Here is a 72,089-nt window from a genome sequence, read left to right on the forward strand (position 1 = left end):
TTGTTTATTTCTTTTTGTTCCTATGGACTCCTCTGTGTGAGTATTAATAAATTAGTCTTTGCCTAAGCACTCCAGGTAGGGGCCTATTCTCCCCACGGCTGGGAACAACGCTCCCACTACCACAAGATGAAACAGGCACGCAAGATTGAGACGTGCTGCGGTGAAGCAACATTCGGCTTTATTTTCTTTGCTCTTCAGATAATAACGACTCTGGGGAAGGAAGGGAAAACTCCAGAACTACTTTGTTCTCTTCAAAGCCCGAGCCTCAGGAGAAAAAGAAGACGGGACACCTCACAGGCCAGGGGGGCCACAGCACAAGCCGGCCCTGTGCTTTTATTTTATTATATGGATAATAGGAAATTCAAAAAGTACTCACTTAAAAAAAAAAAAGGGTAGTGGATGGGTAGAGCCTTCATGGTGGCATTTAAATCAAAAACTTAGTTTGCTCATCTACATTTTCAATTACGTTTCCTGTTGAAGAATGTGGAATTTTAATGTTCAAGGGGAGGGGGGAAGTGAAGGAAAAGTCTTTGTTCTCATCAGGCAATCAAGAAATAAAATGAGGGTGTCTTTGTAATTGCTGGATGTACACAGATGAGTGAAGAATTGCTGGGATTTGCTCGTAGCTGATGAGCTGGTTGCCAGTAAAAGGCGAACATGAACCCTTGGGCGATCCCTAAGAGCACCTCAGGGTGATGACGGGCAGGGTGATGGGCACCTGGGCCACAGGGGGAGGAGGAAAGGGAGAGGGAGGGGAGGACTGTCTCCAGGAGTTCAGTCTTCCCAAGTCAGTTTCCTCCCCAAGCTCACCCACGGCCAGCTCTTGTCCTAACCACGGGCTCTTCAGCTTTGGGCTTGCCCATCTCTCACCAACTCTGCACACTCCATGACCTTGAACAAGCAACTTGGCCTCTCCTGTCCTTGGTTACACACCTGTGGTTATGAACTGAATGTTTGTGTCCCCCAGATTCTCTATGGTGAAGCCCTTCCCATGCCCCACCCCCCCATGGCTGTGTTTGGAGGAAGGGCCTGAGAGGAGGCTAAACGAGGTTATAGGAGCAGGGGCCCTACTCTTAGAGCACTAGTGACCTTAGAAGAGGAAGAACCTGAGAGCCCCCTCTCTCTCTCCGCCACATGAGGACACGGAAGTCTACAAACCACTGATGATAGCATCCCAAAATGACCAAGATGACTGTAAAATATGAGAAAAATGCGGTAATCTTCCCTGCTGTTTTCAACACTAACATTTTATCATTGACATTGACGTTTTGAAGTAAATAATTGGATATCATGTTTACATCTCTTCTTAGCTGGATAATATGTGTGTGTGTGTCTCTAGATCATTCTAGATCCTGTTGTGATTCCTCATGATTTCTCTAAATGTCCATATTCTCCTACATATCCCTCCATGTCTAAGTAGAATGTATTGGCCCTCAAACTGATTTATTGTTCAATTATGTCTTTCCCATATTCAAACCACATTAGTCCACTTTAATTTCAGCTGGACTAGTCAACCCTATGAGAGTTGCCATGAAGATGTTCAAGAAAAGGATCTAGTGATCAGGGTATGACAGCAGGAAAGCTTTGGAAGCATGGATGATCTTAGGACGATTAATGAATATAATTGACGTGGCTTAGGTAGCTAGAACTCAAATATTGCTCATGCCACTATATTTTCCTTATCATTTTTGGATGCTTGTTAAACATGAATGTTGCCAGAATTCCCTCAGCGTCCATGAAATACATCTCCTTTTGCTGATGAGGTAGTTTTTTGGTTTTGTTTTTGTTTTTGTTTTTTTTCCAAATTACTCCTGGCAAGATTTGGAGCTATGATTACTTTTCTTTGAATCTTGAATGGACTTAAGAAATCCAATTTAAGGTGTTTTTCTTTTAAATGAAATTTATACCATGAGAAATGCTAGTTGTGATATTAAAACCTTAATATGTGACAGTAAAACCTATAGGTTTTGTTAGGTATCATTAAGTTTTATATATTAAGTATAGGTTTTAAAAAAAAAGTATAGGTTTTATTAAGTATAGGCTTATAAGCCCTGTAATAACAGAATTCTTTTCTTATAAGCAATATTTTTAAAAGCAGCCCCAAACCCTTTTTTGAAAATAGGCAAGAATATATGCTTTTGTGCGTTTATTTATACAAACACATATTATCATTATTTCTGTATTTATTCTTGTGTCCTTTTTTTTCTTAACTTTTGGGAAGAAAAAGTGAGCCCTGAGACCGGGGAAATTCGGGTTGGGTCAGGAGGCCGAGCTGCTCCTTGCACGTATGCAGAGTTGCATCTCTGACTCTTTCTGCACTCCGGTGTAGCCTATTTAGAGAATAAACCTTTGTGCTGGGAATTTCAATATAGACTGGTTTCACATAGAGTCCATGAATTGGTTTCTGAAAGAAGAGGGCTCTATGTCACTTCATAAAGTTTTATAGGAAAGTACTTAATCCTTGCATGGAAAACTCATGGCTGCTTATTTTATGAGACTGGAAAAGGTCAAGTCTTCTGAACACCAAGGAAGAGGTCTTTCAAATGGCTAGGTGGCTCCAAAGGAGGAGAGGCGCGAAGAGACTCCATACTGAGTGTGGAACCCTATGCAGGGTTGGATCCCAGGACCCTGAGATCATGACCTGACCCGAATCAAATGGGTTGCTTGATCGACTGGGCCACCCAAGCACCCCAAAATACTGATATTTCTTAAGTGAACCAGTTAATGAGTTAACACAATTGTTTGTTTTACCACCTTTGGAGAAAAAAAGGAACAATTATCAATCAATCATTCTCACTTAATTACAATATATGATAGGTGAGTTTGGGCTAAACTCTGAGAAGATCATGACCAGGTCTGCTTTTGAATGAAGTGATGAATAAATTTATAAACCTCTTAGGGCTTCCTATTCCCTCTAATGATCCTGAAAAATTTTTTCCTACCCCTCCTCTGAAACCCTACCAAGAGTTTTTATTTATTTATTTTTACCTAATATTTACCAGTTTGACCAGAGGGAACAGGGACATTCCTTCTCATCAATCCATCTGATCCTGTTTGAAATAATACCTTTGTTTGTATTGTAAGGTACAGATCGTAAGGGACATTCACATACTTCTCATAAAATCCTCACCGCCACCTCCTACAGTAGCTTATAGGGTCAAGTTATGCCTTCTCTTAACACCTGCCTTTCCTTTGCAGGATTTAGTAATGGCTTATGTAATATCTATCCGTGTGCCTTGCACAGTGCTTGGCACACAGTTACTGGCCAATCAGTCCTTGTCAAATAGATGAATTGATGAATGAATATAAGTTTCTGTCCTAATTTTAGAGTTGAGAATTGAGACTCAGGACATCTGAATGACTTGCCTAAATTTAAAGAGTTAAAAATAGGCTGAGCCAGGGCTTTAGCTCTTCTGGACTTGGAGCCCTTCCTTTCCATCCCACAGCTGCTAGGCTGGAGACAAAGTACTAAGAAAAATTTTGAGTACAAACAGAGTCGATGGAAGCCAAATAGGAAGTATGATGGTGTACTCATTCCCTTGGGTTGAGGTAATAAAGTGCCACAAACTAGGCTTAAAAAAACAGATTTTTTTTTCTCCCAGAGTTCTGGAGGCTATTAAGTCAAAAATCATGGTGTTTGCAGGGTTGATTCTTTCCTGGAGGCTCAGGGGAGAACCTGTCCTATGGGCTTCTCCTTGCTCATGGTGGTGACTGGCAATCCCTGGCATTCTTTCCTTTGTAGCTGTGTCCCTCCCATCTCTACCTCTGTCTTCACTTGGCTTTCTGCTTTTTGTATCCATATATCTCCTTTGTTCATCTTATCAGGACACCAGTGATTTCATTTAGAGTTCACCCTAATCTAGTATGGCCTCGTCTTAATTTACATCTTAATTACATCTACGAAGACCCTACTTCCAAATGAGGGCACACGCACAGCTTTTATTGTTAGGACATCCACGTATCTTTTAGGGGGACCTAATTCAACCCACACAGATTTTTTTTTTTAAAAGAGACTCATATATAAATAATTTAAGTATGGCTGATTTATTTCCACTGGTTAACACTTGCCATAGTACTAAGGTTATAGCTTTGTTAAATCATTTGCTACAGCATTTCCTCAAGTGTGTTTTTTGAACATTAGTCTGAAGGATTTTAAGAGATACTGGCTAGGGAGAAAAAAAGGGTTTAATTATTAGTTTTAAGAAACAGTGGGTCAGAGAAAGTTAGTAGCCTTCTAGTTACAAGGCTCCTTGGAGTCTTTAACGTGCCAGAGTGCATTTGGAGGTAGATTAAGTTTCCTGAGCTTCTAAGACAGCAAATCATTTTCTAACTTGAGTGTTATTCTAAGGCACATTCTTTATGAAACCCTGACATCCCAGATAACATTACGCTGTAACTCTCCCTTTACAAATTTGTCTCGTTAGGTTGTAAGCTCCTGATCGGCAGAAACCGTATTTCACTAATTCTTGGATCCCCAGAACTTGCTTACTACCTGGCAGCTCTGGGACCACGTGGTTGTACAGGATACAAGGAAATGACACTCCCTGGGCTAGTGTGGTGCAGTGGCCCTGGCCCCACACACCCCGCAGGGTGTTTGATCAATTAGGATCTCTTTCGGCCCCATGTCATAAAGCCTAGACTCTCCCTTGAACACAGAGAGTTTCTTTTTCTCACATAATAAGAAATCTGGGAGGAGGAGGCATAGTTGCTCAAAAGGAATCATGAAGGCCACAGATTATCTTGTTTCTTTCTCCACTTTCTGCAATTAGGAGGTTTTCATCTCAATGTTGCACAATGGTTGCTGCACCACCAGCCACCATGTCTGGACTGCAGGCAGGAAGGGAAAGTTCGTTTGCTCTTTCTTTTCTTTCTTCTTTCGTGGTTTCGTAGGGTGCGGGGGGGGAGGAGGGGAGGGGCGTGAGGGGAGGGAGTGGGGGGCGGGGAGGGGGGGGGGAAGGGCAGGTGACGGATGGCAGGGATCGGGCATTGACTGGCAGGCCTGTAGTTCCGTCTTGCGTGGAACGGACCGTTTTCTTTCTTTTCTTTTCTTTTCTTTTCTTTTCTTTTCTTTTCTTTTCAATTTTTCTTTTTAAAATAATCTCTGCACCCAATATGGGGCTTGAAACCACAACCAGGAGATCAAGAGTCATATATGCTCCACTGACTGAACCAACCAGGGCCCCTCCCTCCCTTCTTCCCTTCCTCTCACCCTTCCTTCTCTCCTTCCTTTCTTCTTCCCTCTTCCTTCCCTCCCTCCCTCCCTCCCTCCCTTCTTTCCTTCCTTCCTTCCTTCCCTTTCTCCCTCCTTTTCTTTTTCTTTCTTTCTTCTTTCTTTCTTTCTTTCTTTCTTTCTTTCTTTCTTTCTTTCTTTCTTTCTTTCTTTCTTTTCTTTCCAGCACTCGGGAAAACAATGGCTTTCCTAGAAGCCATACCAAGAATTACAGCCTATATATTCTATTGTCTAGCACCAGGTCACATGGTCTCCCCCCAAATGCAAGAGGGTCTAAGAAGGTATGTACCTTTAGGCTCATTGTCAAGCCAAAAACAAATGAACAAACCAAAAAAATGGAATCTTATTGATAAAAAAGAACGAAAGTCTTTTGAGTAGCAGGGTCTTGAATCATGTGCAATATATGTTTGTCACTATTGTCATTGTTAACTGTATTGGGCTTGTGGCTGGCTACGGCTGGACTATGGTTTTTATTAAGGAAAGGAAGTTTTTTTGTTTGTTTGTTTGTTTGTTTTAGTTAAATATTGCCAGATTTAAGATTCTATGAAGAAGACATTTGTTTCAGTAATCACTTAGGCTGTTAGGTTACATAACCTATTAGTAATAAACTGTCTTGATGAGAGAGAAGAATGTGCTGGAGAGTGTCCCAGGAGCTCTGGACCCAGAATAGTAGGCTGATTGAGTGATTATGCAATATTTTGATAAACTCACAATACAACTGAACAAGGAATTAAATATGTGACTTTAAAATATTCCATTGATTCCCTGCTTTGGGAATCAGCATTAACTTGCTGCATCTTATTGACTTGGCATCATAAACAGAGCATTTTCCTGGGAACTTTGATGCCATAATGATTCAGTTTCTAACATCTGTAGAATTCTTCAGAAAGCCAGAAAAACAACTAGCAAGACTTGAGCCATGCTGCTATGATGATTTGCTTTACAAAGTCGGTGCCCTTTCCCTCTTAGATACAGCCACGCTCGATGAAAATCATGCGATGCTGGCAAAGTAACGGGGCAGCAACCAATATTTAAATCATGGAGGAAAAATTCCAAAGTGTGTCTGCATAATTGAAAGCAGGAACTCAAAAATAGAAACTGCTTTCTGCTGTGACCCCACTGTGTAGCTGTCAGAGATTTTTCCATTGATTTGGGGGAGCATAGGAGACGCAAGTTAAAAATAGGCAACTGTAGCAGCATTGCTGTGACTTTTTTGGTCACATTTAATTACTTAGAAGTTTGAAAACCTTACGACTTTGCTATAGCTGCTTTATTTGTCTTTCATTATATTTTTAAGCTTCCTATTCATATTTAGGAGGTGGATTTCTGAGATACAGAACTAGCTGCCCTTCAGGGTTTTTTTTTTTTTTCTTCTTTTAAATCTTAGTATCAAGGCAAGTAATTGAGGGATGGCTCATGATTGAAGATGATGCTATGGCACCTCTGACTTCTCAGACATGAATCAAGTGGGGCCGACCTCATTCCCTCTCAGATGTCAGCTCATGAAACCTTATTTTAGGGAGAGAATGAAGAAGCTTTTACCTCTGTCACATCTCCCAAAGATTATGAGATGGAAAAGAATATAAGACCTCCAGAAAACTCATTCAGCAGGATCCGGATGCTGGGTGAAACCTCAGCCCCTAACTATGGTCATTCTCAGGAATTCCCTGATAGACACAAGGGTACATCTTCACTGCTTTTTACTTCTTCAGGTTCTCAATAAAGCCCTGTGTATTGTGCAGGCGACGTGCTCAGACTTTAGGCTCCTAAGGGATTTCCCAAGGCCCTTTCTCTGCTTACTCCTGCCTGCGGGCCTTTGCACAGGCTGTTCTTTTTGCCTAGAACACTCTTCTCTCTCCTATTTCCTCTTGTCCTATATCCCTTTCCTCTTTTCTTTTCAGGCCGAAAACTTAGCTTATTTCAGCATCAGCACCGTCTTAGCCATCACAAAAATAAACTCTACTTAGGCCACCAGAAGTCTCTCCAGCGAGGCTAAGGGCTCAGCCAACAAGTGGCGAACATCAGAGGGGTGCACGGTGGGCGGGCACTGCCCAGGCCATGAGTTAGGAAGCCGCAGGGCTGGTGGTGGTGGCAGGTGCGGGCTCGGGCCTCACTTCTGGGCAGGCAAGAGGTCATCAGTGGCCTGGCCCTGCTCCAGCCGCTGCTCCATCTCGATGAGCAGCTTCACACCGTCCACCACCATCTGTACCAGCTCCACCCCCGAGAAGCCAGGTGCTGTGCATTGGAGACATCAAGGATGATACCCGCAGCAGCTGTGTCCACACCACCTGGGCCTCAGGTCTCATTTTACATTTCATTTGTGAGCTGGTGAGTTTTTCCCAGTGATGAGCTCCCTAATACCCTTCTTCTTTGTACTTACCCTATTTATCATTACTCCCTTTGAATTATTTGGCTACTACCTGAATTTCTTCCTTGGTTGCAACTTAATGGGGGCAGACCTGGGAAATGCAGGGGGGCTGTAGAGAGCCATGGAGTATCATGCTTCCATTTCTACTTTAACCCTGAGAATGCAATATTGTAATAACCTCTGTGCATGATGCTTGTTTACTGTCAGGGTCTTTGTGTTCTAGCCCCGAGTACTTACTCTTGTATTCAAATCCTTCCAGGAGTGACTATTCCCATACCTCAGGAACTGACAACCTAGTTATCTACTCATGAAATATGGTTAATTTTTCAAGCCAGCATATGCCAAATACTGAACAAATCAATAAAGGTGATAAGCTGGTGGTACCCATTATTGTGGCCTCTCGTCATGTGTTGCTCTTGAGCATTAGAAGTGTGGCTAATATGAACTGGGATATGTTGGGCCTATAAAATACACAGTGGATTTCAAAGGCTTAGAATGAAAACAAAAGGAATATAGAAACATCTCATTAATCATTTTAATATTTCATGTTTAAGTGGTATTTTGGATACATTGGATAAAATAAAATCTAAAATTCATTTCAGCTATTTCTTTTTACTTTTATAATATGGCTACTACATTTTTTTTCTTTTTTAGGTAGGCTCCAGCATAGAGCCCAGTGTGGGGCTTGAACTCATGACTCTGAGATCAAGACCTGAGCTGAAGTCAAGACTTGGGCACTCAACGGACTGAGCCACCCAGGCTACCCTGGCTACTACAATTTTTAAATTAGATACATGGTTTATATTTGTGACACACATCCTATTTCTATTTGAAGCAGTTATATATTTCAAAGAAAGTTTCTTTATGGGTAATATTCAGGTAATTTTCATGGGCACTGAAGTGAAAAAAAAAAAAGTGTGCTCAATGAAGAGAGTTAGGGAGGACATTCCCAGGCTGTGTTAACTAAAATCAAAACTAGAGATGTTTGAGCCAACATAGGGGACGTCGCATTGCCTACACATCCAGGAGTGAGGGCTCATGGCTACTAGAAGTAGTAGTGTGTAAAGTTTGTGAGTAGACAGGACAAAGTCAAGAGTAGATAGGAGAGAAAGAATATGACAGTACAGTGGCTAGATTGTTGCTCCAGGATAAAGAAGAATGTTTATCTTGTGTGGCTAAATTTAGCAGTCAAAGCCAAAAACTTGAGGAGAGGTGGTTGGAGAGTTGAAAGAACAGGAATGGCAAAAAGTATCAGTTCTAGGGAAATTTAATTGCAAGGGCAAGTGCTGTAAGGACCACAGCACGCCAGAGTGAATCAGCTGGGATGGGTCAGATAAAGTGGTTCAGGACTAAGTGTCTTGTAGGTTCACTGTTATTGAATATTAGCTATGTGGTATGGAGCAGACCTCAAAAAGCTCAAAGGTTGGGGATCCCTGGATGGCTCAGCGGTTTGGCGCCTGCCTTTGGCCCAGGGCATGATCCTGGAGTCCCGGGATCAAGTCCCGTGTCGGGCACCCAGTGTGGAGCCTGCTTTTCCCTCCTCCTGTGTCTCTGCGTCTCTCTCTCTCTCTCTATCATAAATAGATAAATAAATCTTTTTAAAAAAAAGGCTCAAAGGTTACATGGAAGATGAAACCACTGGGATGTGCATGGCCTTCGATGCCAGATTAAATGCTTTGGATGTAGAGTGAGGGAATTTGAAGGGTTTGAGTAAGAGAATATCAAGCGATTGAAAGTATTGTACACAAAGGTGCACCTGGAGGTAATGTGAATGGGTCTATTAACCAAGGGTGGGGGTAAAAAGTGGAAGACAACAATTTCAGAGTTTCATATAATATTCAAAGTATTAAATGGGCTGGGAGAAAAGTATTAGACAACTGGGCTGGGAGAAAAAAGAGGACAATGAGATAAAGATAACTTATGGAGAAGGTCTATAAAGGTTAGGTTTGAAATATGTTTTGGAAATGTAGATAAAGAATCAAAGAGGGGTGCCTGGGTGGCTCAGTTGGTTAAGCATCCGACTCTTGATTTTGGCTCAGGTCATGGCTTCAAGGTCATGGAATTGAATCCCATGTTAGGCTCCGCACAGAGCATGGGTCCTGCTTAAGATTCCCTCTCTCTTCCTCTGCCCCTCCCCTGCAATGGCTCTTGCAGTCTCTCTCAAAATAAAAAATAATAAAAATAAAAACATAAATTAATTAATAAAAAAAGAATAAAAGAAGACTCCAAGGTTTTGAACCTGATTTATTGGAAGGACAAAAGAAGCAAGGAAGTTAGGAGACCTTTTATAAGGGAGAAAAAAAAATCACTTTAAACAAGTTGGATTTGAGGTACTTGCAGGACATTCAGACGGAGGCTATCCATGGGCAGTTGGAAGTATAAGCTGGGATGAAGGTCAACAAAAGGGCAGGAAGGGGAAATTTGAACAACATCTATAGGGAAAAATATAGTAAACATGCATGAATCCTAATGAAAGAAAGTTTGAGTAGCAGATGGCCTAAGTGAAAAGCTATAAACATGGAAGCAGAGAGGGAGAGAAGTCAAGAAAAGAGTCAAAAAAGATGGCCCAGACAAGACAGTGTACAGAGAGCAGGGAGTGGAGATGGTCAGCTTTGAGGGCCGGCCGCCCCTGAGTGGACTGTAAGGTATGGCCATCCCCAAGAGAGCTCCAATTTAACAGAGTAGAGAGGGCCGGTAACTGGGTGGCAAATTTGATGATAGCCTGCAAACATCTCTAATTTCTTTGGGAAGTTATTATATCATCCACGAATTTATCTAATTCCTTCATTAACCAATTCATCTCTTCTCACAAAGATACAAGGGAACCTCTGTCTATTCATAACTTGAAAATAGACCATCTTTGTAGGTCATTCCAAGGCAAAGTGCATGAAAGGAAGTGATTTGGACGGCAAAATGAGATCAGGATTGGGAGTCCAGAAACTAGGTTCCAGTCTCAGATCTTGGATTCATAAGTTCTGTGAAACTGAGCAAGCTGCTTCATTTCTCCGGGCCTAAATCTCCTCATCTATAACCAGGTAGGCTTAGACGACATGCTCAATTAGGTGCTTTCTAAATTTGTCTTTAATTTGTTTCTTCAGGGTACTGTTTCTGGTTATAAAATTTTAAAGGCATACATTTTTTTTAGCGTAAGAATTTTAAAACTGGGCATGTTCCTCAATATTATCACACCTTCTCCTATAAACCACCACCTACCTATTCGTGTTACACCCCTTACCCATGGTCTCCAAATGAGAGGGAAAAGCAACCTGCTTTAGTAGTCATTTGGTGCCTAAAAGGGATGACACGTTAGAATAGAGATGGTAAAAGTCTATAAATATAAATTTAAGTGCTACAGAGTTTGTAAAGCATGTCATAATGACATTCTGCATATTGGTTGAAATTATGCCTCCGAATATCAAAGTTATACACACAGAGTAAAAACTAGAGACTGAAATATTATAACAAGATATGGAAGAGATAAGACATGATATTATAAGGATGCTTGCTATTTTTAGGACTTGCTTGGGGCATAGTCATGTCTCTCAATAATAGATAAAAGTTTGTAAAATATTATTAGCTTCTGAATTTCATACTATGTGAATGAATTAGCTATGCAAAAATAAAGTGAAGAGCAAAAAAGAAAGAAAAATGGTAACATTTGTATGTTTTAACTTTTGATTAACCAATACATCTCTTCAGGTGGATTATACACACATTATTATATTCTTCAAGGATTTTTTGAGGTTATAAACGTATTTTAACAAAGGTATATTTTGAAGGTGGGCTTTGGGAAACCCAGGTAGAAATACGTAGCTTATATGACAAAAGGGATAATTGATCAATAACTAGTACACAAATAAATTATGAAGACTTGCTAAAAGCACAGTTACAGAACTTCTTCCCAGATCCAGTTTCATGAAGTCCTTCCATGATTCTTTTTTTTTTAAGATTTTATTTACTTATTTATTCATGAGAGACACAGAGAGAGAGAGAGGCAGAGACACAGGCAGGGGGAGAAGCAGGCTCCATGCAGGGAGCCCGATGCAGGACTCGATCCCGGGTCTCCAGGATCACGCCCTGGGCTGAAGGCAGACGCTAAAACGCTGAGCCACCCAGGCGTCCCTCCTTCCATGATTCTGTGGCAATTCTGATTTTTGTCATCATTGTTCTATACTAAAAAAGCTGTGTTTTTTGTGTTTTGTTTTGCTTTCTAATAATCTCTATGCCCAATGTGGGGCTGGAACTCAGAACCCTGAGATCAAGAGTCACATGCAATACTGACTGAGCCAGCCAGGTGCCCCAAAAGCTGTGGGGGTTTTGTGAGTTTTTCCCCTTGATCCATTTTGATCCATTCTGTCCTTATTATTCTTCACCCTCCAGTCAGTTTTCCATCTGATTATTTTTTTAGTATTAAGGAATTTAACATTTTAGAAATTTCTCTATGACAGAAATGTTAAGAATATGTCTGTTTTTATAATGAACGTGATGAATGCACATGTTCTAGTCAATATTTCTGTTTTAAAGCCTGGTGGATTTTTTTTTTTTTTTCTGGTGGATGTTTAATGCACCTGATGAATGCTACTGATTGCATTAATGTGCTCCACTTAAAACATAACTGCACTTTCTAGTCAGTATAGCTATATTAGTTCCCAAATAAATCCTCCAAACCCCCAAATGAGAAAGTTGAGCTTTCTTTTGTGATACTGCAGAAACACATTTCTCTCAAGACTCATGATGACTTCAAACAGTTTTAAGTTTGTTTTTTGTTTCCAGCTTATATAGAACAGTTGGACGATTCTTTACCAATTTTATGTTGAATGGGAAGTTTCCTCTACTTAGATTGAGAATCCATGTATGAGAAAATATTAAATTCTCAGATTTGCTTTTGTATACTTGAGACACTGCTCTTGTTTGGCTCTTCATGTCACGTGGGATTTCAGTGAGGCAATGTTTGTCGTGGCAGATTTGGCCACTTTTGTAATGACCGTATGCAGGCGACAAAAAAAATCCTACGCAATTGCATTTTAATTAGCTGTAGAGTGTGGAGGTTCACAACCATTAAAATAGTTATTTCTCAATAATATACTTTAATAAAAACACACAGTGGACATATCTTTCAAAACATTATGGGTTACAGTGAAATACGGTTTATTGGTCACTCTATTAACTTTGCATTTCTCTTAATAATGACGCTTGTGTTTTGGAAGTAACAAGTTAAATTGTGTTAATTGGTGTTTATTTTGGTGACCTTGAAAATGCATAAAATTTTAGAATACTGGGGCTCCCGGATGGCTGTCAGTTAAGCGTCTGCCCTCAGCTTGGGTCATGATCTCAGGGTCCTGGATAGAGCTCTGGGTCAGGATCCCCGCTTAGCAGAAAATCTGCTTCTCCCTCACTCTCTGTTCCTCCCCTCTGCTCCTGCTTTCTCTCTCTCTCTCTTAGAGAAATAAATAAAAAATCTTTTTTAAAAAGTTTTAAAATATCTTCTGATCACCAAAGAAAGATTAAATCATATTTTCTAAGTCACCTCAGTGTTCAGAAAATTCTAATTCTTCAGAAGTATTTAATTCATATACAGTATAGACAATAATCTGTTTATCAAAAATACCTTATTCTTAGGCCATGTTAAAAAAAATACCTTGGAATTCGCAGTCATTTTCCATTTTAAGTACTTCTTCACAGCATTTTGTAAATTCCTAACATACTAATTAACGAATAGGACTATGTTTTTTCCTTTTATTCTATTCATATATTCTGTGAAAAGCATACAGTTAAAATAAAAAGGTTTCAATAGTTTTCTGTTTAGGAAAACCCCAAGTGATGAAACACTATTGAGTGACTTGGTTCTCTTAAGAGTATCATTATCAGTGATTTTCTTTCTTCTAACACAGGGACTTCTAACTGAATAAGAAATAATTGGACTTTTCCAAGTGTGAAAACTAGATTTTCTGAAAATTTTAACTAGGGGTAAAGTTCTTTTTCTTTCTTGTAGCCAAACCAAGAGGAACGTGTTAGGTTCAACATTAAAAGTAGGAAATGTAATCAGTGAATTACATAAGTCGGGATATGCAAAGGGTCTCATGGCCTAAAGAGACAGAGATTAAACCCACAGTCCAGGGGTTCTGCTCAGACTATTCTGTTCTGCTCAGACATGAGTAAGTAAATAGATCCAACTTTAGATTCACTAAACTCTGAGTGTTACATCAACCGTCTTTCAAGGCCCTGGATTCATCTTTCCCACTGGGTAAACCTCCTTCACCTAACAGGAGCTCAGTGGCCCGATGGGATTTACACTCATGAGAGCAGTGTTGGCAACTCCAGCAACCTCTGTTCTAGTACAGGACGAAGCCAGGGGCGGAATTCAAGCTATTGGTTGAGTTTTCACCTTGACTTGCTCTGCAGGGCAGACATTCTTCTCCAAACATGCCTTAAAACAAAAGAAGGGACGTTGCACACCTGGCTGGCATCAAGCCTACAAGGCTGGCAGGTAAGGAGGTCGACTACCTTGGTCACGTCCCAGGACTTACCCTCTCCATAAAACTAAGAGGGGGAATGTGTCTTTGGCACAATTTCAGCTGTTTTATATGTTCATTCCTGCTTCGCTTTGCCCTGGCTTGTTAGTTATTATGTGACCTTAAGCTTGATTTTAACTTGAGAAAGCTCAGATCTGGAGGCTCTTTCGAAGTCTGTTTCAGGAGACGGGACTAACTAGTAACAGAATGTACACTGACAGGAGATTCGGATCCCAGCTCTGCCAAATCAGAGTCTGACAAGGACGACCCTCCTCTCAGCTTCCTCAACTGTAAAGTGAGCTTCACCATGCCTTCCGCAGAGAGTGTTACGGGACGTTTACAACTTGAATATATTTGAAGCCATTGGCACATAGTAAGGACTCAATAATGATTGTTTTTGAACCTCTTTTTTTTTCCTTATCCCCCTTTCCCTTTCTTTTTATAAATATTTATTTGTTTAGGTAATTCTCTACACCCATCACGGGGCTCGAACTCACGACCCTGAGATCAAGAGTTGCACGCTCTACAGACTGATGCAGCCAGGCGCCCCTCTCCTTCTCCTATTTAAGGTAACACAAGGCTCCTAATAATGTCAGATTTTCTGTTTGCCTGTTTGTTTGTTTTTGTTGTTTTCTTCTACTCTCTGATGCTTCTCTTCCTTCTTCTTTGGAACTGAGCCCTATGCTTGCTCTGAGAGTGTTTCAGGTTGGGGCGATTCCTTCTTGCATTCTGACGACTTCCCAAAACTTTGACACTCCTCTTTGAAAACCCAATTGTCTTGCTGAAGAACTGCTATCTTAGTGTCAGGAAATAAGCTTTGAACCTTATTATTCAAAGAATAGTGTGATTTTGTGCTGAGAGTTAAGCTGTACCGAGTGTCCATTTGTATCTTCTGGCCAGAAGTGGGTTTTAATCCTTGCAAGTCACTTTTTCTGACTCGGTAACATTCTGTATTTTCAATGTTGCAATGGGGGCAGTGACGAAAAAGCAGAGAATGATGGGACTGAAGAGTGGCAAGCTGAATTTTTTTCTCTCTTCTGATCTTTTCTTTGCCTATGGATCTAGTATTTGTTTTTCAGTCAAAGGAAGAAAAAATATCTTCTCTTCACTGTTTTCAAGATTAAAAAAAAAAGAAAAATCAGTGCTCTTGACAAATAGAACTGATCCCTTCTGAAACTAATTAACTGAAAAGAAGTATATATATATATGTGTGTGTGTATATATATATATATATATATATATATATATAGTGTTAATATGTATTGGCTTATTACATGTGAGGCACCATTGTAAGGATTGCACATGAATTAACTCATTAATTTCACCAAAAAACTCTATTGTTATCCCTCTGCTACTGATGAAGAAGTTGAGACACAAATATGTTAGGATGACTCATGGTCTTAATGGAAGTGTCAGGGCCAGGATCTGACCCAGGCAGTCTGGTGCTAAGGATTACCTTCTCTGCCTTATAATGTATGATGGGAACTCAGGGAAGGCTAGGATCTGCCTCCATCCCCTAAAATTATGCTACCCAAAGTGTCATCGCTGACCAGATACAACAACTTGAGAGCTTAGTCAAAGTACAGAACCTCAGGCCTCACCACAGACCTGTCCAATTATAATTTGCATTTTAACAAGATGCTAGGCAGATAGAGTACATATGAAAGTTTGGGAAATGCAAAGGAGTCCAAGCCTAATGCATTATTTCTGGAATCATATGTATATATTTTATGTGATATAAAGAGAAAAAAAATCACTGAGTTTCAGATCTCAAAGGGATTAAGATTTAGAGACAACACAGTTCAATCTTTTTTTTTTTTTTTTTTTTGCTTTTTGGATTTTATTTATTTATTTGACAGAAAGAGAACACAAGCAGAGGAAGCAGCAGAGGGAAAAGGAGAAGGAGAAGCAGACTCTCCACTGAGTAGGGAGACTGAGTTGGGGGGCTCCCTCCCAGGACCCTGAGATCATGACCTGAACCGAAGGCAGACACTTAACCGACTGAGCCATCCAGGTGCCCTGATTTTTTACTTTAATAAATGTTGAGAATGAGCTACATAGAGATCCCTGGGTGAATCAGCGGTTTGGCGCCTGCCTTTGGCCCAGGGCGCGATCCTGGAGTCCCGGGATCGAGTCCCACGTCGGGCTCCCAGCGTAGAACCTGCTTTTCCCTCCTCCTGTGTCTCTGCCTCTCCCTCTCTCTATGTCTATCATAAATAAATAAATCAATAAATCTTTAAAAAAAAAAGAAAATAAGCTACATAGTGGTTAAATATGTATTTAAGAATAAATAAGTATTTACTGGGTTCTTAAGAATTCAATAAACTTTTATTGAGGGTCTGTTACCTTCCAGACAATATGCCAAGTGGGACCAGGATATGAAACCATATGAGTCATGCCCTTGGGGATCCCAGTGAAGGAGACAGGTAAGTGCATAGAGTTAACAGGTGCCGTGATGACACCATATCTACATATCAGCACACGGGAAGAAAGAGATTGGAGTGGGGATCAGGAAAGACATCATTACAAGCATGATATTGGAGCTGTGTCTTGAAAGACCAGTAAGTCCTGACCAAAGGTACTGGAATTTGAGCCTTTTCATTTGCAGTTGGGCCAATGAATGTCATCAGTCAGGGCAACAGGCTATTCAGAGAAAGGAGGTATTTAGAGGAGTGGATCTCAACGTTGGCTTCACGTAGAATCACCTGGAGCACTTTGAGACTACCTATCCTTGGGTCCACTTCCAGGGTTACTGATGTAGTGCACCTGGCACCTGGGCACTAGTATTATTATTTTGTTGTTGTTGCTGTTGTTGCTGTTAAATTCTGCAGGTGACCCTAGTGTCCACTTAACACCAGTCTAGCTCTCATGTGCCTACCTGGTTTCCCTCTTGTCTGTATCTTCTGACTGTTACTTCTGGTTCCTGACGTAGCTTTCTGCTCCAGACTTGAGAGCCACTCTTTGCATTAATCTTAACCTTGTTATCTGTTAGAACCTGAACTTAAATCTGATGATAAATGTCATATTCTTGTAACCTCCGTGAGCATGGAGGGCTCTTCGTGCAAATCCCTCCATGCCGGGGCCAGAGCCAGCCCACAGTCAGGGAAGTTAGCTACATAGCAGCCTGAGAGAGGGGCCTCCTGGCGTCTAATAGTCTGCAGCCCTACTCACGGTATTTGAGGTCATAATTAATTTTCTGTAGCCCTACCCATGGTATTTGAGGTCACAATTTTCTCCCCAAAATAAATAAAACATCAAAAGATTTTCCTTTGCAGTTTTGATGAGCATGATTTCCAAATGGATTCAGGGAGGAGGGAATGAAAAATCGATGTCGATGACACAGAGGTCAGAAACATTTGGCTGGAGGCGCTAGTAACCAAGTGCAAAAGAAGGTTTCCCAAAGCATGGCTTATGGGCTACTCACATAAGTACCTGAGGAAGCTAAATGCAATTCAGTTTCCAGCTCCTTCTCTAATTTTACTAAGAATTTGAGAACAGACTCCAGAAGGTGAGTGTTCAGCATCTACCAGCTGTAATTCTGATGGACATCAGATGGGAGGGTGACAGAACCAGTACGCTATTTTATCTGAAATCGTTTTATTCATCTGACAAGTTTATGTTTTTCATTATTCTTTGCGAATTCTCCTTTTAATTATATCCCCAAGAAAACATGTCATAAGCAGTCAGTGGAACACTATAAATAGCCATAAAACAAGGAGTACATTTCAAATATTTGAACAGGAAAATATGCTGCTCATTTTTATGTTGGACATTTTAAAAATGCGTGGTTTAGCAAGGCCTTTGAAGAGTTAAGGAAAATTTATCTTTCTAATGTCTGGAGCGTGTGCTTGACAGTGTGGTTTCATCTCAAAGCAGCAATTTTGTTGACCAAGAGCACCCAACAGAATTGGCAACGAGAAGAGCGTGGCGCAGTACCCGGGAAGCGTTAAATGCTAGAAAGCTCCGTAGGTGATGCTGACAGATGATACTGGTAAGAAGCTCTGCTTTAAATGGCTGGATCTGTAGAGCCCGTAAAAGAAGTCCTACCCTGTAAGCTTGTTAGGTTTTGGGGAAGCTAAGTGAAATTAGACCACCTGGTTGGAGTTAGGGAAGAAAGATCTCCTACTACCATTACCATTCCTCTTATCTAGTTTTTCCCTTTCTCTCATTGATCTTTTCACCACCAAACTGTTCCTTCCTGCTGCCTGAATTTGGACTCTAGAATATCTACTCTGGATTTTTGCCAAAACATCCCAACTGTTCTCCTGGTCTTTATTCTCTCTATCTGCTGCCCATGTCCCCTTCCCTAAAACCAGATCTGTTTCACTATTGAGCTTAACCCTTTCAATGAATGGTTTCTTTTTTTTTTTTTTAAGATTTTATTTATTCATGAGACACACACACACACAGAGGCAGAGACACAGCCAGAGAAGCAGGCTCCATGCAGGGAGCCCTGTGTGGGACTTGATCCCGGGACTCCAGGATCACACCCTGGGCATGAAGGCAGGCGCTAAACCACCGGACCACCCAGGGATCCCCAATGAATGCTTTCGAGTTGCCTGTACAGAGTCAAGTCCAAAATCGTGTCCATCCAGGGAAGATACCCTGGCTCCTGCCGACCCTTCCTCTCCTGACTCCAGTCACTGGCTCTCTTACATGCATCCGGAAGCCTCCTTCCACTACACCAGTACACGCAGCCATTCATGACATTTCATCGCTCTATTTCTGCCTCATTGACTAGAGATAGGCAATGCAGCAAATCAAATCCCTCAAAAGTATGCATTTCTGGCCAAGGCTTTAAAGGTTAAAAATGTAATATTTTTCCTCTTAACATCAGTTCATGAGCTCCCAAATTATATGACTGCTATTGGAAGAGAGAGTACACTTTATCTTGATTCCAAGGCTTTTCACCTTGGATTTGTGAATTTGTCCTGGGTCGTCCCTCTGATCTTTGTATGAGCTGCAAATGTGGCTAAAAACAGTGTTTTTAGCAGTGGGGGGACTTTTCTTAGCTACCTTAGCACAAATACCCTCCCCCATGACCAGCCTCACCCCATGGGGACATTATCTGAGATATCCTAGGTCTCACATATTTGCTGGGAGAGAGGGATAGCACTTAAGACAAAGGGAAAGGGTTAGAGCACGGTGTCAGCATAGATTAGAAAACAGGAAGAAAGGGATTTAATGTTATTTAATCTTGGGACATTTATTACTCCAGGCTCCTTATTTTATCTAAGTCGAGAGTCTAGGATACTTAGAATATTCAATTAAAGGACAGGGAACTTTAATATTCTCTCTTCTGTTTTCTTAAGATATACCTAGGATTAAACATTAATGAGACACAAAGTTAATAATTCTGTTCAATTCCTAACATTTCTCCTTTTCTTCAAAAAATCCTCAGCTGTCTGCAGATGCTTAGATGCTTGCTTTCCAACAAGATTCTTTGATGCTTTAGGACAAATATTCTATTTCTCAAACAAAAATTCTTTTATTAGTTTTTTTTTTTAATTAAAAAATTATGTGGTAAGTTTTGGGTGCCGCATGTTTTTGTAAGACAGACAGAGACAGGCCAAGAGCAGAATGTGGTTTGAAACAGTATAAAATAGTGCAATTAAAGACAGCCCTTCCCTCCTTCCTTCCTTCCTTCCTGCCTTTCTTCCTTCCTTTCCTCTGCTCCCACTGTCGTTCTCCCTCCCCTCTTCCTTTCCTTTCTTTCTTTCTTTTTTTATTCTCTCTCAGTTTCTTTTTCTTTTTTCTTTCTTTCTCTTGCACCATTTCCTTTTATTTTCTCTCATTTCTATCCCCCTTTGTTTGGTTTTGGCTTCCATGGCATTTATGAAACATTGCAATAGGCCAGGCACCATGCTAAACATTCGAGATAAAAATATGAACAAATATTCCTCCACTGCCTTCAGGGACCACACAATGAACAATGATGTTTGGAATTAAACTGATGGTTTTTAAGGGAAGGAAGGCTTTGTTCTCTGCTTTTTCTTGATATATATATATATTCTTTCCTGCTGCAGAATATTCTCATGGGACTGAGGCTATAACTCCTGTAGTTATAGCCTGAGGACTGAGTTGGAGGGTACTGGTAAAGAGCCTAGAAAGCAAAGCAGGAGCAGATAATAATGGCCTTATAGTTCATGGTAAGGAATTTGGCATTTGTCTTGAAGTCTGTGAGAAGGCACTACTGAAGAATCTTAAGCAAGGAGATGAGATTATCATATCACTAGAAAAAACAGTTATCTGGAAATAGGAGAATAGACAGGCAGTAGGAAGGGAGTGGGACACTAGACTGAGGTGAAGGAGACCCTTTGGGGGGGGTGTTGCCACCACCCAGACAATAATAAAAACCTGAACTAGATCAGTAGACACTGGGCCTTTAGAGAAGGCATAGGGTTTTAACCCATAGAAGAAATGGGGGTCAGTAAGGGAAAGGGAGAAGTTCAGATGCCCTCAGGTATGTGAACATAGTAGCATTAACTGAGATAAAGATCACAGGGGAAGAAGGCCTAGAGTTGGGGTGGGTGAGTGTTATTTGGAGTTCAATTTTTATCATGTTGGGGTTGAAGTCTCTTACTGGATATCCAATGTTTATTTGGGGTAGGGGGCTGGGTTAGGACCTGAGAAGAGAGATGGGCACTAAAGGTATGGCTTTGGAAGTTGGCAATCTGTAGGGGCTAATTGAGATCATGGAGGGGGGTTGAATCACTCAAAAGTGGGACAAAGATAGAAGAGGAAAGGGAAAAGACCAGAGTCTTGGGGAACACTAATACTTGAGGAAATAAGAGATGACGACTAGGGACACTGAGACTAAATGGCCTGGGGGCAGAAAGAGTGACTAAACCCAGTGATTTCATGGGAAGTAAGGAAGAAAACGTTCAAGAGACGACCAATAAAACCCAGCAACAGATATTGTAGAGAATTCAAGTAAGAAAGGGCTTGGAGAATGTTAATTGAATTTGCAATAATGTGGTCATTGGGGAACCTCAGTGATGGAGATTCCCATGGAACAGGGCAGGGGGTGGAATGTGAAATTGGCTGAGGAGAGAAGAGGTGAGGGCATTGGGAAGCTGATGAGGGCCACACCGTGGCAACATTGGCAAAACCAACTGACAGTAGAGCAGCTGTGAATTGGGGGCCTGCTGGGATGAGTGTGGCCCTTCTGGGGAGGCCCAGGAGCTGGAATGAAAGAGGACAAGGTTCTGTCCATGCTGAGCCCCCCTGGAACAGACAGAAAGGGCTGGCCAATCTTGGCCAGCTGAAAGCCCACCCCGTGCTGCAGTCCGAGAGCACTTAGGCTGGAAGACCCTATATTCTTGTCTTTTGTAATCCCACTCCAATACTGTAGAAGGATGAGGAGAAGATGGAAAATATGCGGTTGGCTTCTATCTCTGTTCACTTTACTATACTCCTCACATCAAACACTTAAAAAATAAAAAAAAAAGATTGCTGTTGCATAGCCAATTCTACTTTTAATACTCAAAGGAAAAAGAGAGATATGAGCTTATTTATGGAGGAGGATTTACATTAGATTCTACTCCAGGGCACATTTTTATTAGTTTATGCCACTGGGTCAAGAAATTTAAAAACAAAATCTTGTTCTATTATTTCTTAGGGGCATTGGCAAGATTCGAGTATGCATATATGCACAAAGAGAAAAATCCCTCCCTATCCCCCAAGAGGATGAAGGTTCTGGAGAGAAATGGGCTCTGAACAGGTAGGAGGTGTCGGGCACAGAACAGTGGTGAAGATAGGGAGAGATGCCTCCTGAGGAGTTGGAAGAGCAGGGAGGAGAGGCTCAGATGTGCTTGGCCAGGAATTTGACTTCTTATTCATTAGCTCCTAGTTTTCCAGGTGGAAGAGATTCACCTTGGGCCTAAGTTGTGTTTGCGGCTAGGGGCGAGGCATGCCTAGGCATGATGCAGAAATAGGGAAATAGACCCTATGGCATGATCAGTTATATAAGCCAGTTTCTGGGAAAGCTCTATCATTTGGTGAAATGATGAAGAAGGTTTTGGTTGCCCAAGGTGAGTGTGGGATCAGTGGCAATGAAGGTGGGATGGTAAAAAAGAGAAGATACATTAACGTCCAGCCTCTCTGAAGGGATTCCACCAGCGAAAGCTGAAGGATTGGTTTTTCTTGAGATAGGGAGGCACTAGCTGGCACCAGGTAACAGTTTGGTTGGAACACAGCTGTGCCTGTAACCCAGAGGACCCTGGCACTTTGGTTGTTTATTCTGCAATGACAGAGGTATTGGAACCAAAGGGATTCATGAAAAACATGGAGGTCCTCCAAGGATGCCCAGTTGGAGATGCTTGTTGGCTTCCACAGGTCTCAATATCTCTCAGTTTGGGATGGAAACCCCATGGGGATGTCCAGAAAATTAGGTAGCTGGGTTCCTGAGAGAGATGAAGACAAGGGCTCTATGTTAATTCAGATTATATTTTCATGAAGAAAGAGGTTAGGTCCACAGAGAGAAGGGAGGTGTGGGTCTCGAGAAAAGGAGGGAAAGGTAATGAGCAAGAGGACAGAGCCCTGTCTTGGGATAATGAAAGGCTGTTGAATAGTATGGAGGGGTCTAGCTGGAGGTAACGGTGGTGACTTTGTAGTGCTATCATTTATTTTCTTTAGTGTTTATTTAGTAGCTTGAGTATGAAAATGTGAAATAGCAGCCAGCCAGCTAGCTTCATCCATGGTGGAAATAGTTTCTAAAAGAAAGTAGAGGGACAGGCTCACAATAAGATTCCAAAAGATTCTCAGAAAGAGATGGTGGGGGAGGTCGTCTAGAATTTCCATGGGCTAAACAGGAGAACACAGGTGGTTATAAAAGTAGAAAAATCCTGTTTTGTAAAAGGTTATTATGGCTGGTGTGGCCTGAGGGAGATCTTTGTTACACTTCTAGTAAGGCAGCCTACAATAGCATTAGCATTTTTGGCAACCACATCACACCGTTGGCTTGTATTGAGTTTACAGTCAACCAAAATCCCTAAATCTTTCACACGTGCGGCTCTTAAGCCATGTTTCCGCCATCTTGCACTTGTGAAAGTAATGACTGTTTTGGGCCTAAATGTAGGGCTTTACATTTATTGGCATTAAATTTCATCTTGTTACCTGTAGGTCCTTATGCCAGCTTTCATAGAATATTTGACATATTCCTTCAGGTTTTCATACGTTTTCCCCCATCACTTCCGGTAAAACAGAACCCGGAAGAACTTAGGCACATTGGAAAGTGACGGATTTGCCCTGCTATCCTGTTTCTCAGCCCACACCTTCATTTTGTCTGAAAGCGACTTTGTCATGGTGCTTCCGAACACCTCGATTTGCCAAACTGCACTGGTTAGAATGTTTTTGCACGCAAGGGTGGAACCCTAAATCAACCTGGAATAAACAATAAGGACCTTTATTAGCGCACAGAGGTAGGGAGGGCCCCGGGCACGTACCACCAGGCCTGCAACTCTGTTCTGCTGTTTGTAGTTTGTTCTAGCTTCTCCCGTGTGTTGTCCTCGGGCCAGCTTCCCTTGCGGTTGTATGATGGCTGCCAACAGCAGTGGGGGGACAACATGCTGCCTTGTTTGTGCCCAGAGGAGGGTGAGAAGGGAAGAAAGTGTGAATAGAAGAGTATTTTTCCAGTTGGACAACCTCCTAGATCACCTCTGAAGTGACCAATAATCCCGAGTTGCTTGGGAGTGAGGAGTGTCCTGGGATGTGGGCTTGCAGCACCAAAACCAAGGAAATCTGGAGCAAACATGGAAGTGAGTCACCCGGGATCCCTGGGTGGCGCAGCGGTTTGGTGTCTGCCTTTGGCCCAGAGCGCGATCCTGGAGACCCGGGATCGAATCCCACGTCGGGCTCCCTGCATGGAGCCTGCTTCTCCCTCTGCCTATGTCTCTGCCTCTCTCTCTCTCTGTGTGACTATCATGAATAAATAAATAAAATCTTAAAAAAAAAAAAAAAAAAGGAAGTGAGTCACCCTAGCACTTATGCCTAGACCAGGAACCATTACCAGGATAAAACCAGATTCTGATTGGCTTAAACTGAGGGTCCCAGCAAGGGGTGGTGTTCTCGTGATTGGTTTCGAGACACGTTTCTGAAGTGTAGTTCTCGCCTACCTTTGTCAGTTCCTCTGGGAGAAGATTCCCGGGCACCTGGACTTACTGACTCAGAATCTCTAAGCACCGAAATAAGAAATTAGTTTTTTTAAGTTTGATTTATTTAAGCGATGTCTGCACCCAACATGGGGCTTGAACTCATGACCCTGAGATCAACAGTCGCATGCTCCTCCAACTGAGCCAGCCAGGCGCCCCAAGAAACGAATTTTTATCAAGCATGCAGATAATCCTATAAACCAGTCCTTGGAGAAACACTAGTTTCGTCTAGTTTAGACAGTACACACCCCTAAAGTTGGCTTCAACATCCAAAGTGGCATGGCTGCTGTGCCATGGGGCAGGGTTGGGGAGGATGGGGGTGAGTCACTCTACTTCCCTAGATTTAGGTTCAAGGAATCCTGCCTCCCAGAACAGAAGGAAGCTGGTTGGGAATTGCTTATTTCTAGAGAAACCATGCTGCTTCCTGGCAATGCCCAAGGGTATTAGTGAGATCCCCTCACTAAATGTTCACAAGCCAGGCTTAAAAGTCACTCTTGCCTTTTTTCTAGAATCAGGGTCAAGCTCTCAAGTGGTTAGCTTAACAGAAGCCATGACCTTCTTCTTAAAAAAATTGTTTTGGGTGTCAGAATAGTATTTCCTTCTATCCGGGTTCTTGGAGAAGCAGCATAGGTCTGAGTGAAGAGATTCAGTTCTGGGAGGCAAACTAAACAAAGAATTGAGCCCTTAATTTGCATGTATTGATCTTGCATGTATTTCTTAACTTCCTGAAATGTATCAGCTGCCAAACAGAGTAATTACAGAACCTGTGACTGTTGGACTGTTGAATTCGATGAGATAAAGCTTCTGAAGGTTTCGCAAAGTGCTTGTCTCATTAAGCAGTCAGTAAATTTTGATCATTAATATCCTGCCTTCTTCATTTATTCCCTGTTCAAGGTATTCAGAGCCCTGAGTAGGGCCAGGCACCGTGCTCGTCACTAAACACAAAAATAAGGAGCTGTTAGGGGAACTCATAGTGTTGGCATGAGAGGACAATGGCACTCGGATTGGTTTATATACAAGGTACCAACACAGGACAGAGAAAAGAATGGTCAACTGGGAGGATGATCTGGGTCTCGGAGAATGATAAGGAGTTTTCTAGATGAAGGAGGGAGGAGATAAAGGACATTGTGGAGAGGGGATGTAGCCTGAGCACTAATTAAAGCGTGGGGCATGGAGGAAGGGGGCCCCTTGGTGGACGTCAGTAGTTTAGAAGATTGGAATGCAGGGTTCAGGTCAGGAGGAGGGGTGGATGATGTTACAGGAGGTGAGGGCTGACTCCGGAAGGAGGAGTTTGGACTTCTAGGAGTTGGTTGCACCATCACACCTGTGTTGGCACCAGTCTGGAGGCCGTGGGTGAGGAGTGGAGGGTGGTGAGGCAGGGAAGCGCATTTAGAGCTTGCAGCATTACTCAGAGTAGAAGAGACCAGGGCTTAAACCAAGATGAGGATATTAAGACTCGAGTGGAAAGGATGGGAGTGGGAACTGCAGAGTAGATCCCCGTGCCAGGGCCAGGTGACCGATTAGGTAGGAGGCAGGGAGAAGGCACATTGGCGATGAATTCCCATGTCCCTGTCTTGAGTGGGTGGCGGTGTCGTTGTCCACCAAGGACAAGGGGGCAGTGGTGGTAGTGGCAGGGTCCAGCGCTGGGCTTGGGGAATTTTAGTTCCCCGGGAGGTGGAGGTGGGCAGTAGGTTGTCTGTAGCTGGTGAGTAAGAGCTATTCTAGAAGGATGACTGGCAGTCACCCAGGAACAGCCTGCAGGTACTGGAATCTGGGGTGATTGATCTGCCTGGGATGATGCCTAGAAAGAGCCCAGGAGCCCCAGGAACGGTGACAGTCCACGAGGTTCACGGACAACCATTTAGTGTCTCCCAAGTAGAGGCCAGGAAAGTAAACCTGTGCAGGCTCTCGTCCTCCCACTCTCCTCTTCCCAGGATCCTTCTCCTCATCTTCAAGTCCCTGAGATCCGTCTTTGTTTTATTTCTCAGAGAGGGATATTTTTCAATGTTCGAAAAATTTAAGTCATTTTTTTTTTTTTTGAGAAGCTTTGTTTCCCAAGGAAGGTTTTCTAAGCTGCTCTAGCATCTCTCGTAGCCGTTTTCTGATGTTTTTGTCCGGAATGCCAACAGTTTTAAACAGAAAGCTTTAAAATACGTATTTAAGTCAAAATAGAATGTTACTTCTCACGAAGTAATGGGGGCGGAGAGCACAAAACTGAGATGGGCCCGAGAGACGTATGCAGAAGGGAGGACAATGCCCTAAAGTCTGTGTCCGAAGAACATGTTCCAGAAAGTGCCATGGACCTGTCCTCAGCAGCTGCTCTGGTGCTTAGGTGAGCTGCAACTAGATAGTTCTTTTTTCTTTTTTCTTTTTTCTTTTTTTTTTTTTTTTCCCTCCCTCTGCAGTTGCAGAAGCAAGCTGGGAAAGATTGGAGGGGAAAGCCCAGCAGTTTTGCATGAGAAGAGCAAGTTTAAGTCTCTAGTGAAATAGTCGGAAACATCTCTGCCAACTGTGAACAAGGAAGCACGGATCACAGGGGAGAAAAATCCGGGAGCAACCCGGGAAGTGAAGAATTCCAGATGCTGGACGCCACCTGGTGGGGACCTGGAGGTTTTTGGAAAAAAAAACAAAAAAAACAAAATAAATGCCTGGATTTCAGAACTGGGGGATGGCTTAAAATCATTATTATGCCTTTTATTCATTCTCACAATAAACACCCATCGAGGACTTGCTGTGCACTGAGAACGTTAGGAAGCTCTAAGTTATAGGAATTATTTGTAGTTGAGTCTACACAGCTAATAACCAAGAATTCTAAGCTTGCTTTCCTGTGACATGATTAATGTCTAGATTAAGCCTCCATTCTGGGGACGCCTGGGGGGCTCAGTGGTTGAGCATCTGCCTGGGGCTCAGGTGGTGATCCCCGGGTCCTGGGATCGAGTCCCCCGTGGGCTCCCTGGGTGGAGCCTGCTTCTCCGCCTCTCTCTGTGTGTCTCTCAGGAGTAAATAAATAAAATCTTTAAAAACCCCACAAACCCTCCACTTTGTTCGGTGATGAAGAGTCATCTCAGCCCCTTGAGCGCCCCTACACTCGTGCCTGGTTAGGCCTGAAGGCTGGGCGTTAGCTGGTGACAGGTGTCCCGGCAGGGCTCTGTGCTGACCTGCCCTGGTTTCTGTCTGCCCTTTGGCCTCGGCCCACAGGTCATCGCTGAATCTGCTCTTGTTCCCCTCTCAGGGTTTCTCCACGTCTGCCTCTGTCTCAGCCAGTCCATTGCCTTCCCAGACCTTCTGCTGCTTCTAGAAGCCTCTCGACTGCGCTGTGCGATTAGGCACATGGAACCTTCGCTTCCGTGCCGGCGTCTTGATGCTTCCCTGGGTTTTACCTAGGAACTGAGTCACCGGTCCCTTTGACCTCAGAGTCTCCAGATGTCCCTTGGGCTTCTTCTGCCCCATGTTCTAGAAGCACGGAAGGGCTGCTTACGTTCAAATATCCCTGTGAGGCTAAATCACGGTCCGCGTGTTGGACAGCAAAGGCAGGTAGGACCAACGGGGTAAACTGAGGCCAGGTGGTAACAGATCTTATCTGTTATGCTAGAGAATTTGTGTAAGTGCATTGCAATCAGAAGACTATTTCAGTCTCTAGCATCTCTCATAGCCGTTTTCTGATGTTTTGGTCCGAAATTCAGGCAGTTTTAAGCAGAAAGCTTTAAAATGTATATTATGGAGTTTATTGTCGCCCATTATTAAATCATACTTTGAGATATATTTTAGATACGTCTCTTATCACATACGGGCTTCATAAATATCCTCTCACTCTCCGTGACTTGCTTTTCTGTTTTCCTTCCCCAGCATTTTCTCTCTCTTTCTCGTTTAACCTGCAGAGATGGCCCTACTCCTAACCTTATTCCAAACTAGAACTTGAAATCTGTCTCTCACCCTTTTCTCCTTTCTTTTATTTTTATTTTTTGTACATATTTCCGTGTGTGTGTGTGTGTGTGTGTGTGTGTGTGTGGCTTGACTCTGTAATGTTCAGCTCTACATGTGTCTAGCTTCGGGTATCCACCACCAGTCAGAGCACTGCGGTCACCAGAGACTCCAGGTGTGGCTCTTTTAAAACCATATCCACGGACACCCCCGCCCTTACCCACCCCGCCTGGCCCTAGACAATCATTAAAGTTTGTCATTTCAAACGTTACATAAATAGATCCATACAGTAGGGAAACTTTTTTTTAAAATAAATTTATTTTTTATTGGTGTTCAGTTTGTCAACATACAGAATAACACCCAGTGCTCATCCCGCCAAGTGCCCCCCTCAGTGCCCACCACCCAGTCACCCCCACCCCCCGCCCTCCTCCCTTTCCCCCACCCCTAGTTCGTTTCCCAGAGTTAGGAGTCTTCCATGCTCTGTCTCCCCTTCTGATACAGTAGGGAAACTTTTGAGATTTTTTTTTCACTCATCATAATTCTCTAAAGATTGTTATGTATCACTAGTTTTGCTTCTTTTAAATGCTGAGGTTTTTTTACACAATATGCTGGTACTGTAGTTACTTGAACCAGTCACTCATTGAAGGACACCTGAGTTGTTTTCAGTTTGTGGTGATTAGGAGTAAAGCTGATATGGGGCCACCTGGGTGGCTCAGGGGTTGAGCGTCTGCCTTCAGCTCAGGGCGTGACCCTGGGGTCCCAGGATCAAGTCTTGCATCAGGCTCTCTGCAGGGAACCTCCTTTTCCCCCTGCCTGTGTCTCTGCCTCTCTCTCTGTGTCTCTCATGAATAAATGAGATCTTAAAAAAAGAAAAGGAGTAAAGCTGATATGAACATTCGTGTGCAGATTTTTGTGTTGATCCAGTTTTCATTTCTTTGGGATAAACGCCAACAGCATAATTGCTGAGTCATGCGGTGATTGCATGTTTCGCCCTATAGGAAACTGTCAAGCTGCCTTCCAGGATGGGTGCACCACTTGCCAGCAGTGCATGGGTGATGCGCTCTCCACGTTCTCACCAGCCTGGGGTTTTGTCACTGTGTTTTATTTCTGTCATCCTGCTGGGTGCATAGTGATATCAGAGTTTTAATTGGTACTTTCCCGGGACTTAGTGATGTTGAACACCTTTTCGGGTGTTAATTGTCATCTGTACATTCTCTTCAATAAAATGTCTGTTCATGCCATTTGCTCATTTTCTAGTTGGATTATTGATTTATTGCTAAGTTTTGTAGTTTTTTTATGTACTCTAGATACCAGGCACTTGTGAGATAAGCGATGGGCAAAATGTTTTTCCTGTGGTGTAGCTCGTCTTTTCTTTCTCTTCACACAGTCTTTCGGAAAGCAAAAGTTTTTAGTTTTGTTGAGGTTTAATTTATGGATTTTTCCTTTTATGGATTATGTTCTTGATGTCAAGCCTAAGAACTCTTTGCCTCATGCTAGAGCCCAAAGATTTTCTCTTTATTTTCTAAAAGATTTTTTTTTTAAGATTTTATTTATTTATTTGTCAGAGAGAGAGCACAAGCAGGGGGAATGGCAGGCAGAGGGAGAAGCAGGCTCCCTCGGGAGCAGGGAGCCCAATGTGGGACTCGATCCCACAACTTTGGGATCATGACTTGAGCCAGAGGCAGACACTTAACCGACTGAGCCACCCAAGGCATCCCTATTTTCTAGAAGTTTTATAGTTTTATGTTTTACATTTAAATCAATGATCCATTTTGACCCTATTTTCTAGAGGTTTTATAGTTTTATGTTTTACATTTAAATCAATGATCCATTTTGAGTTAATTTTTGTATAGTTACGTGGCTCAGTTTGAGATTTTTTTTTTCTTTTGCCTATGGATGCTTAATTGTTGAAAAGGTTATCCTTCCAGGGCACCTGGGTGCCTTTCCTTATAAGTTTTAGAATAAGCTTGTCTACGTCTACAGAAAAATGTGCTAGTATCTTAATAGGAATCGCATGAGATCTATAGATCAATTTGAGGAGAACTGAAACTATACCTATATTGAGACTTCCAATTCATGAACACAGGATATTATTTATTTAGGTCTTTGACTTCTGTCATCAGCATTTTGCAATTTTCAGAGAGGGAGAGAGAATCTCAAGCCGACTTCCCACCCAGTGCGGAGCCCGACATGGGACTTGATCTCATGATGGTGAGATCATGACCTGAGCTGAAATCAAGAGAACAAAGCTCAACTGACTGAGCCACCAAGGTACCCCTAGCTGTAGATTTTTTGTAGATGCTTTTAATCAGGTTGAGACAATTCTCCTTTATCTATAATTTGATGATTAAGGAAGGATAGTAAATAGGATACTTACTATTGGTATGAATTTCATCTATTGAAATTTGAATACTGAACCAGGCTTGAATATCTGAAATAAACTTCATTTAGTCATGGTGTATGATTCTTTTTCATACATTGGTGTATTTGGGTTTGCTGATTTTTTGGTGAGGATTTCTTTTTCATTGAAGTTCATAGTAGTTTTCTTTTTTTGTACTCTCTTTGTCTGGTTTTGGTATCAGGGTAATATCGACCCCATAAAATAGGCTGGGAAATGTTTCCTGTTCTCTGTTCAGGAAGAAACTGTGTAAAATTGGTGTTAATTCTTTAAATGAAAAAAAATTCTTTAAATGTTTAGTAGGATTCTCTAGTAAAGTATCTGAGCCTGGAGAATTTTTTTTTTTCTTGAGAGTCTTTTAATTACTAATACATTAACTTAATAATTAAAAAATAAATTAAGCTATTTCATCTAGGTTAAGTTTTGGTAGTTTGTGAGTTTTGAAAAATTGGTCCATTTCTTTTAATGAATATATGAATATTTGAATAGAGGAGTTGCTTGCAGTATTCTCTTATTATGCTTTGTAATAGCTTTAAGACCTGTCATGGATATGCTTGTTTCATTCTTTAGATGGAGACTGTGATTTGTATTCTCTCCTTTGATTCTTGTCAGACTTGCTAGAAGTTTATCAATGTCATCGAATTTTTTAAAAGAACTAGGCTTTATTTCGTTGAGTTTTCTCTACCCATTTCCTTTTACCAATTCTATTGATTTCTAGTCATGCTTTAATATTTCCATCTTTTTGCCTTTATTTTACTTTCATTTTTCTAGTTTGTTTAGGTAAGAAATCAGATGATTAACTTGAGACCTTTTCCTATTTTTAAGGTAAACATTGAGTGTAATAAATTTTCCTCTCAGCGTTGCTTTAGCCTCATTCTACATTTTCGATATGTTGTATTTTCATTCAACTCTCCGTATTTTTAAAATTTCCTTTGAGATTTTTCTTTCAGCAGGCTTTAGTTTAGAATCCAGGTCACAGGCTACTTTTGTGGGCTGTGGTTCCAATGACAATTCAAGTTTCAGGCACTCTGTGGTGTTTTTTTGTTCTTTCTGTTTATCTGGGGCTCCCACTGGTCTCTGCTGGTGCTGAGGGAGTAAAAGTGCTTCCCCAGGCTGGGCAGGCTGGTGTCTCCTGGTGGGAAGAGAGCAAGCATCTCAGGGCTGCAAGGCAAAGAGGCTTCCAGGCTTGGACAGTTTGTTGTGGCAGATCCTTCTTGCTGAAGCTCCCTGCTACTCTGTCTTACCAAGTTGTAGGAGGGAAGTCTCAGGCCTGGAGGGGAGGAAAAGTGCTTCCTTGGCCAATTATTGTGAATAGGGCTCTGAGATCTAACCTCCTCTCCAATGGTGCCAGGCTCATCCAGACTTCATTTCAATCCAGGTTTGGAATAGGCTTATCTGGGCTGCCTCCCATTGCTAGGTTAGGAGTTGGGAAACACCAGATCTTGATTACCTTCTTTGTTGGGTAGGAAGAGAGGTGAGATGTCCTTTCCCTGTGTCATTCTCCAGTACTATGATCTCAAACTAGTTTCCCTTACTATCTTCCAGGTTTCTCCTTTGGTTGCCTCTTGTATTATTTCAGTGTTTATAGTTGTAGTGTATATGGTTGAGGAGCAGTGAGAAATGAGTCTATGTCATCTTGTCTGGACAAGAAGTGTACAAGTGTCTTTTTATTTTTATTTTTTAAATATTTTATTTATTTATTTATTTATTTATTTAAGAGAGAGTAGGGGGAGGGGCAGAGGGAGAAAGAGAGAATCTTAAACAGACTCTGCACTGGCCTGAAGCAGGGCTCCATCTCATGATCCTGAGATCATGACCTGAGCTAAAACCAAGGGTCAGATGCCTATCTGACTGAGCCACACAGCCACCCACCAGTGTTGTCGTTGTCGTCGTCTTCTTCTTCTTCTTCTTTTTAAAGATTTCATTTATCTGTTCATGAGAAACACAGAGAGAGAGGCAGAGACATAGGCACAGGAGAAGCAGGCTCCTAGCAGGGAGCCCGATGCAAGACTCGATCCCAGAGCTCTGGGATCAGGCCTGGAGCCAAAGGCAGACGCTCGAACCACTGAGCCACTCAGGCATCCCCTCACCAGTGTCTTTTAAAAAGCAAACATTTGGGATACCTCTCTGTGTTTCTCATGAGTAAGTAAATAAAATATTTTTAAAATATTTAAAAAATAAATAAAAAGCAAACATTTTAAAAACTTTTGATGAAGTTCAAATTATAGATTTTTTGTCTTTTATGGTTTGTGCTTTTTGAATCTTAAGTAGGAAATCTTTGCCTAAACCAATGCTACATGGATTTTCTCTTATGTTTTCTTTTAGAAATTTGATAGTTTTAGCTCTTATATTTTAGTTCATGATATATTTCACAATCATTTTTGTATATGCTGTGAGGTAGCGATCAAGGTTCATTTTTTTGCATATGGCTATCCAGTTGTTCCAGCACCATTTGTTGGAGATTTTTCCTTATTTACTGAGTTGCCTCCAGATATTTGTCAAAAATCAATTCACCAATGGACTCTATCTGTTCTATTGATCTATATTTTTACCTTTACGCCAGCAAAAGTCCTCCAACTTTATTCTTCATTGTATTTCCATATTAGTTATAAAATCACCTTGCCGATTTCAACAACAAAAGCCTGCTAGGATTTTGAGATTAAATCCACAGATCAATATAGGAGGAATTGACACCTTAACAAAATTGAACTTTCTGATGCATGAATATAGTATATCTCCCCATTTACTTAGAAATTCTTTTATTTCTATTAGCAATGGTTTGTAATTTTCATGTGACATGTCTTGCACATTATTATTAAATTTACTCCTAAGTTTTTATGGTTTTCGATGCTATTGCATATGTTATTAAAATTAAATTTTAATTTCCAGTGGTTTCTAGTGTATAGATTATAATTTATTTCTTTATTAACCTTGTGTCCTGCAACCTTGCTAAATTCATTAGTTCTAACACCTCTTTTGCAGAGGATTTAAGATTTTTTTAGAGACAGAGACAATTTGTCTCTGCCTCTCTCTGTCTCTCATGAATGAATAAATTTTAAAAATCTTTAAAAAAAAGAGTGGAGGGATCCCTGGGTAGGCGCAGCGGTTTAGCGCCTGCCTTTGGCCCAGGGCGTGATCCTGGAGACCCGGGATCGAATCCCACATTGGGCTCCTGGTGCATGGAGCCTGCTTCTCCCTCTGCCTATGTCTCTGCCTCTCTCTCTGTGTGACTATCATAAATAAATAAAAATTAAAAAAAAATAAAATAAAGAAAAAAAAAGAGTGGAAGTTCATATGCTTGCCTTGTTGGAATTTTAGGGGTGAAGTATTCAATTTTCCACCATTGAATATTATGTTAAATAAAGAAATTTCCTTTTGCTTTTTACTTTGGTGAGGATTCTTTTTTTTAAGATTTTATTTATTTATTCATGAGAGACACAGACACACACAGAGAGGCAGAGACACAGGCAGAGGGAGAAGCAGGCTCCATGCAGGGAGCCCATTTGGGACTCGATCCCGGACACCAGGATCATGCCCTGAGCCAAAGGTAGATGCTCAACCGCTGAGCCATCCAGGTGTCCCTGGTGAGGATTCTAAATCAGAAATAGTTTACCTTTTATTAATTTTTTTAAAAAGATTTTATTTATTTATTCATGAGAGACAGAGAGAAAGAGAGAAAGAGAGAGAGACAAACACACACACAGGCAGAGGGAGAGGAAGAAGCAGGCTCCATGCAGGGAGCCCATGTGGGACCCGATCCCAGGATCTCCAGGATCAACGCCCTGGGCTGAAGGCGACGCTAAACACACTGAGCCACCCAGGGATCCCCTAGGTTTACATTTTTAAAAATGCTTTTTCTGTATCTATTAGGATGATCACCTGATCTTTTTAGGTTTGTTAATATTGTACATTCCTGGGATAGATGCCAGCTGTCAAACTATATTATCTTTTTATATATTGATGATTTTTATTTGCTAATATTTTGTTAAAGATTTTTACATATTTTCATGAAGGATATTGGTGTGTAATTATCTATTCTTATCATCTGTGTGTTTGGTTTTAAGATTAGGATAATTCTGGCCTTATAAAATGAATTGAGAAGTATTTCCTCCTACCTTATATTCTGAGAGTTTGTACAGAACTAGTTTTATCTATTCCTTAAATATTAGGTAGAATGCCTCTGTGAAGGAATCTGAGCCTAGAGGGTTTGGGGGGGATCATGGGAGGAGAGAGGTAGGGGTAATAAGGAAGATTCTTTTTAATTGTTACCTTAATATTTCCTATTATATTTTGCAGCAATCATTAGTGTTAACATTTTCAGGCCCATTAAGTTCTTTGAGGTTGAGACCTTTACTACAGTACAGTATTTGTAGACATTAAGCAATTTGCTTTGGTCAGCTTTTCTTTTTTTCTTTTTCTTTGTAATGCCTCATATTTATGGTCTTCCAAATACTACCACACTCAATTTTGTCTTTAAATAAGTCTGGTTTTCCTGTGGCTGGGAAACCATTAAGATCCAAGAAGAAGTTCCCCTTGACAGTTGACTTTTCTCTCCATGACAATGTGGGTGACTAGCCTTCATCACCTTTCATTTTACCCACTGGGAAGTTGAAGTATTTTATTGCAGCAGCAAGATAAGAGCTTACGAGACTCATCTATTCTGAAAAATGAATTTAACTTCTTGGTCAGTTGAATGCTGACCTTTTTCTTCTCACTCTTCCTTCACTGTTGACCCTTTGCAACTTACTCTTTCACCATTTACTTTTTCTGCCATTTTACTTTTAAGTAAAAATTAGAACATAGACTGTTTCAAGACGTGATCACCTTGGCTATACAGGTACTTAAAGAAAATAAATGTCTTTGAATCACAGAATGCTGACCTTTTTCTTCTCACTCTTCCTTCACTGTTGACTCTTTGCAACTTACTCTTTCACCATGTACTTTTTCTGCCATTTTACTTTTAAGTAAAAATTAGAACATAGACTGTTTCAAGACGTGATCACCTTGGCTATACACGTACTTAAAAAAAATAAATGTCTTTGAATCACAGAAACTTTTCTCTACACCGACCTTGAGCTGTGTTCTTTATATACATTTTCACTACCACATCTTTTTTTCTCTTCCTCTTTCATACCCATAAATACCTAAACAACTCCAAATAAAGCTGGAAACTATGGACTAATGCCAGTGACGGAGATAAATCAAAGTAAAGCACAGTCATTTGTTGAGAAGTGAAATTAAACACAATGAAAAAATAAACTTAAGGCCTTAGAAGTTGCTGGAAGTTCATATCAGAGTTTTTATATAAACTATCTGCCAACTCAAAATCCTTAAATAAAACCTCTCTTCCCAAGTGACCAGCGTTCAAGACACATAAAAAGTAATTGGTTATTAACATATATTATTTTTTGTTTTGTTTTATTACAAGAGTTGCAACAGCATCTCTCTCCTCTAGCATTAATTCTAAATCTGCACTTTCAGCATTTCATTAATGGACTAAATAAGTGCTGGAGGCTGACTTCTACTGTAGCATTTTTTTCCCGGTGAAAACTTGCATTTGCAACAATAGTCTCTCTTGATTCAAAACCAGATTTCTTAAGAATCCAATCTATATTTATTATTATTAGATATTCACTTTCCATTCCCTCTGCAACTCATTGCAATTTAATTCCCACACCAATTCCTCCATAGAGTTTACTCTTTTCAATCCTCATTCTCCTTGACCTGTCTTTCCTCTTGACAGTATGGATTGTCTATTCCTTGTAAGAGTTTTTTTTTGTTGGTGTTTCCATGATCTTATTTCTTCTGTCCTCCTAATACTTTGACCATCTTCTATTTGTGTTTCTGACTACATTTCCCCTCCTTCTGCCTCTTCGGGGCTAGGTTATTGATTTCCTTATTTCCAAGTATATTTTTGTATTTTTGTTCACATGTACATCATCTATTTTATTGGTCTCATTTACTCTCACAAATTCACCCCTCTAGAATTTCAACCCCTATTTTTTTTTCTGAGTTCCAGTCTCATATTTCCAATTGTGAAGTATAACTTATCCTTTTCTTCCTTTCCCTCTCTTTCTCAGTTAGTGACATCATTCTATATCAACACACCCTCTCTTAGTTATCGAAGTATTTGCTAGGGCATTTCAAAGTTGAATTTATAAGTGACCGTGGTTAGTCCTAGGGCTGCTAGAAGTTCACACGATGTCTTTTTGTAAATTAGACAAAGTCACTCCCTTACATGAGGCATTCTACTTCCTAAAACAAGGTATAATAATTTCAACTTGTAATTATTATTTATAATGAAACATGTTACACAAATCTAGTGACTAGGATATAAATGGCACTCTCTTAGATATCACGCTATCTTTTGTCAAGCAGTGCACAACCTATACAACAGCAGAATAATATTTCATATCCTACTGGCTAAGACAGAAATAGTCAAGATGTTATTCATCATGCCTATGGGGCTCTACCAAAATTTAAAAGATGCTCTAAGAAATCTTAATGACTCCTGCTACCTTCCCAGTAGTTCATGGAGAAAATATTAGTGTTGTGAATTAATGGGAAGAATAAGTTTAAATAGATAATATAATTATATTAGCAGTATCTTGCCAGCATGTGAATAAACATCTTGGTGATATAACCTCAGTGTTGCTCCTTGAATGATGCCATAAAATATGTAAGATGGTCAGTGTCCAAATAGGTGGTAAGCACAAATCCTAAGAAAATAGAGCTCATAATCTTGCTGCCATGCCCTATAACAAATGTCTGAGAGTTCAAAACATTTTTGAGAGTTAGTGATTTGCTAGGGCTTTCAGTAGCTTGAACTATAGGTTCCAGACAATCAACAAACCATCATGAAAATAATATCTGAAAACAGGCAACTAGACTACTTTAGGGAATTAGAACTTATTATCCATTGGAGCTGTTGGAAGCTTGCAAGCTTTCTTTTTCTATTTTGAGCATTACGTAGTCACTTGAGAATAGTGTCTGATGAAAGGTAGTGGTGGCAGTTTCTGGCAGAAGACTGAAATGCTTAGTAGGGCAGCCCTAGAGAAAACATAGTGGATGTAGTAGCATGGTAGGTAAAAGTAGCATATTCCTGTGTACTTCCATACAACTTTCAGAAATACTTGTGGAAAGTTTTGCAGGGGGCTAGATAATACCATATATATATATATATATATATATATATATATATATATATATATTTCAGAAATACTTGAATTTCCTGAATATGTATAAGTACTTGAATATACAGATGACCCTTGGACAATGTAGGGGTTAAAAGTACTGACTCTTTGCATAGTTGAAAATCCATATATAACTTTTGACTCCCCTAAAACTTAACTACTGATAGTCCACTATTAACCAGAAGCCTTACTGATGATATAAAGTCAATTAACACATCTTTTGTATGTTAAATGTATTATAAACTGTATTCTTATAATAAAGAAAATGTTATTAAGAAAAGCATAAGGAAAAGAAAATATATTTACAATACTATGCAGTATTTATTGAAAACAAATCCACATGCTTAGTGGACCTGAGCAGTCAAACCTGTGTTGCTCAAGGGTCAACTGTTTATTTCAGAAATATATTTAAATTACTTGAATTCAGAAATATATAGATATATATTTTGGAAATACTTTTAGTATTTTGGAAATACTTGAGGACAGCTTTGCAGGAGGTTGGATAATCCAGTAAAAAATGTATATGAATATATATATTCATTAGAGCTACAGACTAATGAAACATAGGAAAGTCTAGTTATTTAGTGTATGTACATAATACACATCATTTATACATATTAAATATACATTAGAAATTAGATCAAACTTTATGCATTTGCATCTTTGCTTTTCACTTGTGTTATGAGCATTTTGCCCATGTCAATGTATATTTTCAAAATCAATATTTAAAAGTCTGTGTAGCAATTCATTATGTGCTGCAACATGACTTGTAATTCTGCTTTTACTATGCTTGCTGTTTTACCTTTCTAAATAACACAGAATACAAAAATAGAAATATTATAAAAGAATCTGAAATCTAGAAAAAAGACTTATGTACAAAAAGCTGAATTATTTCCTTGGCACATATTTCTGAAGGGAAATTTTATGAGATGGTTGAAATAAGAGCATTTTTGTGAGCCTTGGCATGTACTTCTGAATTGTTTTCTGGAAAGGTTATACAACTTTTTTGACAGAGTAATTTGACTGTTCTATCAGGGGAAAATTGTAGGCACAATGTAAGTGGACTTGAACAAGGATTTGGAAAAGACTTATTTCATTCTTATGGAAAAGCTTAGAAATGCAGAGTAGATACTATTTCAATATTACTGGATTCAATAAAGTGGATTTAATGCACCCATGGGTACTGATTAAAATAAAGATATCAACCTTTTTTTATTCAAGTTTTTATTTAAATTCCAATTGGTTAACATACAGCACAACACTTGCTTCATATGTTAAATCGAGTGATTCATCACCCACATACAACACCTAGTGCTCATCACAAGTGCCCTTCTTAATACCCATCACCTATTTATCCTTCCCCCCCCACCCACCCCCCCCGCATTTCTCCCCTGGTAACCAACAGTTTATTCTCTATAATTAAGAGCTAAGAATTTCTTGGTTTGTCTATTGTTTTTTTTTTCTCTCCTATGTTAATTTGCTTTGTTTCTTAAATTCCACATGTAAGTGAAATCATGTAGTATTTGCATTTCTCCGACTGCCTTATTTAGCTTAGCATAGGACTCTGTAGCTCCATCCATGTCATTGCAAATGGCAAGATTTCATTCTTTTTATGGCTAAAATTCCATTGTAAGTATGTATGTATATATATCTAGATGTATGTATACTATAGCTTCTTTATCTACTCATTAATTGATGGACATTTGGGCTTTTTCCATAATTTGGCTATTGTTGATAATGCTGCTATAAGCATCAAGGTGTATGTATTCCTTTGAATCAGTATTTTTGTATCCTCTGGGTAAATACCTAGTAGTGCAATTGTTGGATTGTGTGGTATTTCTATTTTTAACTTTGTGAAGAACATTCATATTGTTTTCCAGACACTATGGTACCTGCACAAAAATAGACACATGAATCAATGGAACAGAATAGAAAACCTAGAAATAAACCCACCAACTCTATGGGCAATTAATCTTCGACAAAGCAAGCAAGAATACCCAATGGAAAAAAAAAAAAAAAGACAGTCTCTTCAACAAATGGTGTTGGGCAAACTGGACAGTAACATGCAGAAGAATTAAACTGGACCGCTTTTCTTATACCATACACAGAAATAAATTCAAATGAAAGATGTAAATGTGAGATAAGAATCCATCAAAATCCTAGAGGAGAAGAAGAAATATAATACTTACAATAGGGGAGGTGATAGTACTGTCTTACTCTGTGCTGATCATACCATGCCTGAGCATTGCGTTCAATTCTTGACACAAGAATTTGGAGAGGCTGAGGTTAGAGGTTAGGATTAGATTATATTTTTAAAAAATGTATCTGTTTAGATAGCTGGGATTTTTCTTCCCCAGTAAAATTATTTTGAGGAAAGAATTAATAAAATAAGTACCCTTCATGTGGGAGAAAGAAAGTTTAGAGGGCTACAATAACTATCCTTAAGTGTTTGAAAAGGTACCATCTGGACAAGTTATTAAGTTTCTTTGGATACAAGCAATAGAAATTAGGAAAAGATGGAGAATTCACAGGAGCTAAGGAAATTCTGGACAACGAGGTTTCAGTGAGGCAGGAATCGGGGCAGCTCTGGTTTTTCACTCAGCAGCACAGCTCAAGCCTCCTTTTCCTGGGGATTCCATTTGTGAGTCTGAGAACCAACATTCCAGGGTATTCCCAATTCTCTGGAGACTGAATCTGATAGCCAACCCATACCAGGTCCACTCTTGGATCAAGCAAGTATGGCCCGATAGTAAAGTCAGCCTCAAATTTAGGCTCCTAGGAGTCAAACCTGGGAATGGACACTCTTCACATAGTCACAGCTGGGATTGGCTCCCTTTGCTTTCATTTGCTGCCTTCTCTGAAGTCCAAGCAGTTGGAAAGGTTTTTAAAGAAGCTTTATTGACATTCTCATCCTTTGCTTATGGTGCATTGTCCTAAATCCATTACATGATAGTTGCTGCTGATCTGGACTTAAAGACTGAGCAGAAGGAAATGTTCTTTATCGAGAGATTGCTTTTCCTTTGAAGTTAATGATTAATGTGATGCACCGTAAAAGGTAGGAGACAGTGTTTACAAATCCTTGTGTAAAAAGATGGCTGTTAGGGAATGGATTTATTTTAGATCTGGGCCTTGCTGGCAGTTCCTTTTTAGACTCATATTTTAGGGAGTATGAGTATGTAGTACTTAATTTATACAAGAGATGAGCTTTAGCTAGCTAAAGTTGGCAACGCAGCTTAACGCAGCTAATCTGTTATATGGAAATATAGACACAAATTTTATGCAAAAATATCACATCCATTTTGAGAAAGATAAACATGTTAATATCAATGCCTTTTAATAACAAAAATGGTTGTGTTTTTAAAAAACTCACCAAGGGGATCCCTGGGTGGCTCAGCAGTTTAGCGCCTGCCTGCCTTTGGCCCAGGGTGTGATCCTGGAGTCCTGGGATCAAGTCCCACATCAGGTTCCCTGCATGGAGCCTGCTTCTCCCTCTGCTTGTGTCTCTGCCTCTCTCTCTCTCTCTCTGTCTCATAATAAATAAATAAATAAATAAATAAATAAATAAATAAATAAAATCTTTAAAAAAATAAAAAACTCACCAAGCCAGTAGAGTTTTGAAAATCTTTTAATTGCTGTGATGTTGTAACTCAGGACTTGGCAAACTTTTTCTTACGGGTCGTACTGTCTCTGTTGCAGCCACTCAATCCTTCCCCCATCGTGGACAAACAGCTATAGACAATATAGAAACAAATGAGCATGGCTGTGTGCCAGTGAAACTATTTACAAAACCAGGCGGCAGATGGGATTTGGCCCAAGGGCCATAGTTTGCCACCCCCGTTGTAACTAATTACACATTTGTGTTTATTTTGGCTGTTAGGAAGCTTATCCACAACTTTGCAGTCTACTGCCAGCATGGACCACGCGGTCTGCAGACTATATACCATGATATCCATGATGTCTTTCCTTTATGCCAATGTGCTTAATTGCATTTAAAAAATGGTATTGTGTTGTTTGTGTCTGAAACCATCATGTGAATTTATTTTCGAAAGAAGACTAATATAATTAAATAGAATTAAACCTCGCTTTTAATTGGGAATTGATTTTGTATTACTGTAGATGTAATTCTCAATTTGTAAGGTGTAAATGTGTCAAGCAAATACCAAGACGTCTGTATTTCGCATGGTTTGCTGACTCATTATATCTGTTTCTAGCTAATATTTAAAGTTGTCACACCTGGACTGATGAATTTTGATTGTCTTTATTCATTTTCATTCTAGACATTGGAGAGATGATATCTTTTTCTGTTTATTATCAGTCAGACTACTTTATAGGAACTTAAGAATTTAGATGCACAAAGATAAAAATTAAAATCCAGACACCCCTCCCCTCCAAATCCAGTGGTTCTGACAGGTTTAGAATGTCAATTCATATGCCTAGGACCTCACAGGGTTAGATGTACTTCAATTTAAAAAACTACCTGCCTTCGTAATTGAAATGAATGTTTCACAAACCGGTCCTTCATACACAACCTTTGCAATGTTTGGCACGTTTCATAAAACTTTACCATTTTGTTTTTTTAAATTAAAACTTTTTTCATTTGGTCAGATAAATCTAAAACGAAAGCGCATGTCATCAATATAAGTAGAAGGTCAGTATCACTTGTCATAAAAAGGTAATTAAAAATATTAGTATATCATATATAGGTGACCTTAATTCATCTGTTTAATAAGTGCTATAATTCTGGAAATATTGGTTTAAATGATTCCTGCCTCCTGCTCCCCTGCTAAATCATTGCCTAATCAAGCAATCAATCAGAAACTAGGACCTCACTCCCCACAATTTTGTTCTTACACCTATGGAATCAATACCCTTATTAATTTCTTGACACTCAAGATCTAATAGAAACTAGCTCAACTCAAGTTCCCTGCTTAAGGGAACCGAGTCCAGAACTGTTCTGTAGGAATCACATCCTTCTTGTCAACATTACACCTACTTCCATGCAAGTCAAGGCTCACTGAAAACCCTAAGGAAAAGACTTAATAAGAGAAATAACAGTTTCAGACTTGATTGTTTTTCCCTTTGGTATATTGTGTTCTAAAAATCAGATTTTTTTCCCCTTAACTAATTCAAGTCAATTATTTAAATAGAGAGACATTTAATTTCTGGAAACGATGTTAGATTTTTATCATTAATGTACACAGAGCTAATCAGAAAATAGAATTTTAAGGAGTAAAAGATGGCCCTTTCCCCCATTTCACATTAAACAGAGCACGTTCCTTTTAAAAAACATGGAGATTATTTAAGATTATATAACAGCTAAGACTTGGGGTCATATCTTTAAATCTTTCTTTATGATGCAAAATTCATTTTAAGTAGACCAAAAACATTGTTTGTATTATGGAGGTGTTGGTATAATTCTCTGTTGGTCTTAAATTTTTAGATGATTATTAAAGATATTTGAAAAAGTGAAATCTAAACTTTGTCAAATCAACAAGTGCCCCTGAATTTTCACTCTCTGCTTGGCAGAGGACTTTATGGAAAAGGTACAAAAATTTGACCTACTTAGTCTGACACAGAAGTTGTCCTTCTCAATTTGAGATCTATCCAGTTGGCAGTGTGACACTGACAGGCTTAATCCCTCCACTAACTGCCATTTCCACAACGAAAAGGGATTACAGGGGGTCACACTGTCCATCTGTCATCCTTTCCAATGAGTAAAATTATTTAGATTTAATTTAAAAATCCATGACCATTCCTCTCAACTAGTGGTAAAGTGCTTCATAGACGTTTGTAAGAACACCTCTCTCCTTCTATTGAGGGTCTACTAAACCCCTTGAGGATGTGCCATGCCACTTTATGGTGTCCTACCTGCACCCAGCAGGGAATAGAAAGGCAGTCCAGAAAGCAAATGTCTATCCTAGGAGTATTGACTTAAACTCTGTTGAAAACAAAAAAATAACTGTCGATACCAGTCTCATTATTATAATAATTCATAGTTAATAATTTTTATGTTGTGCCAGGTATTATAGAAATAATATCTACAATTCTACAATTCTAACAAGAATCAAGCACAATGAGTAATTCTATTGATTTTCTTAGGGAAGAATCTGAGACGAAAACATTAAGTATTGAGCTTCAGGCTGAGTTCCAATTGGCATCATCTCTGACATCATCCTATTTTACCCTATATCTTTCTTTCTTTTCTTTTTTTAAATCCTCCGTGTTTTTTTAGGTCTACAGACTACTTGATTTCCACCTTTGAAGTTCTTTATTCTCTACTTTCTAGGATTTTCTAGAACATCGAGCTTAGTTTTCCTGTCAAAACCATGATTCTAACAGGCTCTCTCCACAGGATTCTATGTCCTTGACTGGGTTTATGAATTTGATGACCTAGTTCAATTCCTTGTCTTCCTAGAAAACATCTTGATAGGCCCCTTCTTTTAATCAAACTTCTATCTATGCCTCTTCTCTCTCTTCACATCAGAATAGAGCCTATTAACTGGTGATGGGCGGGCCATACCCACCCTGACACGTTTATCTAACCCAATATTGTTGTTTATTGTTTTTTAGCATTGATACCATATTTAAAATGGAGTTATTTCAGAAGCCAGATACAAAAGATCACATATTGTATAATTCCATTCGTAGAAACTACCCAGAATAGGTAAATCCACCTATTTACCTATTTGATGGGTGACTGCCAGTTGCTAGAAGGAAGGGGGAATAGAGAGCTGTGTAATGGGCACAAGGTTTTATTTTGGAACGATGGAAATTTTTGGAACTAGATAGAGGTGGTGATTGCACAACATTGTGAATATACTAAATGTTACTGAATTTTTCACCTGAAAATGGTTAATTTTATGCTGTGTGACTTTTACACAAATGAATGAATGAATGAATGAACAGAATTATTTCAGATTTTCTACCTTTTTCTTATACTTACCATGTAACCATTAGCTAGAGCTGAGTGGACACTACTCCTTTAGATGAGAAGATGTGTTTTAAGGACCACCATCACCAGGTTCTATTGTTGACTTACACCTTAGAGTAAGAGTCAGGGACAAGTTTCTACTCATCCCAGCTGTAAATTTTATTATAGCAGAGAACTATTTCTCTGCATGTGCCACAAAAGAAGAAAAAGAAAAGATTTGCTGAAAGATCTATCCCTTTCAAGAAAAAAAAGGGGAGGTTCAGTGGGGAAGGAAGGAAACAGATTTCCTTTCTGGAAAAAATGTATATTTTTTTATGTGTAATACGTGAACAAAGTATATCAATGTTGAGCCAACCTCAAATGGGAGATTTACTCCTTTATCTACCTCTGTGGACATTGTATAGGCGATCCCTAACTCAGAGTGACATTTTAGTAATGGAAACTAACTGCATTGGATTGGAGGAAGCCAAGGGACAGAAAGGAAAAAAAAAAAAAAAAAAAAGACAAACAGCAAAAGCATAAAATGAATAGTATCCCATTTCTCCCACTGCCCCTACTATTCTATGATGGCAAAAAAAGACAATTACTGTTCCCTCTTCTAAAATATATATATGTAATATTATGAAATATTACATATATTGTATATATATAATACCGTATATATAATGGAATAATGTCTGAAATCAGCTGAAAGAAAAAATAAGCCTGGGTGCTCATACTCTAATAGTTTTTCACTTAGAGGCCTATGTAGTAAAGAATTTAACCTTGCCCCCTCCCCCACAAATTCTGGCCTTTAACTTTGGCTTCGTGGGGATTAATCACTAAGCCTTTGGAATGACAGGTCAGAAAGGAGTGCCTTTGTTTTCCTGAACCTTCGTTCACCAGATGGTCTAACAATACGATGTGTGGTGGAGGCTGGCTGTGCCCAGGAGCTGGCCACACCAGACAACCCAGCAACGTTACCTAGGGTCATGCTGTGTCAGGCCACCTGGAGGCTGAGCTCAACTATGCGGGCAAGGAGCCTATCCATCATACCTACATGATAGAACTCCAGTAAAAACTTTGAACACTGAGGCTTGGGTGAATTTCCCTTGTTGGCAAAACTCCATGTATATTGTCTCACCTTGATGCCAGGAAAGTAAAGTGACCTGACATTCTAGGGGGAGGGCAATGGGAGCTCTGCATCTGGTACTTCCCCAGACTCCCCCCTATGTGCTTCCTCCATTGGGTGATTTTTATTTGTATCCTCGCCCTGAAATAAACTATGAGTATAATGGCTTTCAGTGAGCTCTAAGTCCTAGAAAATTTTCAAATCTGAAGGTGGCTTTGGGATACCCACAAACTTAAGGTTGGTGTCAGAAGTGAGAGCAGTCTTGTGTGGACTATGTGTCCTCTAGTTTTGTAGTTGGCTAAAACTCTTCACAGAGTCCCATTCTTGACTTTTTTTTTTTAACACACATGCATGTGCACACACACATACACACACTTCATATTTTAATTACTTCATGGGTGTAGAATTCAAGGGGACAGAGACAAACTTCACCCATTTTATCCACTTTCTGCTGCTTTAAATTTTTCTAAGTCTACTTTTAAAATAGAAACATTTAAAAAACTTAGAATCTCATCTTTTGACATCATCCTTTTATCAAGCAAGAAATACCGTGGAGAAGAAAGATGATTTACAAAGAAAACAGAAATAGTGAAACTGAAAACCAATCACAGAAATACATAATTAAGGTGAAATTACACAGTATACACGATAATTTATTTTAATCCTTTGCAATATTTTCAAGAAGTATATTGAATTGGATGTATGATGTGTTGATATTGAATAGCAATTAAGTTATTTAAACTATAATTAGAATTTTAAAAGAATTCATCGTAATTTCTCTAAAAATGCACCCTGAGTCATAATATTGCTTTATGGGAACTACATCAAAGAGATTTTTAATACCTTTTTAATAAAACTTGGAAAGTTTCATGAGTTTATGTCTAGGCATGTATTGTGCAAAATAAAGATCAGTTGGGGAAAAAAAAAAGAACTCCTCTAAGAGTCAAATTGGGGGTAAAATGAAATAAGTATTTGGATTTAGTACTGAAGGATAACAGACTTTAAGAAGCATAGAGAATACAAAAATAAAATAATAAATAAATAAGAATCTGCTGATTTCTCCCCCTCTTCCCTCTCCATTTCAGGAGCTGGGGAAAGGTAGGATCCCCTACTTAGGCCAAAGGTGTAAATGTCTCATGATGTCGAAGACCAAACTGTGTCAGAGATAAATGAGCAAAGTCTGCTTCTTCCTAAACTGGACAAGGGAACCCAGCTGTCATCACTTTTGTTTAGCAGGAGTTCTAAGGTGGCAAAAAGTAGAGTTAGTTTATGGCATAAAAAGAGGAAACAGTCTCTAATTGACAAACATTCTATTCTGGTGGGATTTTTTGGAAGTAGGGGAGACTTTCTATTTGAACTTTAGGAATACTCCGCATTCTTTGGTTGGCCTTAGGGGCAGGTGAGCCAGCTGGGGACATCTCAAAAGAGGTGAATTGTTCAGTGTTAAGGGGTGAGGCTATACCACAGCTGACCATTTCCTGGAACAGGTGGGGACCCATGGAATCCTTTTTTTTTTTTTTTCTTTTGATGTCAAACTATCATAATGGTCCTTTGGTGATAGATAGGGATGGTGACCGTGGCAGGCAATTCCTCAATGAGTTAGGGTTGGCCAGCGATCAACTATTATTCTAGGCGAGGTCCCTGGCCTTTCCCTTCCTTTCTGCCTTGTTTTCCTGCCACACTCTCCTTCATGCAGTCTGATTTTCCTTTGACCTTCACTTTGAGCCTCACTTTGACATTCTTCCTTGCTTTGACTTTACTTCTGATCCTTAAACACATGACACCAGTTCCTGCCTTGAAGCCTCTGGTCTCTCTTTCCTCTCCCTGGAACATTTTCCTCCTGGGTCTGCACGAGGCTGTCTTCCTACTACTCATGCCTTACTTACCTAATGACCCCACTTAAATCTTTTAAAGGATGGGAAGAGAAAGAATCCATATTCAAATTTGCTTATGTATGCAGAGTGATACTCTGAAAGTTACGTGAGAGTCTAACAGCCGTGGTTACTTCTGGAATTAAGCAGTAAGAACAATTTGGGAATATGGGAGTGAGCATTGGAGGGGGAGTTTTACCATATATATCTTTTTATGTATTCTGATTTTTGAACCATGTGAATTATCTATTCAAAATATTTTTTTAAAACTGCAAATACATTAACATGAACATCTGGCCCCTTAGCTACCATGACTATACCTGTGCATATGTGTGTGTTTTTCTGAAAATGACTTTTTCCATTTTCACAGGTAATTAATGTGTCTGAGTATAGAAGGCTAAGTTGAAGATAATTTCAGCACAGAATTTTTTTTTCCAAGCACAGAATTTTGAATACACTTTTCTTCCCTATTATCTAGTATCCAGTTTCTGATTAGAAATTGAATATTCTTTTTTTTCTTTTTTTTTTTTTTGTGGGTGACTTGTCTTTTGTTTTTTGTTTCTTGTTTTTTTTTTTCTCTTTAGGGAAACTTTTAGAACCATTTCTTTACTTTCTATTGTTTTTTTTCCCCAATTTAAAACATCATGGTAAAATACAAATAGCATGACATTTGCCATGTTAGCCACTTTTAAGTTACAGTTCAGTGGCATCAAGTACATGCATATTGTGTACCCATCACCACCATTCACCTCCAGAACTCTTTCCATTTGCTGAAATTTATACTCTGTAGCCACTAAGTAATGACATACTCTTCCCACCTCTCCTCAATTCCTAGCAACCACCATTCTCTTTCTGTCTTTGTGAATCTGACTGCTCTAAGTACTTCATATGAGTGGAATCATGGTTTTTTATATCTTGCTTTTTTAGAGCACTTTTCCGCATTTCTTCCTTTATTCATTTGCTTATTGTTTGTCACCTGCATTGCATCTTAGGTTCCGTGAGAGCACCGGGAGTGCTTTCCTGATCATCCCTGTATCCTCAGAACTGACCGAAATGCCTGCAACAGAGCAGGAAGTGAAGAGATGAATGTTGAGGTACCAAATGTGGCAGTTCCTCCTGGGGGAGGAATGCTTTACATCACTTTCCCAGAAGAGCTGTGAACCTGGTGGGTATTTAACATGTCACCAACTGCCTGGGATGTGGGGTGGGCCTGTGTTTGGTCTCAACTGCCTGAATTTCTGACTCATCTTCTGTGTAATATCATAATGGAATAACCCGTTTAATATAATTAGGATCCATCTATCACTATAGAAAATTTGGAAAAGTTCTTATGATGAGCAATCCTAACGTGGAGTTTCTTAGTCGGCAAATAACTGGTCTTTCTTCTTTTTCTCTCTTGTCTTGAAGCAGAAGATTATTCTACAGTCATCAGATAAACACCAGCTTGTCCTCTGCCTAATAGAACTTTGCCTATAATCCTGTTAGTGTGCCAATCTCCATTCTTTCTGGGACAGATTTAGGCTGGGGGGGGGGGCGGGTGTCAGCAACATTTTCTTAAAGGGCTAGATACTAAATATTTTAGGCTTTGGGATCCCTGGGTGGCGCAGCGGTTTGGCGCCTGCCTTTGGCCCAGGGCGCGATCCTGGAGACCTGGGATCAAATCCCACGTCGGGCTCCCAGTGCATGGAGCCTGCTTCTCCCTCTGCCTATGTCTCTGCCTCTCTCTCTCTCTGTGTGTGACTATCATAAATAAATTAATGAATTAAAAAAAATAAATATTTTAGGCTTTGTGGACCATATGATTTCTATACTAATTATTCAACTCTGCTGTGGTAGCACAAAGGTAGCCAAGAAAATAGACAATATGTAAGTGGATGAGTATGGCTGTGTTCCAGTAACACGTTTTTAAATGGATACTGAAATTTTAATTTCACATAATTTTCGCATGTCACAAAATATAATTCTTCTTTAGATTTTTCTACCCATTTAATCAAAACCATTCTCAGCTCAGAGGCCATATAAAAAACTGGTGGTGAGCTCAATTTGGTAGGAGTTTACCTACCTCTGGGCTAGACCATTATCACCTTGAAGGAAGAATTATAGGTGAAATGTAAAACATAAACCCGGGTAGTGAAGGGCACCCAGAAGACAATATATAAATACTCATATTTCATGGAGTATGAATGTTCCTGAAACCACCAGGAAAAAAAGAACTCTAGGGCTAAATTTAGACACCAACTGAAAAGCCTACCTTGAGCCAAGTTGAATAAAGTATTACCTTCTTACTAGAAAGGAAAAATATGTCAGATTGGTTGTACCAAGAGTTTGTGCACATATATAAATTCTTCTGCTGGGCCTCATTATTGTCCTTTACATCCTTTATTTTTAATCACTCAGCTTAAGGATTAAATCGTCAGCATTGCACGAGTTTGCACATACATGCCACAGAGTTTAAAGATGAGAAGACTGAGGCACAGAGTTATTAAAAATCTTGCCTAACTGTTGGGGATTTACCCCAAAGATACAGATGCAGTGAAACGCCGGGACACCTGCACCCCGATGTTTATAGCAGCAATGGCCACGATAGCCAAACTGTGGAAGGAGCCTCGGTGTCCAACGAAAGATGAATGGATAAAGAAGATGTGGTTTATGTATACAATGGAATATTACTCAGCTATTAGAAATGACAAATACCCACCATTTGCTTCAACGTGGATGGAACTGGAGGGTATTATGCTGAGTGAAGTAAGCCAGTCGGAGAAGGACAAACATTATATGTTCTCATTCATTTGGGGAATATAAATAATAGTGAAAGGGAATATAAGGGAAGGGAGAAGAAATGTGTGGGAAATATCAGAAAGGGAGACAGAACGTAAAGACTGCTAACTCTGGGAAACGAACTAGGGGTGGTAGAAGGGGAGGAGGGCGGGGGGTGGGAGTGAATGGGTGACGGGCACTGGGGGTTATTCTGTATGTTGGTAAATTGAACACCAATAAAAAACAAATTAAAATAAATAAATAAATACCACTGAATTGTACACTTAAAGTGAGAGACTTGTCTGGTATGTGAATTATATCTCAATAAAGCTGTTTTTCAAGAAAAAAAAAATCTTGCCTAAAGTCACACAGCCACCACAAGCAGAGTCTGCCACAGACCCAGGCAGTCTGACCCTAGAACTTACTCTTTTCACTCCTCTGCTATTTTTAAATCATCATACCTTTTAATTTCCATGCTAATAATATTCTTTCTAAGGGAAATTGTTCCCTCTATAAAGCAGAGTGGGAGTTAAAAATATTTCACCCATTTCAATAAATAAACTGTGATATATAAATATTCAAGTCTTACATACGGGCTATAATAGTCTCATCAGCCTGGCAAAGCAAGTCCTACCCAAGACCTACTCAAGGAAACCATGTGAGTTCTACGTACGAAATCAAAATAGCCTTTTTGTTTTTTTTTGTTTTTTTTTTTTTTTTTTTTAAATTTTTATTTATTTATGATAGTCACAGAGAGAGAGAGAGAGGCAGAGACACAGGCAGAGGGAGAAGCAGGCTCCATGCACCGGGAGCCCGACGTGGGATTCGATCCCGGGTCTCCAGGATCGCGCCCTGGGCCAAAGGCAGGCGCCAAACCGCTGCGCCACCCAGGGATCCCCAAAATAGCCTTTTTGGAAGGAAGCATAGGGTTTTTGTTTTTTGTGGGTTTTTTTTTTTTTTTTTTTTTTGGTAAAAACATAGGATAAAAGTTCGTTTGTCTGTAGAAATGCTCACTTTGCTAGGTTTCAATATATATATACAAAGCATACTTAAATAAAGATTTTATTTATTCCTGAGAGACACAGAGAGAGGCGAGACATAGGCAGAGGGAGAAGCAGGCTCGATCCCAGAACCCCAGGATCACAACCTGAGCCAAAGGCAGATGCTCAACCACTGAGCCGCCCAGGCATCTCTACATAAATATAATTTCAAATCAATGCTAGTAAAATACCTGCAGAGAGAAGTCATTCCATCAATATAAAAAGCTAAGCAAAATCCATTTAAAATATTAATTGTAGTATATATTTCAGTCTCTTTTGAAGGAAGGATTTTGGTCGGTCTGTTCCGGAATGCTAAATATAGGGTCTGGCAGGTAAGATCATATGGTGGTTTAGGTGATTTTTCTCATCAAACTTACCTAGGAAGCCAAATGATAAAGATAGGAGACACTGTAATGATAATAGTTCCTTCTTTCCCAGTAGTTAATATATTTTTAATCTCATAATTTGTCATTGCCAGTGATAAGTTAAAAAAAAAGTGGTGTAGGTTGACCTTGAGTAATAAGGGGGATAAAATTAGAAAGTGCCACTTTTTGATGAGGCAGCTATTCAGTGTTCTTTAGTTAAAATTGCTTCTTATACCTTCAATCCATCCCTTCTGTCCCAAATAAGAAATAAAAATATCATGTAATTTTTTAAAAAAGATTTTATTTGTTTATTCATGAGAGACACACAGAAAGAGGCAGAGGGAGAAGCAGGCTCCCTGTGGGGAGCCCAATGTGGGACTCGATCCCAGGACCGCAGCATCACAACCTCAACCAAAGGCAGACGCTCAAACACTGAACCACCCAGGTGCCCCAAATATCATGTAATTTTTTAAAAAGATTTATTTATTTATTTGGTGGGGGGAGAGTGTAAGTAGGAGGGAGGGGCAGAGGAAGAAGAAAGAGAATCTTAAGCAGGTTCCACATCCAGCGAGGAGCCCCACACAGGGCTTGATCTCATCACCCTGATATTATGACCCGAACCAAAATCAAGAGTCAGATTCCTAACACGGTGAGCCCCCCCGGTGTCCCTGCATCATGTAATTTAGGGAGTATTTTCACATAATGAAGTAAGTTTATCTGCTGATAAACACTGATAGGTGTTCTTGCTCCTTTTTACAGATGAGCAAATTGAGAAAGGTCAGATCAGATTGCTAGGATAATTTTCTTCATATGTTCTCATTTTTTTGAGGTGAATCACTTTATTACCCAAAGCCTCATAAAAAGACATTGTGGAGAAATGAGACTATGATGAATATTCCATAATTCTTCCTGGTAAGTGGATAAAGATACATAACTGTGGGTGGGATAGGAGAAATATTGCTGTTTGTCATTTGACTTACTTTTCTTAAGAATATGGGACACCATCTACTGAGTGCTCACTCTATGGCCGGCTGTATAAAAAGCATTTGATGGACATTAACACTTTAGTCATCAGGATACTTGAGTGGTAGGTTCATAGAGACACAGAAACTGTGTAGGTTTGGAGATACTAATTTACCCAAGATTATACATCCTGTAAATGGTTAAACAGGGTTCAACCCGGGGTCAGCTGATTCTAAATCCCAAGCTGTTCTATGCTCTTTACTAATTCTTTAGAATTATACTATATAATATTATATTCTATATTTTGCTTAGCTGCATCATTTTATGGCCCTTGTAGGGAACTAAGTTTCCTACATCTTATATAAAAATTAAATAACTTAAAAAGATCTAAGGTTGGTTGTAGGCTATTGGTTTTTTTTTTTTTTTTTCTCAACTTTGTTTTGTTTTCAATAACATTATATACTGTGGAGTTTGGAGAGACGAGGCTCTGAAAAGCCACAGAAGCTTCTAGTCACTGGTGTTCACTTTGGCGATGACAACTGGCAGAGACGCGCGAGAGAGATTAGGGAGCTACAGGAGAGAACATCGAAAAAGTGGGTGAGTTCTCATCAATTAAATTTTAGTGAAATTCTCCTTTTATGAGTCGGCCTTAAGGTAGGGCCAGCTTGCTCCCCTTAGGTGTCATGGGGCCATGTGCTCTCCTAAGACTGTTGACCACAGCTCCTGACCTTAAGCCTGACCACTACGCACGGGTTCCAGCAGCAGGGACAGATTTGGCCAACTTGACCCACTTGGAACGGGGCGGAGGCAAGCCTCAAGCCTCAGGTTTTTTCATTCATTCAAGATTGTATTTATTTACTCATGAGCGACACAGAGAGAGGCAGAGACACAGGCAGAGGGAGCCCGACGCGGGACTCGAACTCGGGTCTCCAGGGTCACGCCCTGGGCTGAAGGCGGCGATAACCCCTGGGCCACCCGGGCTGCCCACATTTTTTTATTTTTATAAAAATAAAACTACCTCCCCCAGTTTGGTTTTACCGAGGGGTTTGTCTGGGGCGACTTGGGACGGGAGGCCCTGCTCCTACACGGCGGGCGGGGGGGGGAGTGCGGGGGCTCAGCCGGGCCTGGACGGACCCTGCACGGGCTCGCGGCTCCGCGGGGCGCCGGCTCCCCCCGCCCCCCCGTCCCGCGGGGCCTCCCTCCGCGTCTCCCTCTCAGATAAACTCACGAATAAGCCCTGTAAGGACTCGGGAGCCGCGAGCCGGCGGGGCCGCTGGGGGCGACCCAGGCCCGGGGGCAGCGGGGCCCAGCAGGGACGGCCGGGCGGCCCCTCCGCGTCCTGACCCGGACCGCGCCCCCCGCCCCGCGCCCCGCAGGGCCAGGTCTGGGCCGCGCCTCGTGACGGTGGTCGCGGGGGGGGGGGGGGGGAGGCTGCACCTGTGGCTTCTGCGGCTCGAGCCCCAGCGGGGCCTCCACCTGGGCCCGGGTCCCGCACACCTGTCCGCGGTGGGTAACGCCTCGGAAGACTTCGTCGTGGTCTTCAGCGGGGGCGACCACGTGACGCGATGCAAAGATTTGCATGTGATGGTTGGGGGAGGTGAGCGGCTGGGGGGTAGGTGAGGGGGTTGGTGGGGGGTGAGCAGGGTGGGTGGGGGGAGGTGAGCGGGCTGAGGGTAGGTGAGCAGGGTGGGGATAGGTGAGCAAGGTGGGTGGGGGTGAGGGGGTAGGTGAGCGGGCTGGGAATAGGTGAGCAGGGTGGGTGGGGGGTAGGTGAGCAGGGTGGGTGGGGGTAGGTGAGCAAGGTGGGTGGGGAGTAGGTGAGTGGGGTGGGGGTAGGTGAGCAAGGTGGGTGGGGGTAGGTGAGTGGGGTGGGGGGTAGGTGAGCAGGGTGGGTGGGGGTAGGTGAGTGGGGTGGGGGTAGGTGAGCAAAGTGGGTGGGGAGTAGGTGAGCAGGGTGGGTGGGGGTAGGTGAGTGGGGTGGGGGTAGGTGGGTGTGGGGGTAGGTGAGCAGGGTGGGTGGGGGTAGGTGGGTAGGTGGGGGGGTAGGTGAGTGGGCTGGGGGTAGGTGAGCAGGGTGGGTGGGGGTAGGTGAGCGGGCTGGAGGTAGGCGGGGGGGAGGGGGCTGCCTTTGCAGGTGGCGGGGTGGCCACAGGCCCGGGGAGGGGGGGGCAGCGTGCGGAGGCCTCCACAGCGCGCTCCGCTCTCCCCGGCGCCCACGAAAGGCCCAAGTTCTTAAAGCCTGTGTTTGAAAGTAGAGCACCTGGTGCAAGCGGCCCAGTGCAGGCGACCCCAGCGGTTCCCTTAGGACTGGGGGTGTGGCCCGCGCTCGGCCCCGGGGCTCCGGGCTTCGAACACCCGGTGGGAGCCGGGGGGCCTGTGCCGCGCTTGCCTCCGTCCTCGGCCTCTCAGGCGCTTTGCTTTCATCAGTTCGGCAGGTGGCACAGGTTCCACCGGCAACTCTTCAGTTTGGAAGGCGGGGCCCTAGCTGCCCGCGTCAGGGCTCTAATGCAGGTGGGAACGAGGATGCTTGGTTAGCAATCGCCCTCCCCACAGAAACTAATTCTGGATGGTGGGATTCAGTAGTGATATGGGGCTGAGCGCGAGGAATGGGGTATGGAGAAGGACACATCCTTTTTGGAGGGAGTTCGCCTTTGGGCCAGAAAAGTCGGAACTCAATTTGAACCCAGGGCTGTACAATCCCTTAGGCTGTGTGTGTGTTTTAAGATTTTATTTATTTATTTTATTTATTTATCAGAGACACACAGAGAAAGAGAGACAGGCAGAGGGAGAAGCAGGCTCCAGGCAGGGAGCTGGATGAAGGACTCGATCCAGGGCCTCCAGCATCAGGCCCTGGGCCAAAGGCAGGTGCTAAACCGCTGAGCCACCGCGCTACCCAGGCTGTGTGTTTCCTATAAGTGATGTCACTTGTCTAATTCCTAGCTTCTTTACCTGTAAAATGGGACCAATAATGAAATCTGTCTCAAAGGGTTGTCGTGTGTGATTAGGTGATGCTAATTAAGTACTTTACGATGATTTGACAAAAAGGCCCGTGTGCACTTCCAGCCCTCCACAACACAGCCACAGCCAAGGCTGTGGCTTGAGCCTAATGGGTCAAAGTATTGCGTGTGTGTGTGTGTGTGATGAATCCTCAGGATCTTACATTTTTTTTTAAAGATTTACTTATTTATTCATGAGAGACACACAGAGAGAGGCACACACAGGCAGAGGGAGAAGCAGGCTCCCCACAGGGAGCCTGATGAGGGACCTGATCCTGGATCCCAGGACCACACCCTGAGCCGAAGGCAGACACTCAACCACTGAGCCACCCGGGCGTCCCAGGATCTTACATTTCAAATTTCATTTCATCCATCGAACAAACACCAGAACAAAGCATCTTCCTATCTCTTGTTCAAAAGTCTTAATGCCGTTACCTATCTCTAGGCCTCCCTAGAGTTTTAAAGACACCAGCAAGGTCTTGGGTTTAGGGACACATTCTGAATTGAACTAGAAGTTAAAAGCCGATGAGATGCTTTTAACTCCGTTCAATGACTGTGTGACTTGGAACGAGTCACTTCACGTTTTTGAGTTTTGATCCCACCTTTATTAAACATGAGTCGTTAAGAATTGATGAGACGATATTTAAAACACATGCAAAATATTTAGCGATTGGTGGCTAATCGGTGGGGTAGATACCATTGTATTTGCTGAGTCCAGCTGACGAGCCAGTTACAACTTCTATGTCTGCTAAGGGATCTGGGCTTCCAAACAGCAAGTGCGATCTGAAAATATAGACTCCCGTATTAGTTCTTATAAGCCACCTATGATTCAATCCTTGAAGTATTTTGTCCTGTGGAAAAAGTAAAAAAGGATGAAGGAAGGTGGTTTGGAAAGCTGGCAGTAGGTTGCTTTTGCTGAGCTGCACTAGTAGCGAAAGCCAGCAGTAGAGAGAATTCTTGGATAAGCAGCCTATAATTAACTGTGAGGGCAACGAATCCTTTCAAACATCTTCATTTTATAGAGTGTTCTTGTTTTCGACACTTCCCTGCTATCCTTTTCTCTTTCGTGGGTCCAGATATACATACATCGAATTACTTTGAAAATTTAGCCAAGAGCATGGACGCTCCTTTTACTGACAAGTCAGGAGCATTGATACCCAGAGGAAATCCCAGGTTACTGAATTTCTCCAGGTCCCTTTTCAGAATCCTTTGTGACTTTGTCTAGATTTGATCCCATACAGATGGCACATCTGGGATAAAGTGACAGCTTTCTAAAGACTTCTTTTTTAAATAATGTTCTAGGGCCCAGAGAACTAATTACTTCGCCAGCAATCAAAGATGTCGTTTTCACTTGTGTGCTTTGCAACTCCAAAGGATAGCAGTTGGCACGTTTGTTAGTGCGTGTGAATCTAGAATACAATTAAAATTCCTAGAACAAATCCTTGTTTGTGTGTAGGCATGGATGCTGATCTTTAATATTTTTGTGCTAATCTACTCAGGAACAGCAGAACAACTTGATTCAGTAAATATTTATTGAAGGCCTACTTTGTTCGTTGCGGAATGTTGAATATAGCCCTTATATCTCAGTGGGAGCAGGTGTGCATTTCAGATACCCAGTTAGGGTGTACAAGAATGGAAATGAACTTTCTTTACTAGGGAGAAGTAGCAGACCAAATTTTGAGGGATTTTTTTTTCCCTCCTCACCCTGAATTTTTTCCTCCTGTCATCCAGAAAGGTAGTTTGTTTTGCTTCATCCCTTCCAGGGAGGATTATGACACTTTCCAAAGAAGAAGTCACAGCAAACCTTCCTGGATTTTGTTTCCAAAAGCCTAAGCCAAGGTTAACAAATCCAAACGCTTAGAAGGGTCTGGCAGATAAAATGATGGGAGGAGTGAGCTGGAAGGGTCTGTGGTGAGCTGGAGGGCATGTGGTTTGGATAAAGAAGGCAGCTGTTGCACTGTCCCAACTTTTGTTCTGTGGGATGTGAGCCCAGAAAGGCCAGACTTCCAATTTTTTAAAGGGAAACTGGAAATCCAGCTTTTTTAATACAAAGAAATTCCAGCGCCAGCCCTCTTGGGAGAAGAGAATTAGACAAAGAGATAGGTTCTCCAAGACTAAATATTAATTTTCCTCGACTCAGATATATAACTTTGTGACTTCCATAGAAATAGAGATCTTTAGCCAGAGCCCCATGGCAGCCCCACTTTGGATTGAGAAGGGAAAAGCAGCTTCATGGTTTTCTATGGAGGAGGGATCTCAGGCTTTGGGATTTCCGGGGAAGACTCCAAAAATTTCAGCCAACCAATAAAATGACTTTTTGGTATGGAATCCCATGTTAAGGAAAGAAAAGAAACCATGAGTATAAAAAATTAACTTAAAATGCTTAATGTGATTGTATACAATAATATTATTATTGTAAGTTCAACTACTTACAGCAGAGCAGTTTAACCTAACCTGGTTTCAGGTATTGAGGAAACTTATGTAAACTCTCAATGTATCAGTTTCCTCATCTTTTTAAAAAAAAAATTATTTGAGAGAGAGAGAAAGAGAATGAGTGAGAGGGGCAGAGGGAGAGGGAGAGAGAATCCCAAGCAGACTCCTTGCTGAACACAGAGCCCAACATGGGACTTGCTCTCACACCCTTAAGATCATGACCTGAGTTGAAACAAGCATTGGGACAGAACATGAGAGACTCCTAACTCTGGGAAACGAACTAGGGGTGGTGGAAGGGGAGGTGGACGGGGGGTGGGGGTGACTGGGTGACGGGCACTGAGGTGGGCACCTGACGGGATGAGCACTGGGTGTTATTCTATATGTTGGCAAACTGAATACCAATAAAAAATAAATTTATAAAAAAAATTAATAATAAAATTTTAAAAAAAGAAACAAGGATTGGATTATAGCTTAACCAACTGAGCCAGCCAGGTGCCCCTCAGTTTCCTCATCTTTAAAATGGAAATGATGCATAATAATACTAGGCCTACCTCACAGTATTATGAGAATTAAGGTAAATATTAGTGTATATCTGGTACATTAAACAAGCAGGACTCGAGATATACTCAGAAATCATCTTTATTTTAATCTCCCGTCGTCCTTTTCAAATTTATTTGACAGGCAAGTCCTTGCTTGCCTGCTGGTTAAAAATAGAGGTTGCTCAATGAATTCTCTGCTTCATTTTAGAAATTAAGTTTTTCAGTTATTCAAATACTATTTCTTTTTTTTCCCTATTTTTTTTAAAGATTTTATTTATTTATTCATGAGAGACACACACACAGAGAGAGCGAGAGAGAGAGAGAGAGAGAGAGAGAGGCAGAGAGGCAGAGACACAGGCAGAGGGAGAAGCAGGCTCCATGCAGGGAGCCCGACATGGGACTTGATCCCGGGTCTCCAGGATCACACCCTAGGCCGAAGGTGGCGCTAAACCACTGAGCCACCCAGGCTGCCCTCAAATACTATTTCAATTCTGAAAATGGTCTGATCCCATATAGAAATAAAAGCTCCAAATTTGATTTGAAATTGGATCTTTTCCTCTGTCATCTGGAGGATGGGAAGGGGAAAGGAAAACTGTCTGTCATTTGGTCCCACTGTAAGATGGCATTGTGCCCATTGGGCCTGCAGGCAGCTATATATGGACTGTTTCTTGGCCATTTTCATAGGTCCCTTAGCGGCCTCCACTGAGAGAATCTTCTAGAGATGCAGGCAACACACTGTCCTCCGCCAGCTACATCCTCTCACTGTCCTTGGTTTCTTTTTTCTTTTTTCTTCTGGTGGCCCACAGTGCGGACTGTACTTCTTGCTGTCCTATTACTTCCCCCAGACAATCCTCTAAAGGTAGGTTTTCAAATAGTCCCATGTTGATACAGGTGAAGCATTATTACTAGAGTTGGAAATAATAGCTTAAAAGAACTATACAAAAATGGCATATTTATCTAGTTCCAAACTAGGCATCTTGTATTATAGGTACACTTTAAGGATTTTTCAAATAAAAGTTTCACAATTTGTGGTGTTTTTCCCATGGATCTGTCATAAGTGCCACGTGTGAGTTTACAAAGTGTGACTGGGCTAACACAGGATACCTTAACTAAATATATGTGGATTTTCATGAAAGGGGCATAGGAGACTTCCTGAAAGGAGCAGCATTTGAATTGGGCCTTTGAGGATGAGGAGAGTTTTGCCAGGATAGGCCCAGATAGCTGGGAGGGGGAAGGGGCGGAAGCAGAAGCAAGTGTAACGCGTCTAGACTGATGTCCATGGGTGACAATGTGTTACAGCACAGTTCAATTATGGGGGATGATAAAAGCTAGTATTGGTGACGGGTTTACTGAATGCTCCATTTGAGCCCAAAGAGACCCGATTTCCTCTCAACTCTGTGAGGCAAGTACTATTATTATCTTCCTCTTAGGCGTAAGGAAATGGAGCCACAGTGAGGTGGAGGTAGTTGCCTCAGATCTCCCAGCTGGGCTCGGACCTCTGGCTGTCTGATCTGAGCAGCACCACGACTAACTACTACATTACCCAGGACTCTTAGTAGTTAGGGACCACAGAGGGCATTCACACACAATACATACTGGATCATAAAGAAGGGTCAGGATGGCCTTCTTAAGAAAAAAAAAATTAATTACATACTTAAATCTTAGAAAAACCTTTAGTTTTTTATGATAGTAATCACATTTATAATTTCCAGCCATTCCTCTTCCTTTCCTTCCTCCCTCCCTTCTTTCTTCCTTTATCGCATATATGTTAAGCCAGAGACTGTGTTAGTCCCAGGATATACAACAGTAAAGCAAAACATATGCAGTCTTTGCCTTCCTGGGAATTATATTCTAATGGTGGAGATAGATATTCAAATTATTTCTAAGAGTAAAATTACAGGTATGATTTTTATCCAATAAGAGGAATTTGGAGCTCCTAGAGCTTAACATGAAGGGCTTTGATTGGAAAAGCCAGGGGCGGATCAGTGACCTAGAACTGAGTTCTGAAACATAGGAGTTAACTAGATGAGGCCGGAAGAGAGGAGTGCCCAAGTGGCAGGAGTAGTATATGCAAAGGTCCTGTGGTAGGAAGAAGAATGGGCAGTAAAGACAGCCTGAGTGGTCAGAGCCGAGTACACCACTCGGTGTGTGTGGGAGACACACCTGCAGAGTAAGGGAGACAGCGTGCAGAGTAAGATGGTACAGTGGGAGTCTGGTCACATAGAGTCTTGCAGTTCAGGTTAGAATTTGATCTTTACCCTAAAGGGAAAGGGTCCTGATAATAGTATTTTCAGCTGGGGCGGAATCATGGTCAATTTGCATTTGGAAAATACGGGACTGAGAATAGATTGGAAGTGAGAGAAGTGAAAGGAGGTGGAAGGGTGAAGAGGTAGTCAACCAGGTGAAGGAGTCGTTGCTTGAACCGGGAGGTGGCAACGAGGAAGAGACCAGGTTCAAGAGATACACGGGGGGTGAAATCAGCACAACTTGTGGGATGAAATATGGGGGTGGCATCAAGCTGACCTGGATGGTTTTGCCGTCATTGAAAAGGGGAAACTAGAAATAGGTTTCTGTTTTGTTTTTATTTTTTTAAGGATTAGGTTGAGAGTGGCAGGGAAGAGCATGAATTTTGAGTGAAGGCACCTTTGAGACCTCAAAGATCTTTGGTGATGCAGTTCTAGCTTTGACTTTTCAACTCAGTTCCTGTCAACACCGTGACCTCTGATCTTCCCACTCACGGTTCAGTCCTTGTCACTTGGGGTAACTCGGTCTTCACAGACTGAGCATCAAGGGCTCCTGCCTGGTGCCCTTCCGCCCCTTGGCCACGACTTCTCTCTCCCACAGACCCCACGCCTAATGAACACTCATGGTGCTGATGACATGTGCAGTTTTAAAAATTGGAGTTTGGGGGTTTTTTTCTCCCCCCCACCAAGCATTATTTCAATGACTTTTAAAAAACACACCCCGCACTTTATAAAGTAACACTTTTTCCTGGGCAATCAAGTATCCATCTGGCAAAACTTTACCTGAGGAAGTAGCTATCAGGAGTTATTCTTTCAGGAGGAAAAATGAGTGGGAAATATCAAAAAGGGAGACAGAACATGAGAGACTCCTAACTCTGGAAAACGAACTAGGGGGGATGGAAGAGGAGGTGGGCGGGGGGTGGGGGTGACGGGGGGGGGCACTTGATGGGATGAGCACTGGGTGTTATTCTATATGTTGGCAAATTGAACACCAATAAAAAATAAATTTATTTAAAAAAAGGAGTTATTCTTTGAGATTTGCAGATGTGGGCACTCAGTGATGACTTGCGGAGACTGACCATTTATTTCTTCATTCTTCCCTCCTGCGCCTTTCTGCGGCCCTTCCTTCTTGTCCTTTCCTCTTTTTTATTTTATTTTATTTTTATTTTATTTTATTTTATTTTATTTAAATTTATTTATTTATTTATTATTTTTTAATAAATTTATTTTTTATTGGTGTTCAATTTGCCAACATACAGAATAACACCCAGTGCTCATCCCATCAAGTGCCCCCCTCAGTGCCCGTCACCCATTCACCCCCACCCCCCGCCCTCCTCCCCGTCCACCACCCCTAGTTCGTTTCCCAAAGTTAGGAGTCTCTCATGTTCTGTCTCCCTTTCTGATATTTCCACTTGTTTTTTCTCCTTTCCCCTTTATTCCCTTTCACTATTTTTTATATTCCCTTTCCTCGGAAACATTTCTTTAGGTTCTTAAGTGAAGCTGCTAAACTGTCAATTATCCACCAGATGGCACCAAAACATTACATTCCAAGTAAGAGGCCTTCTCCACACCTTCCAGGAAAAGAACCCAGACCGTGGAGAAATAAATGCTTAGATGATGACTCTACGTGCAAGTTCAACAGAATTTAAAATTCCCACTCCAACTTCTTGAAATATTTGGTGTTGGATTCTCTCAGGAGACGGAGAGAGAGAATGAGACCTTCTCAGGAAAAGATCATTATTTTTTGAGTTTTTCCTCTTTATATTGTGGCCAACAACAGGCTGTGATGGACATCACATTCCCAGGGACCCTGTCATTTGCACTCGGTGCTTGCTTCCCTGTTCTTTCATGAGCGCTAGAGCTCCACTTGTTACAGAACCAAGCATCTCGAAGAATAGAAACGCAATACCTCCCTCCTATCAAAATAACAATTGAGAAAAGTGAAAACCAATCTATGCATCCGGTGGCATCCTAAACAGAAGAGTAAAACCATTTTCTCCTATTTTAAAATGTTAGTGTCATTTTTCTTCAATTTCAAAAATTTAGTTATCATTGATGTAGCAAAAATAGTATGGGGAGCCGCCTAAATTATTAAGACTATAAAGTTAGAATATACCGTCTCATATCATGTTCTGAGTGCAGGATAGTTGTTTCTTAAAGCAACATCATTAACAATTCTGTTGCTGATGATATGTGCGGTTTAAGAAACTTTGAGGGTTTTTTATTATTTTATTATTACTATTTATTATTTTTCTTTATTATTATTTCAATGGCTTAGAAAACACCCCCACGCTTTATAAATGAAAGTTTTTTATTGGGCGATCAAGTATCCATTTGACAAAGTTTCATGTGAGGAAGTAGCTATAAGCAGTTTTTTTGTTTGTTTGTTTTTGTTTTTCAAATTTGGAGATGGGGGTACTAAGTAAGGAATGATTTTGCTAGGGTGACTGAAAATGGATAAAGGGGCAATAGGTATTAATTTTTTATTATTTTTCTTCTTCCTTAGAAGGGGGAGAAATGAATAAGTGAGCATCATGAAGTGAATTTTAAAAAGGAAGGCATGCTAAAAATAGATTTAATGTTATTAGTTTTACGTAGGTACTTTTATAATATTTTATATGTGTACTCTTTTGTAAAATTTTGCCACCGATTGTAACACGCACATACATATGCACAAAGTACATAAATATCCGTTGTTTGACCAAGGTGCGGGTGCACGGGGGTGGGTGCTGTGTTTTTCCCACTGCACAGAAAGACACGTGTCTCACTCTAGATCTTGGATGAGTGTTTGACTGTTTCCCTACCCCGAGGAGTCATCTGAATGTCCACAGGTCCCAAAGTGCTTTGGGATCACTTAGGCTAAAAGATGCTATTTACTGTGAAGCTATCTTATTTTATTCCCAAGGGAATTTCATCATTTTTGTATTTGTGAAAACTGTCAATGTGTCTTTCTCAAAATGCAATTATCTGCAAGAAGCAAACCAACACAGAGTGGACCCCTTGTCTTCAAAGTCATTTTATTAAGAGTAAATTAGACTGGAAAAATGATAGTCTAAAATGCATTTTCAATAGATTGCTGTCTAAAATGCATTTTCAATAGATTGCTGTCAGGCTCGCTACCTGTCAAACAGAGAGGCCTGAAGCTTCATAGTGACATATGGATTAGCCCAGTCTTCCCTGCAGCGTGAAAACAAAAGACAATTGGTGATGCATGGGGCAAACTCATCTTAAAACAGAGATATCAACAAAGGAATATGACAGCATGAAAAGACAGAGTGCAGTCTGCTGTCCACATTTGCAAAGAGATTCCTTCTGAATCCATAACTTCAATATGCTGTGAGACAGAAAAAGACAAAATACACATTACGTGTAATTGTTCGTCGGCTACTTCGTTTGAGCAAATGCTGAATTTCATTCTCTAAAGTGAGGAGCAAGTGGGAACAATGGATAAAATAGCTGCTGTTGTAAAAAGTCATTAAGAACCATATGGAATTAGAATTATTCGATTTTAAAAAAGCATCCATCCTTTAGAGACTTTAAAAGAGTGCTCAAATTTCTCGACTACTAATCAACTGCAAAAGCCTGAAGTCACAAAAAGACCTCAAGAGCAAACACTCTCTTCCCAGTTAGAGCTTCTAACTGGACTGGTGGGGTCACTTAGTTCAGAGTTGGTTTGGAAAAGACAGGCATATCAAAGTTAAAGAAAATCATACAGATCTGCTTAGGTTTGGGAAAACACAGTACAGATTGTTTCAGCATCCCTTGTGAACAATTACATAGAACACTTGTCTGACCAGTAACTCTCAATTAAATAGAAATGAAAGTTTCTCTCATAGCCATTTTAATCCAGATATCCTAAGGGACTCCGCAAACAAGTGTAATAACACGATGCAAAAGTTAGTGAAGGAAAATGGTGCGTTGAATGATAGAAGCCGCTGAGTTTCCAGGCTTGAGACCAGGTGCTAAAAATACAAAGCAAGGTAGTGTTAGAGTCACACAGTGCCCACCGGAGAACCATGCAGAGCTCACTAGGGAAAGTTCAGGAAAGGGCACCTTTGGGGTACGCCGAAGGAGTCTGTCTGTGGCACAGGGGTCAGTGATGACTGCTGTTTTGCCAAGCTATCATCTGTGTGATGGCCTGTTCCTCTGGCGACAGGGCTGGCCCTGCAAATAGGAATAAGCAGATCCCTACAGAGGGTCGTATAAGGGGAGCTGGAAGGTTCATGGGGGTGTCAGGGTGTCAGCTGTGTCCTGATGACCCACCAGAAGCAGCTGTTAAGTGTTTATGGATACTTTATGTAAGTAGGGAGAAGGGCATATTTTCCAATTAACCCATTAGGGTACTTTGGCACATCCATGCCCTTTCTAGCAAAGTGCAGGGTCCTGGGGTTTTGAAAAATGGGGCAGCTCTGAAAGATGAGTTTTGAGTGCTGTCCTTGCCTGACAGGGCAAACATAAAAGGCACTAAGTTAGAAGTCATGATGGGTGCTTGAGTGGCTCAGTCGGGTAAGCCTCCGGCTTGCGATTTTGGCTCAGGTTACCATCTCATGGCTCATGGGATCGAGCCCCGTGACAGGCTCCAGGCTCATGGAGCTTCTGCTTGAGAGTCTCTCCATCTGTGCCCCACCCCTCCTTGTGCATATGACTCTCTCTCAAATAAATACAGAAATCTTAAAAAAAAAAAAAAGAAAAGTCATGAGGTTTGGGGCTGAGACTATTAGAAATTGGTAGAGAAGTAGCAAGAAATTAGGGACACCAGTGAAAGCATTTCTGAAATTCATAATTTTGCCTTTACAGAATTCTGGCCAGATAATTTAGTCTATTGATTTTTGCTTTAGTGGTATGTAGGGTTAAACGTGTAGAAAAATTTCACATGAGTAAAATAAACGTTAGTTGTACATTGTACATCACTTTTTACACTTCTGTTTTCATTTAACGTCTCTTTGTTTTCTCTATTGATTGTATCTCTTGTCAATAAATGTCTCTTTTTTTTCCCCCCGCAAGCCCATAGGAACCAGCTTTGATTTCTCATTTTTGGAGCATAAACTCACACCTTTGAAACCACAGTGTGTACTCTTCTGATATAATTGCTGTTGATTTTGTTGCTATGAGATTTGCTTTTCTTGTTTTTGTACCAGTGCGGTTACACTATTATGTCGGCATTAGCGCACTGTGTCAGATAAGATTGTTTTCACCCACATAAAACAAATCATAGTCAATTATCCAAATAAGGCTTTCTTTTTCTTTCACAGAGAACAGACTGGGGTTCAGTCATCCAGGACCATTGCAGCGGCTCTTGGTGACATCAAAGTCTAGGTGCTTTCCCAGTCTGCTCCTCCACTTTGGCCCTTGACTTACCCACATGGTCACCTCATGAATCCCACATGTTTGATCTCTGGCCTTCCCTGAGAATTGCAGGTGGAAGAAAAAGAAATCTACAAGGAGAAAGAGTAGTGTTTCTCCTTATCAGGAAAGCAAAACTCTCCCAATTAGTCCCAGTCACCTTACATACATCTTGTTAGTCAGATCTCGGCCTGATGACCACCCCTACTCTGAGAATGCTTGCAAATAGAGTATTTGAGTGGGGCACAAAACCAATGTTCTTTTTTTTTTTTTTTTTTTTTTTTTTTTTTAGAAGAAGGAGAGCTGGATACTGGTAGGTAACTGGTAGACTTGATCCCACACTCAGAGTGTGTCTAGAGTGGAATAGAAGACTGCATTTTTTGAAAGATCCCGCATTTAATTGCTTGGGGGATAGAGAAAATATATTGGATGGAAACGTAGGCCGATGGAAGCATGGTTGGAAATCTTAGTTGGGGACATAAAGAGGTGTGCTTGGCCCAAGTACATCAAGAAACCTTTTTTTTTTTTTTTTTTTTTTAAGGATTTGAAGTTGACTCGTGTAGAACGAAGCAGGAAAGAATACTGAAGTGAAGGAATAGAAAAATGTAACCATTTTGTTCCTCCATCATGTTTGAAAAATCAAGACGGGCAGAGGAATTTTACCTGTCTACACTGCATATGGGACTGTGAGGATGAAGAGCAAAGGCAAGTTCCAGCCCCCAATTCTGGCTCCTTGACTCTTTGCTACCTGGGTGGTGTAGCCAAGTTGCTACGCTTTCATCCCTGCGTCTGTGAAGCTGAGCCAATGACAATTCCTATCCACTGGTTTGGAAGATTCAGTGTTATAATGCCCAATATCTAGCAGTCTATCAAAGTATGTTAAATATCATCATCATTAATGTTATGACTGTAGGATGGGAATTATTTCATTGATTCTGGCCTAATCTTCATACAGCTGTTCTGGCTGATCTTGGACAAGTGATGTGTCCCTGGGCCCAGATTTTTTCCACCAGCAAAATCAATGAAGTAACACCAACCTCGTGGGCTGCCTGTAACAAGCAAATAACAGAATTATGTAAAAATCCTTTAAATAGGGAAGTGTTATAGCCAAGTGGGAGATATTATTAGTGTCACCATATTGTCTGTACTTCCCACCCGCCCCCTCTTCTATTTGTTACGTCTCTTCTTCCCTACCTTCTACTTACTCTCTCGGATGAAACTGGCACAGGGTGGAGTAGATGATATTTGGGATCTCTCTAAAAATTAGAGTTGACAAGTATGGACGGTATTCCTTCAGTCTGTGGCTACTCGTGCTTGAATATTTATCCATAAAAAACTGAGCCATGGTCTAAAATATTCCTTGTGATTTTTAGCTCAAGTGGAAAAATTGTGTTTTCAAGCTGTGTGTGTGCCAGAGACCAACATATTATTCTGACATGTTACAACTTCAGATTGCTTCCTTTCAGCTTTGAAAAGTATTAAAATTGTCTATCTTTATAATAAACAATTCCCATTAAAAACAATCTCAGCTTGGAGAGTCCCCAGAGGAGAATAGGGCAGATTATCTGCCTGTGATTGTAAGAGTTGTCACGATCTGCATTACCACCAGCCTCAGGCCCTGGGGCAATTTCAAATGCAGTTGGCCTTAAAGACACCACGGTTCCCCACATAGATTGTCAGCTGTAGTCACTTTGAGTGGTCTCTGGTAAGTAGTAAAGAAATGGTTTCAGTAGGATATTCTTAATTTTTAGAGCCTAGGTAGATTCCAACACGTTTCTTTTATGCCTCCTACATAATTTTCTATTTGCGCAATATATTGAATTTCTATTCCAATTTTCCATAATTTCACTTAGGGGACACTTAGTACTTGATAACAGCTTTTTCCAAATTGATGCATCAGAACTTTTGCTTTTTTGCCATTAATACTAAACCTTTGAAATGAGACTGAGTAATAGCTGACATTTTTCCTTTTTATGTATTAGAAAGATGAATTCTTTATGTCTGGCTTCAGCTCTCCTTTAGCTTATCCTTCTTTTCTGCTATTCTTTCTCACCCTCCTTAGAGACAAGATCAATATTGTCCAAGATGCCACATAGCACTGAGGCAAATCGGGTGGGTGCCATTGTCTTCATGTGGTCCCTATGGTTTGGATCTAGTTCTCAAGGACACAGGACTAGGGAACTCATGAGATTGCATGATGGGGAAGTGGTTTACAATCAGGAAACCCACCACAAATTTATTTATAAATAAGAAGGCCACTATACTAACTTACAATAGACAATATTTATTATCATGACCAGAATATTTATGACTAAACCATTCCTAGTATTAGCGGGCTCACCTCTAACTTGTATGGAGCCTAGGGCAAGAGTACAAACCAAGGCCTACATTCCATCTAAGTGTTTATAAATGACTAATTAGCATATCATTAATTAAAACATGTCCTGTCTTCCTACTTTGACAGATATACCTTCATTATGACCTAGAGGGCCAGTACAGGATTAGAATTTTTCACTTTCCTTCTGGGAAGGAATCAGCTTCATGGCTCCCAGCCTCCATCCTATGGTCCTCATCCCTGATTCTTTCTCTTACTTGTTAAGGGTCTCACATCCATGTTGGGAAAGACTTCTGCTGACACAGCGTTCAGTCCATCCCACCAACAGTCACTCACTCATTGGCCATTCCTCTGCCTGTCCTAAGGGGGTGAGACCCCAGGGAGAACCGTATAGACTCTTGAAGTTGGAGCCATTTGGGCAGGTAACTCTAGGGTCTTGGGCACCGAGAATGTGATGCTACAGCTAGCCCCATTGCCCAGAAGAGATTTCAGTTGGCTCAGGTTCTTTACACTTGTGACCTGGCCTGAGATCACAATGTGGGACTCCTCCTGACACTAATTAGAGTTTTCAGCTGCTCTGTCTTTGTTTCAGCCCTTGCTAGTTTGGCTTCATCACCACTTACTTTCTCCCTCCCCAGTCCTGACTGCTGCCTCCCCTTCACCTTCCTGCCAGTATTCCCAGCTTCCCACACTCTCCCTGCCCCTTCACTCTGCCTAGAAGTCTTGGCATATACAGTCACATTTTGTTCTAGAAAAGGCAAAAATGAGTAAGCTGAACCAAACAAATTATAAGTCTGCAATCTTGAAATTCCCCTGAGTCACCTTGCCTGGATTTGGGATGGGCTTCTCAACTCCTCAGTCACCTGTTTTCAGGAATTTTCTGGGTTTATATACCTATTATTAATCTTGCTTATTGCATAAGCTTCCTTAATCATTATCAGAAATCATTAATGGATATTTCACTGGTTACCAAGATACTTTTAATGTAATCACTCCCCATATTCTTAAGTAAATGCAATATAAATTCCTCCTCATTATAATTAAATAAATACTTCAAGTTCATCACAAGAACCAATAGTTCTCAAACTCTAGCAAGCATCAGAGTCATTTGGAGGGTTCATGAAAACCCAGACTGATGGCTGGGGGATACGTGTGTATGTGTGAGAATTTGCATTTCTAACAAATTCCCAGGTCATGCTAATGCTGCTGGTCTACACTGTAAGAACCATAGCTCTCCATGTGGATGGCTCACTTTCTCTCACTCCCTCTCCTCTAGTCCACTCTTCAGTATGGCACAATCCATCTTCCAGTATTACTGTCCACTGGCAGTGCTCTGACCTATGTTCTCCTATGGCTAAATTCAATGGCAAAATCTAAAAATCACTTTTTACTGTCCATCAAATTCCTAGAGAGAATTTCTGATTTCTTTTGATGTGACTACTCCTTCTATATTCCCTCTTTGAATTTTATGTCATACAACTCTCTGGTTCTTCTACTTCTCTGGATGCCATGCCTTTTTAAAAAAAAAAAATTTATCTAAATTCAATTTGCCAACATCTAATATAATACCCAATGCTCATCTTATCATGTGCCCTCCTTAATGCTAGTTACCTAGTCACCCTTTATCCCCACCCACCTCCCCTTTTGCAACCCTTTGTTTCCCAGAGTCACAGTTTGTCTTCCTCTCTAATTTTTCCCCACTCAGTTTCCCCCCTTCCCTCAAGGTCCCTTTCTCTATTTCTTATATTCCACATATGAGTGAAACCATATGATAATTGTCTTTCTCCAGTTGACTTATTTTATTCAGCAATACCCTCCAGTTCCATCCACATTGATGTAAATGATAGGTATTCATCCTTTCTGATGGCTGAGTAATATACCACATCTTCTTTATCCATTCATCTGTCGAAGGACATCGTGGCTCCTTCCACAGTTTGATACCATGGTTTCCTTGCTGCACTCCCCATGTGGAAGTCCTCCTGTCATCCTAGACTAGAGTTCAGTGTCATTTCCTCAAAGAAGCAGTTACTTTTCTTGTCCCAGGAACATGAATGACATCCCCGCCCCCATTCCCATTCTACTCTACTTGTGCTTATATCATTCTTCTCTAACATTTCTATGGGATATATTGACTAGTCTCCTTGCTCAGGGAGAATTTTGACCAAGTTTTGTTTTGTCCTCCTAAGGATTGCTAAACAACAGATGTGAAGACTTTTTATGGCCCATTATCACCCTGCTAGGTACCAGTGCCCATCTCATTCTTCGGGATGTAGCAAAGGGTTGTCTATGTGAGGCACATCAAAGGGTGAAAGCAAAGTCTCTGGGTTGGGACAGATGTCAAATGCTGGGTATCCACTTGACAAAGTGCTAGTTGCCTGTGAAGGGAGGCCCTTCACAGATGCAGGTGCCAGTGGCAGGAAGTACTAGTGTGATCTCGGGAGCATGCAGTGTTTTGCAGGCCTGGTAGTTTGAGGATGTAAAGTCAGCCCCCATTCATCTCTTGGATGCCTGAACAATGTCATGGTTGTCTTTCGCTAAGAATACTTTTCAGTTTACATGGCTTTCATGGAGTTGGTGTTCTCTTCTTTTTCTCATTAAACTCTCTGCTCTCATCCTTTCCCCTTTCATCTCTCCTCCCTGCTTCAGAAAAAGAGAATCTGTCTCTGCATCTTCAGAAAGGAAGCAAATGTTTTATCCATTATAGGAGTTCACTGTGTCCTCTAGGCTTAAATCTTTGGAAGCAAAGTCAGGAAGAAGAAAGACTTTTTTCTTCTTTGCTTTTTTCACCCAATTATGTCGCTTTCCTAAGTAATACGCCCAGTGCTTCTCTGTAGGATGACATGAGGGTGAGAAGTACTGTGTCTGCAAAAAGGAAATATGTTGGTTACTATGCTGGAACAGAGCCTATGATTTAATTTATCGTGCTGCTAGAGGGCTCGACTACAACCACTCTGTGGCCAGGAACTCTGTGCTGTTCACCCTCATGGTCATCTCGCCTGTCACAGCTGTCTGTGCTGTTCTTGTTTACTAGGGAATCAGGAGACATCATCATCTTACATAAAATGATAGCCTATTGCCACAGCTTTAGAATTTCAAAGAGCACACAGTTAACCCCTTAGTACTGATGCACTCTTGGGGCTTTTAGATCTGCAGGTCCAAAAAGAGCCCCTTAAATAATGATCCCCGCCCCCCCTCCAAAGCCCTGTTTCTCCGTATAATCCAGGGTCAGTAGCAGCAGTAGGAAAGCCAGCAGCAGTCACATATGTGTAAGTCAAGCTTCTCTCCATCTGCTTCCTCCTTAGGGAAAATCTAACGCTAAAATGACTTTCTAAGGGAGGAAGCACAGCTGCTGTCACCACCATCTCTACAGAGTCGCGGGATAAAAAAAT

General features: G+C 41.0%; 1 long non-coding RNA gene across 8 annotated transcripts; it reads left to right on the forward strand.

The window, feature by feature from the left end:
* Positions 1-10,377: 10,377 nt before the first annotated feature.
* Positions 10,378-50,260, forward strand: LOC102151672. Of its 8 annotated transcripts, none has more exons than XR_005383967.1 (11): positions 10,378-10,633; positions 14,001-14,085; positions 14,332-14,483; positions 14,572-14,679; positions 16,464-16,536; positions 17,386-17,618; positions 17,987-18,101; positions 26,667-26,857; positions 27,494-27,795; positions 48,679-48,851; positions 50,084-50,260. It is a non-coding gene; the product is annotated as an uncharacterized LOC102151672 (long non-coding RNA). The 8 variants fall into 8 exon arrangements; XR_005383970.1 differs by lacking the exons at positions 10,378-10,633; positions 14,001-14,085 and adding exons at positions 20,137-20,259; positions 21,732-21,833 and having other exon boundaries at positions 14,265-14,483; XR_005383968.1 differs by lacking the exons at positions 10,378-10,633; positions 14,001-14,085 and adding an exon at positions 21,732-21,833 and having other exon boundaries at positions 14,265-14,483.
* Positions 50,261-72,089: the final 21,829 nt, after the last annotated feature.

This window comes from Canis lupus, chromosome 34 (assembly GCF_011100685.1).
Source record: "Canis lupus familiaris isolate Mischka breed German Shepherd chromosome 34, alternate assembly UU_Cfam_GSD_1.0, whole genome shotgun sequence".
Taxonomy (NCBI): domain Eukaryota; kingdom Metazoa; phylum Chordata; class Mammalia; order Carnivora; family Canidae; genus Canis; species Canis lupus.